This window comes from Pteronotus mesoamericanus, unplaced genomic scaffold (genome assembly GCF_021234165.1).
Source record: "Pteronotus mesoamericanus isolate MK-2021 breed Mesoamerican mustached bat unplaced genomic scaffold, CSHL_Meso_final contig_116, whole genome shotgun sequence".
NCBI lineage: Eukaryota > Metazoa > Chordata > Mammalia > Chiroptera > Mormoopidae > Pteronotus > Pteronotus mesoamericanus.
The window spans coordinates 39,165,190-39,237,278 of NW_026555027.1; positions in this window are offsets into that span (position 1 = coordinate 39,165,190).

Consider the following 72,089-nt stretch of genomic DNA (forward strand, 5'->3'; position numbering starts at 1 on the left):
AATCTCATTTGGAGACCTCACTTATTATTCTGATTCAGAGGCACATCTCTGATGCAGGAGGAAAAAGATCTGGCTGGCTGTTCTGAATGTCCCAGGTCCTTCTCTGTCCCCTTCGTGCCACTAGATTCCCTATACCCCTCTAGTGGTATTGGGTAAGATGAGTAAGTCTGATCTCACAATCCGATTCTGCATATTCCATCAGAGCAGAAGTACTGAAATACTGCTTATTAATCTTATTATGTGCCTAGTTTTACCTATAGCATGATTTGGTCTGGGAAAAACAGGTTATACTTAAATTTTCTGGTTTTAAACCTAGCCTGGTGATCAAATCTAATGCTTTTATTCATTCAAATATTTCTAAGTGACCCATCCAATTAAGTGTGAATTTTTATTCATTGTAGCTATCATGCTATCTCCATGAACCTGGGCCAGTGAAGGCTGTTTCTGCCCCTTCCCCTAAGAGGATTATCCCTGACTTGTTTTCAAAACATTACCAGTGCAAACAAAATGCATGTTAGTGCCTGTCTTCATAACCTTGTTTCTCAGGTCCCACTTGAAAGGAGGCACAGGGATTAGAGTAAAAATACCTGTAGGAGAAGATCGCTTTTATGCAAAGCAAAGATAGGCTCTGCTTTAAATCCACAAGATAAAGCAAGCAAAGCTATGCTTTCTTCTTTAGGGCAATTTAGTCTAGCAGTGAGGCAATTACTGCCTTAGCAGAGGAAAGCTGTCCCCACAAGTAGACGGCTGGGGAGCTGTGAATTAGCTTTTCAACACCTGAAGCATACGTTAGAAAAAGTCTATGTCTCTGCTTTGAGAATAATAAAAAAAAGCCTGGGGTTAGATGGGGTCTTTTTCTTCACAGTAATTTTTCACGTTTTAATAATTAGTAGTCCATCAATATTTATGGTGTCACAATAAAGGGGCCTATTTTGAAGAAAGTGTTCGATTGTGCGCATATTCTGTTCATGGCTCTGCACGGTTAGAGGGAGCTTTGTGTCAGGGCAGGGACATTTTCTCTGTCACGGTTTTCTAAATCAGTGCATACTTCCTGGGAGAAATTAGGTCACTGGTAAGTGCTAGCCTTGCATCCCCAGGCCTAAAATGGGGTGCTCATCTTAAACTGCATGGGCATTTTATGGAGTGATGCTGTGGCAACTTTTTAAGTCCATCATTAAAAGCCAGAGGGTATTCCTGATATTACCGACTTCAGTAGTTTTCAAAAGTTAGAGCATATCAGATTCGCCTGGATTCCACCACCTGGTGTTCATTCAGTAGATTTGGGGCAGGGACCCCAAACTCCCATTTCTAACAGATTCCCAGGTGACGGTGACACTTTTTGTCCAGGGACTACACTTACAGAAAGATAGGTCTGCTACAGATAAGTCAAGTTGCTCTCATGCCTGCACTTAAAAATCACCTGGTAGGCTTTTAAAATATTTATGCAGCCAACATGAAAGAGGCCCCAATGGCCAAAGCTGGAATAACCTGAGTAACAAAATAAATAACATAGTTTTTGGTTATAACCCAATATATAAAACATGTATCCATGAATTTGTATTTATATAAATAAAGGATTAAATAAGCATATAACATGGGGGAAAACACAAATCTTCCTTACAAAAACAATTGCAAATAATTGATGTCTATATCCCCTCCCTTGCAGGAGGTAAATCCAAACACTCAATAAATCGGCTTCAAAAACTAGAGTATGTGGAGGTGAAGGGGGAAGAAATAACTTTACAGGGGAGAAGCTTTGGACAGGTGATCAAGGTTCAATCTTAGGTGAGAAGTCATGTTTGTGGCATAACAAAGGCACTTCACGTCTGTGGTATTCTTTGCAGTAACCCATAACCCCAATCTAACTGTGAGAAAACCATCAGGAAAGGGACATTCTTCAAAATATCTGGCCAACGTTCATCAACAGTTTCAAGGTCATGAAAAACAAGGAAAGACTGAGAAACTGTCACAGACGAAGGAGACATGACGGCCACAGGCAACATACCCTGGGTGGGACTCCAAAACAGGAAAGAGGCAAGAATAGAAAATATAATGAAATTTAATGAAGTCTGGAGTTTAATCAATAGTATTATACCAGGTCTGGTTTCTTAGTTGTGACAGATGTACCATGGTAACGTGAAATGTTAACAAGAGGATAAACTGGGTGAGCGGAACATGAGACCTCTCTGTAATATCTTTGCAAATTTTCTGTAAGTCTGACAATGTTTGAAAAATTCAAGTTTATTGTGAAAATACTGATGCCCCGAGAACCCAGAAGAGAAATTAAATCAGAATCTCTGGGGTGTGACCCGGGCTTTCGTATTAAGTCCCCAGGCAATTCTCATGGGCACCCACACTTGGAAACCACTGATTTAGAGAGAACTAAATTACTGATGCTCCCCTAAATCTAACTTTCATTTGGCCAGCATGGTAATGAATATTGAAACAATTTGCCTATTTTTATATTTCTAGAGAAAACATAGTACCAGCTACTTAAAATAAAAAGAAAAAAAGTAGAAACAATAAATTCATACAAAGGCCTTTAAAAATTACATTCTGGAAGATATTCTGAGGTCTACATGCATCTCATCAGCTCTTCTGCACCATCTTTAAAACTTTCAAAGGAGAGAGCTGAGGGATCTGGGGAGAATTTTGTGACAAACAGAATTTAGGCAATTTAGGTCATTACATGAGAGTCCCTGCACCTGGAAAGTTCTGTACAAACGAGCATGTGGTATGAAAGTCTCTGTGGTGCCTCTATAAAGCCTCCACCTGGAAGCATAAGCTTTACCTTTTAATTTCTTTACTTTCCAAATGAATTAAGCACAGTTGCGGCATCTGTCTCATGTTCAGTCTCCCATTGTTCACAAATCTTCTCAATATGGATATGGGAAAAGCAAGGAATAATTGTAACTACCAGTCACACCAATAAGAGAAACATTTCTACTTTTTGTTTAAAAAAAAGTTACATCAGGAGAGCTGATACTGGAAAGAACAGCTATTCTACTGGCTGTTTGTGCATCTCCCCATCATGAAGTTCCTCTTCAGCAGCAACTATAGGGTTTTTTAGACACCAGTCACCAATGGAGGAGAGTCATGAGGAAAGGAAATTGGTGGCTGGAATTCTGCCAGAGAAGTGGCAAACTGTGTCACCCCTGACCTGATTTGGGTTACCTGGCTCTTTGATTTCTGCAAGTCTGGAGAACACCATGCAAAATGTCCCCATGTAACCCTTTCTGCTCTCATTGGCTAATCTTTACAGATTGTACACCCACAGGTGTTTTGGAGAGAAGGATGAAGTCTGAAACTGATGAGGCTACAGGTCATATCAGAGAGTCTGGCATTTGTTGTCTTCACTGCAACTTTTATTGGCATCACAAGCAAATATAGGAATATAGAAAGATGCCAGGGAATTGCATCATCCAAGGGGTGAAGGTCTAGGAATACAATTATAAGAAAGTTGACCTAGCCTTGGTGAACTCAATAGAAGAAAGAGCTACACACCTAAAGGAGCAAATACACCTTTTCGGAGACCACAAAACTTTTTACATTTAGAAAACAAATCAGCCAAGATCAAATACCAATGCACTAAGCTTGGAATTAAGTTGTTTTTTTGTTTGTTTGTTTGTTATTTGTTTTTCATTTGGGAATCAGATCAATGGTGGAAATTAGAGTTGAAGAAGGTGGAACAAAGCTGTTCTGAAGAGCTGCATAAATATTTGTCAGCATGGCAAGAAGACATTGACTAAAGTGCTATGATTTCAAATACCATGTCCTGTTTCATAAGATATTATAAAGAGACTATTGGGAAAAAAAGAGAGAGAGAGACTGCTAAGCATTCACTCTGAAAGAAATATGAGCACCATGAGGGATCAAGGATAATTTATGTGGGCAGAGCCCCCATAAAGTACATTTCGATTTCCCAAAGCACAAGTCTAGTAGTACCAAGTCTGCATCTACATTTTCTTTCCTGTTGTGGCAAGAGCTAGCACTCTTCCTAGACTTTGCGATTTTTACCAAAGGCATTTTTCAGGATGGATTGAGAGCCTCCAGCAAATTAGAACCCAATCTATGGTTTTGGGTTGAAGCTTAACGGCTGCTCCACTGTGAAGTAGACTGGCAAGTTCCCAGCTTGAAGAAAAATAGATGAGCTCCAGCATTGCAAGGAGAAACTCTTTTCCCCTAAAACTTTCTCAGAATCAGAAACTCCTCTCCCTTAGATTTTTTTTCCTGAATAAGCCAACCATAAAACAGTTGTCTTTAAAAGGTATTTGTAAGAATCAGTCTCCTAGGCTTGTTTTCGTTCTTGGAAACTTTTTAGGGTCAAGAGAATGCTAGCATGTCCCAGGGTACAATGTATCAGTAGAAACTGCTACATTGCATCAAACTGCAGCTTTTATTCATTAGGGTTTTGGAGGGCATGGTGACTCCCCCACCCCAAGAAGCCTGATTTAGAGAGAAGATAGAGGAGAACTCAGTATGGGGAGAATGTCCTCAGTTTCCCATACCTTCCTAGACACAGTGGGCTTCAGAGACTTAATTCTGAGGAAGTAGTATTTATTTTGTCAACCGAGTAATCAGAAAGTAAGTAATACTAGCAAACTGCATATTGCCTGATATCAACCCCTTGCTGGAGAAAATTAAAACCAGAATTCAAGTGCTATAAAATCTCAAAACAAATGGCATTTTTTTTACATTTTTCTAAGATATTTTGGGCTTTCCATTGAGCTGCATTAAACATTTCAAATATGTGTTTATTGTGATTAGAAAACACCTAAAACATCTTCCAAGCTACCTATGGGATAATACTTAATTCACTTCAAATTTAATTATCTTCTTTAGTTTTCTGAATTGAGAGGAGAAAAGTTCAAATTATAAAGAAAACATAACTTTTGCTTTTCATTTTTGCTTATTTGGAATGATCGAATGCAAGACCCACATAGCCTCCAGGCATTGCAACACATAAATTATGCTTTCATCTTGCAGAATCACTATGGCCATTTGTCATTACAAAGTCACTCAAAAAGAAAATATCAACAGTGCAAAGGCATTTTATCTGAAATTTCTTTTGGATCTTCTACATCAGAATCAACAAGGGTGTTACTGAAAAATTATATTACCTTGACCTTACCCCACACTTAATCAGACTACCTAGAGATGGGACTCAGGAATCTGCTCTTTGGCAAATATTCTAGCTGATTCTTGTATACTATAAAATGTGAGAATAAATGACTTAGGGGTTATATAATGACACTAGATTCAATAGTCAAGGAACAGAGTTTGAAAAACAAAACTGTGTAAACTTTATATTTTACTTTTGTGCATACAGTTTGGCATTTCAATAAAATATTGCATTATTAATTCCTTAGAACCAAATAAAATTTTAAATTCTGAGTCAAATATGCCAAAAATATCTTTTTTAGTGACACCATATATATTACACTTAAACCTTCAAAAATTGTTCTGTTGTCTTTCACCAAAAATAATTTAATACAAATATATGAAACAATTATTGAGCCCTGTAGTTTTCCTGGCTTTATAGGCACTTACAAGGACTCAGTGCTAAGGGAGGGACTGAAGCAGAGCAAGGTGGTTTTGTTGAGCTGAAGAAACAGTTATTTATTTATGGGAATAGGAGTCTACTTGAGTCTGTTGCTGAACACCAAGCTCTATGCTCATAAACTAAAACTGTGTGCTACTAAGCAAAAACAAATAAACAAAAAACTATCAGAAGTAGTAAGCTACATAATTCCCTAGTTTACACAGAGATAGGAGATATTCATCTTCCGACCACCAAGGAAGTAGAATCCTCAATAAAATCTCTGGGCAGCCCTTACCGATGTGACTCAGTTGGGCATTGTCCTGCTAAACAAAAGTGCACTGGTTCAATTCCCGGCCAAGGTACACGCCTGGGTTGCGGTGTCAGTCCTCGGTTGGGGTGCGAAGGAGCAACCAATAGATGTTTCTTAATGTTTCTCTTCCTCTCTTTCTCCCTCCCTTCCCCTCTCTCTAAAAATAAACAAAACCTTTTAAAAAAAGGAAAAACCCAGGGCATTCATTAGAGCCTTCAGAGGGTTAGATCTTAGTAGTAATATTAAACTAGTCCTGGAAAAAAAATATTCTAAAACCTTCCTAACAAAGATCAAAACTAGCTTAAAGGGATTAAGTTGATTGGCAAGTAACTTCCCTGCCTGCCAAGATAAACTTCAACTGTTTTTTAAAAAGGACAAAAGGTTTCATGGCTGTGTGTATATGTGTGTGTATAACAACACAATGGCCAGCATCTGATTTAAAATTCATAGACATGTGAAGGCATAGAAAAATGTCACCCATAACCAGAAAAAAAAACCCATACATAAAACCAGACATAGAAATGATAGAAATAAATAAATTAATAGAAAAGGACTTTAAAATTATATGTCAGACAAAAAAATTAACTTGTGGATTTAACTATATACTTTTACTAGACACTGAAGAATAGATCTGCGAATTTGAAGACAACAGAATATATCTAAACTGAAGCACAGGTAGAGAGAAATAAACAAGAAAAAAATGGAGAAAGCCTCAGTGACTTGTACAGCAATATCAAGTGATCAAACATGTACCTCATTTTAGGACAAATAAAAACAAAAGAGTGGGCCAAAAACAATGTGTAAAGAAATAACAGCTAAAATTGTTTTCAAAATTGATGAATATCAAGAACCTTGATGAACCCTAAGCAAAATAGAGAGAAAATCATACCAATGTCTATGCTAGAAGAGAAGGTTAAAGAAAAAACTTTAAAGCAGCCAGAGAAAGAAACCACAATACATTTAAGAGGACTAAGATAAGAATGATCTCTGGTTTTTCATCAGGAAAAAAAAATGTTAATCAGTAGACAGTGGAAGAACAATCTTTTAAATTGCTGGAAACAAACAATCATCTAATATTATACTTGCAGAAAAATACTCTTCAGAAATAAAAAGAAACTAAAAACACTTTCATACAAATACTACATAAGAAAATTTAGTGTCAGCATATTTGAATTAAAAGACATATTAAAGAAAGTTCTTCACATGGAAATCTGGATCTTCAAAAGAAATGATGAATATAAGAAATGTTAAAAGTATGAAAATATATATATTTTTCTTAAAAACTCTTTATATTTGACTCTGCAACATAAGACATAAAAATGAATTGTAAGTTATATAGAGATAAAATATATGAAAACAATAGCGCCAAGAACAGGAGGGAAAATGAAAGCCTATTGTAAAATTTATATGTCATACATTGAAGTACTGTAATTATATTTGAAGACAGATAATAATACATTAAAATTGCATATTGCAAAATTTAGACCAATCACTAAAAATCAACAGAGAGATACAGCTTATAAGTCAAGAATGAATATAAAATTAAACATTTAAAAATACTCCATTTGAAAAAGACAAAGAGAAAAATGAATGGAAAAGCAGACGTGACAAATATAAAACAAATAGAGTGATTCTAGACTTAAACACATCCAAATATAAATGGTCTATGTATTCTAAATAAAAGGCAGTGATTGTTAGATTGATAAAAAGGCAACACTCACCTATATTCTGTTTATAAGAAATTCATTTAAAATATAGAGCACATATATTTTTAAAGTAAAATGATGAAAAATTATATACAATAAATTTGCCAATCATAAGAAAGTTACAGTGGCTACTGAATATTAGAAAAATTGACTATAGGACAGAAAATTTGACCTTTCATAGAGATATGTTTAATGAGAATGAAATGGTCAATTCATTAAGAAAAATAACAACTCAAAATGGTATACGCTTAACAGAAAAATTCCAAAATTTTAAAGTATTTTAAAATTTTAAATACTGAACAACTGAAAGGAAAAACAAACAATGCACAATTACAGTGTGGAACTTGGACTCTTTCCTCAATAAAACAAGTAAGCAGCCTATCAGTAAGGATGTAGACGATGTGAACAGCACTGCCCACATACCATCTAGTGTACATTGTCAGAACACTTTATCCAACAAGCAGAATACATATTCTTTTCAAGTGTACACAAAACTCTACTAAGAGACATTATATGAGAGTTATAAAGCAAATCTCAATAACATGATTGAACTTACACAGAATATATTATCTGACCATTATGGAAATAAATGATTTTTTTTTTTAATCTGAATAATCCCCAAATATGTAGAAATCACTTTTTGGGATGAAGGGAATGTTTTAAATTTTTTTATGACTGGTCTCATCTTCTGAATAGGTTTGTTCATACTCTATCTTCAGCTGTATCCTCAACATATGACTTAAACTTATTTTATGTTGGAGAAGAACATTGGAAATACTTTCCCCTGCAAGGCTGGGCACACACCATCTACCAGTGGAAGTCTTCTCAGAAAAATTATGGTGAAATAAAGAAATCATCACACAAATACTCATGTCTAAAGGCTAAAAAAAACCTTGAAGCTTTTTTTTTTTTTTTTTTTACTATTTATCACATATGATTATGGGGGTTTTTTGGTATTTTCTCTTTTCATTTCATCAATGATATCCTCTTCTGGCCAATTTTCCTATTTGCTAGTTCTTTCTTCTACTGATTTCATCTGCTATTAAAATCCAAATTGAGCCCCTACTTTTAATTATTTAGTTTTCATTTCTAGAATTTTAATTTTATTCTTTTTTGAAAAATAAATTATTCTCTGGTGAAATTCTTTATCTTGTCCAATGTTTTCTTGAACACATTAACTAAAGTTTTTAAAGACCCATGCCTAGTCACTCCAAAAAATTGGTCACCAATGTGCCTGTTTCTAATATATGTATAAACATTTATAAAAAGTGAAAGGAATCTGATCTATAATGACTACAGATCAGTGTTTGGCCATGGTCAATGGTAGGTGGAGAGAACTGACTATAAAGAGGCATGTGGAAACATTTTATGGGGAAGAAAATGTTCTGTATCTTGATTATTATGATGGTTACATTTGTACACTGTTCTTTAGTCCTGTACATTTTAATTACTAACCTAATGCTACACATTTTGCACAATATACAATTAAACTACTCATTCACTTATTCATTCATTCAATCAGTCATTCAAAAATATTAAGGGCTTCCCATATGCCAATCCTTTTACTGGGGATACAGCAATGAATAGCACAGGCACAGCCCCTGCCTTGCAGAGCTTTAGTCTCCTGATGGTCCTCCCTGTTTCCCATAGTTCTTTGGGCTTTCACATTTTCACACTCTTTTATTTACATAGAATGTCACACACCCTCCCATCTGTATATTCAAATTATACACACTTTTTTCAAAGTAAATTTTAAATGTCAGAGCCTCAGTGGATCCTTCCTGTGTTTGCAGTAATCTTAGCCTAGTCTGAGCTCTCACATTAAATTACCTGTTCCTCTAAAGGTATTTGTATAACCTACCTTGCATTATTAATGTAGCCCATCTGACTAGAATTCAAACTCATTAACTATAAGGGTCTTATCTTACTAACTCCTCTATGTACTCCAGTATTTAGGAATGTGCCTGTGTCTCTAATAAATGGATATGTATTAAATGTATGAACATGAATATGTCATTGTAATATGTATAAAATCATGGTTGTGTTTTAATATTTTCTATTTAATAATTCACTAAATTCTCTGCTTACTTCTAATTATTGACTTTGAGTCACTCATAGTCCTACCATGTCTAATTCTAGCTTGCAATTTCTATGATACTCTATGCTCACAAACCAGATAACCAAGTTTATCAAGGACTATGTGTTAAATAAATGTAATTATGCACTTAGGGTAGGTATAATGACTTCATACATTAAAACATGGTTTGAGAGTTTGGGCTTTAAATCTAATTGTTCAGAAGGACTATTTCGTCAACACCCACATTTGAGGCTATATTTTGAAGAATCGTTGCCAGAGTCTGACCTCTATAAAAACAGGATACTGCATGGCTAGAAAAATCATTCTTTTTATAGAAAATGGCCATTTTAACATGGAATATGTGTCCTCTCTGACAAATGAATTCTGGTGTTCAGGCCTCAGAACCAGACAGCTGTCATGGCACCGCTGAGGATTCCTCTAAATTGCAGCAGATGGTGCTACTTATTTGGCCATCTAATGCTATTCTGAAGGATCAGTTGGCCAACTGCTGTGATGGAGGTATGAAAATAGGAGATATATTTAGAGCCAGAGGAGGCAAGCACAAATGTTTTGGGATACAGAGTCTGAACTGATATGGAAAAATTGTACCCAACCAATTACCAAGCCAGATCCTAGAGGGGGTAGTTGTAAAGCCCCATCCCTTGAATAAAAGCAGTTATGGAAAATATAACTTCTTTGGCCAGCTGTACTATAATCTCTTCCATGCCCTTTTCCCCTGAGATGCTCACATGCTCATGGCCATACTCACACATGCATTCACAACACATGTATTTCTACACATACAGTTACTAATCAGTCTGCAATTTAAATTTAACTCCACTTAGGAACCAGCTGGGTCACCTGTGGCTGGTCTGTGGAAATATGCACAGCATGTGTTGGTGGCCTGCATCAGCAGGAAGAGCCTTTCTCAATTCTACCGTTAAGTAAACAGCTCCAGCCCTGTGTTACTTCTGTTGTACCAAAGCACAGCAATCCAGGGTTCTACGTAACAGGGATATTGACTATTCTGGTCATGTCTTAGGTCATTTTCATAGCAGCGATGGCTCACTCCTTATCAGAATGAAATCTGGTTAATAAACACTCTGCTTACCACTGCCCAGAATACAGTTTTTAAGTACCTTCTTAACTCTAATTTATATCATTTACTATGTACGTATAAAGCCTAAGGATAGCTTACAATAACAATAGCTATTAAGTAGAATACTAGTGCATTGTAAACTCTTCTCGTAAAGCCAATAAATTCCCATTATGTGTATAGTGAGCTTCTCACTGGAGAAAAATGAACTAATTAAATTATTCAACTGAACAGCAATTTAAATTGGTGCACTACATTACCTAAAAAAAAAAAAAAGGTAACTCCACAAGTGAAAAATACACAGAAAACTTGGAGATTATTTCCAGCCACCTGTATCGAAGGCTCAGTAAATATAAATGGAGAAAAGAAGTCTTTAAAATGCAGAAAAAGCATGTAACCATGGAGATGAGGAAGGCCCTCAAATTGACCAAAATCAAAGTCAAATAAAAAAACAGCAAGAAATACATACAGGCATACCTAAAATTTTACAATAAAACTGAGAATTGTCCCAGAATAAACTCACAGAATGAAAGGTGTAAACATTTTTAAAATAAAACCAAGGGAGGCTATCAGCGACAGAATAGGTGTGGAAAGGACATCCGTGATCATAGCAGGCGAAGGGACTTGAGGACGACTGAGATGCAGGCCGATAGGCCTGTGAATGCTCTTCTTCTAAGGGGAGAGAATGGCATCAAAGATTCTGCAGGTTCTACACCCTTGCAATGTCCATAAGAACATTTAGAAGCAAAGTGTCTCCTGTGCTATTAGGAAAATAAGAGCCAGCAGAAATAGCAGTGCCTCTGGTTGTCAGTGTTTATCCACACAGTCTCTTGTCTGACAGCCACTGTCACAACTGATTCACTTTCATCCCAGGTTAACTCTTCGCCCTCACTGGAGATTTATGGCTTAAATTGCTTCAATTCTATTAATGTCTTGTTATGAGAAAATCTATTGTTGACTTGCTGCCTGGCTGGTCCTGCCCCCACCCCGTCTCCCATCATTTGCTCCCACCACCCTACCCAACTTTCATCGGGGGAATGAAGCCTGATACTCAATTTGCCATTTGTACTTCTGGTTCCCATTTGTATTTCAAGCTCCTAAATGATACCTTTGTTACAGTCTATTCCACACTATCTGAAAGAAGTGTTATTAGACACAAATCCCACAATGGTAAAATCACAATATACTCAGACAAAAAGGTTAAACTAGACTTACAGAATCTGTATTGGAATGGTTAATATTTCTTGTGTATTAACACATAAGCTCTGTTTTAAACATTTTACATGCTTTAACTTATTTAATCCTATAACATCACTTGGACATAGATAACAACAACCTCATTTTAGTAATGAGAAAACTGAGGGATAAAGAGTAAACATAATGAACCTATTAATATACCTACTACTGTTAGAAAATGGCAGAGCTAGGATTTGGAGCCAGTTTGGGGTCAGAACTCATCCTATTATCCATTATGCTGGAGAATTAAAAAACATTAAGAAAAATATTATGGTGCTATTAAAAATTGTAATGTTCAAGCTATGAAAGACTAACATTACAAACCTAGGTGTACTTATCAAGAAATTAGATTTCATAGAGCCTGAGTAACTTCAATTGATGAGTCTGTAGTTACCCATATTTAGGCTGCATAGAATGAGAGAATCTTCAATGACAGGTAGAATCTTAGAAAGCTTCCAAGGTTTTAAGGAAATTGAAGTGGTTGTCTATTTTTTAGGTATATCTTTAATTCTATTCCAACAAAGTTTCAAAGCAAGGCGAAGAAGTTATATGATTATGAGATAGTTTAGGTGTACAGTTGGGACTCCTCTTCTCCCCAAGGGAGTGGATGGTGTTCCTGTGCAACACATAGTAAAAATCCATGTTTGACTGATGGCCAATGAAAAATTGTATTGACTTAACTGAGAGAATGAGGTTATATGGTGAATTTTAGTAGCCTTAAATTATTTAACTGTTAATTAACATTGCAGCTCATTATATAAAGACTTTGCAGCTATTCTAGTATCTTGGGGTGAGAGAAAGTCTTGGAAAGGGTAGGTTGGTAAGTGTAGGAGGACATAAGGGAACATTTTCCATGATTGGTTTGAGTGTTGTGTCCCCCAACATTCATATGTTGAAAACCTAATGCCCAAGGTGATGTTAGCAGGAGGCGGGAAATGAGTAGGTGCCAAAACAGTGCCCTTGTAAAAGAGGCTGAGAAAGCTTCTGCCAGATAAGGAACAGTTGTTGGCAGTCCACAGCCAGGAAGGGGAGCATGCTGGCACCCTGACCTTGGACTTCCACCCTCAGAACTTTGAGAAATAAATTTACTCTGGTCCTAAGGTACCTAGTCTATGGTATTTTGTTATAGTCACCCCAACTACTATAAAACAGTTGGCAATCTATTTTTATTTATGTTTTCATGTAATAAGGTGCTTAGCATATCTATCTGCATGTCTCAGTTATTCTACGTAGTCATTTCATGAAAGGAGCACTTGGCCAGGTTTGATATTAGAAAATACTTTTGAATCAGGAACATTGTTGGAATGAGTGAGGGTGTTCCAGGTTAAGAGTAGATGGCATTACAAAGGAAATATTCATATTTTTATGTTTTTACCTATTCAGGGCTTTCAGAGCAAAGGTTGCTAGCAACTTGGGTTAAAGGGTTATGGATTAGCAATCCTAACACAAAAACTTCTAGAAAAATATAGAGATTTATTTTTCTGATTTATAGAGTAATAAAATCTGGAGTCATTTTTCTACATTTTAAAGGGTTGTTGTAAACACCTAGGCATCTTCCCATTGTTTACCAGAAAGAATTTATTTCCATTAGAGGAAAAAATTTTCTCCCCCTACTTCTGGGCGAGAAGTTTCTATATAAACTCTGAAATCTATAGTTTTGTTCCTCAACAATAGTGTAAAACCCCCTTTTGCATAGGTAGGTGATATCTGCCCTCAATGTATAAGTCCAAAGGGGAACAGAGTGCAGATGCTGGGATTGCTATGTGAGTCAGTAATTTGTGTTTCTCCAATGCACAAACGTCTCCCATGCACAAATGTTCAGGATTTTTAAAAAATGCATATAGTAAAAAGAGCTTACTATTTATATTATAAATAATAGTATTCCAACATGTCATGAGCCAGCATGTTTATTCTATATAAATGCCTCCTAAAACAAATACTTTCCAGAATTGATTGTGCAAGATGCTAATGTGCTGCATGAGTTAAAGGGGCCACATAATCAAATGTATGAGAAACGCGGCGTGCAATCTCTCTCTCTGGAACACTTATGAACTGGGTTCTACTCCCATAATAAACTCCTTTAATAAAGAAACATGTTCCAAATTGACTTAGGACTTACAAATCACAAATATCAACGTAGGATGAATTCACAGCTTCTTCTTAACCGTCCAAATGTGTCAAATGAGTATCTGGAAGGAAGTTAGTGCTTTATTCATGAACATATTATCTGCCCAAACATCCTGAAAAAGTTACTAGTTAGTGTTTTCTTTGGTCCCATTGTCTTCAAAGTCTTAGAAGTCATTCTATTGACCTTCTACTCAGCAACTGCTATTCACAAAGAGCAGTGTTTTCAACACTGACAGCACATTAGAATCACCCAGGCAGCTTTAAAAAATACCAGTGCCTGGGTCCCAAACCACACCAATTAAGAGAGCCTCGGGATGAGTCTGGGAATCTGTAAGATTTCCAGGTTTCCCAGGTGACTCTAAGGTGCAGCCAGGCTTCAGAACCACTGACACAGAGCGGTGCCTCTCCAGCTTTAATGAACACAGGCATCATTCCCACGTGGAGGCAGATATCCACAGAGCTTATTATTCAGCAAGGCCGGGGTAGGCTGGGAATCTTCTTTTAAAAAAATATTCTACATGACAATAACAGTTTTTCAATTACCACACTTTGCAATACATTTATGTAGATGGAACCTACCATTCTGCCTGCTTCGAGACAGTTAATCAGGAATCCCATCTCCTGGAAAACAGAGGGTGATAATCCAACTCTCTGCCGCACCCCAATCCACCTTCATTCACAGACACAAGGGGCTTGAAGTTACTTTAAAATTCGAGTAACAATATCTTGACTCATTTTGAATGTCTGGCAGAATTGGATGAGGATAAGCAATCTCCCCTCCAGGGGCTGGACTCAGCTGTGAGATGAAAAGCCAAGTCATGCTACCAGTCCTTTCCTTCAATGAGCCATAAATCTGGGTTTTCCAGGCACTTATTCCACCTGTAAAATTCCCGCATTTGACCTCAATTGAAAATGATGGTAAGTCAGACATGCACCAATATGAATTTCTTCCAAAACACATAGCCGCTCTTCTACCTCTTGTAATGGCCGTGCAGCTCCCAGCAGACCAAGATCCTGAAGGAGTACAGAGGGAAAGAAAAACTAAAAACTAATAGTGCTTCCGGAATCTGTAGGGCGTAACTAAAAGGTAGAAAATACACGTTTTGTACTAGAGTGGCTTTCAGAAAAAAATATTCGAAGGCAAAAAAAAGTCAGAAATTTCCCAAATGTGGTAAAAGACAATTTTACAAAGAGTTCAGCAAACCCCAAGCAGAGTAAACACCATGCCTCCACATATACCAGCCAAACTGCTGGAGAGCAACTGAATACTGGCTTCTCATCAGAAACGATTAAGACCCAAAGAGAGCTGATGTGCAAAATACAGGTCAGGGATAAACACGGAAGTGAGAATGGGGCAAATGTAATCATTTAACAGAGCCATGGAGGTGAGAATGAAGAAAACATTGGAAACAAGATTGTATAACGCAGCCAAATACTACTGATAAAAGTCCGATACGGGAGAGAACATTTCACCGTGAGTCACAGGACAACATACAGAATAGCACTTATTGAGGTAGCACTTACTATGCTTATATTATCACAGGGTCATGTCTGAATTTGAACTTGTACAAATTGTATTTCTCTTGTTCTGTGCCATCATATAAAAACACCCCTGTTCTCCACCTGCTCCACTTCCCCAGCTCTACAAGCACTTTCATCCAAGAGTAGTTCTCCAAAAGTTGTTTTGCTCCATTTGTACAATATAATATAGCAATATATTCTAAAAGCCTCTAAAATATTCATATACTTTAACACAATCATTTCAATTTGATTAATTTTATCCAAGGAAATTATGTGAAATGCAGACAATGACTTACCAACAAGGATATTTATCAGTTATACTTTCACATTTATTTTAGAAATAATATTAATGGTAGAATTACTGGCATAATTGAAGGACTATGGAAGATTTATAAAACAATATACTATTAAAAATCATGTGGATCAAAGTTTTTATTTATTTATTTATTTATTCAAAGTTTTTAAATAATATATGAAAATGTGTATGATACAATGTTGAATTTTTTAAATCCCTTAAACATTTTTTGAATTTTGTTTAAAAAAACTAGAAAGAAAATGCCAAAATGTCCATACTGTTCTTGGATCCTAGAAACACAATTTTGTTTTGTTATGATTTCTTCTACTTTATTGGTAATTTACAAATATTTTACAAGGACCCTGTATATTTTATAATTTATATAAAAAAGGAAGGGTAGAAAAATAAACATGATTCCTAGAAAAACCAAGATTATTTCCAGCTGTAAATTGCAGCTGAAGTAACAAAGTGTGGGTGGGAAGCTGGAGTCTCGTTGAGACAGTGGGCCAGAAACTAGACAGGAAGGCAGAAGTGCAGGCATACACTGCTAGTAACGTAGGAGTCACAACTCTTGCGATTTAGGGAAATCAGAAAACGGGAAGGAACAAACCTGAGACGTATAAACAAAGGAAGGTCAGTGGGATAAAACAATCGGTGGTCAAGTACTCAGATAGAAAGTCAGAAACCAGGAAGGAATAAAAGTCACATTACTGAGGCTAAGGGGATGTTGGGGGTGAGTTCCCTACTCAGGAAGCTTCATCCATGCTCTGAGCAAGAACAGAAACCAGTCTGAGCATTTGGCCAGTTCAGAGTCCACATAAGACATCAGATAATTTTTTGTTTGTTCATTTGTTACTTTCATTTTTATATCACACATATGAGTAAAATTGTATGGTTTTTGACCTTTTCTGTCTGATTTATTGTGCTTAGCATAATATTCTCAAGATCCATTCATGTTGTCGCAAATGACAATAGATCATCTTTTCTTACAGCTGAGTAGTAGCAAAAACTCATAGACACAGACAGCAGTATGGTGGTTACCAGAGGGAGAGAGGAGTGGGGATGCAGTAACGGGTAAAGGGGGCCAAAAATGCGGTGACAAAAGATGTGACTTTGGGTGATCAACACAGTGCAATATACAGATAATGTAACATAGAATTGTACACTAGAAACCTATATAATTTTATTAACTATTGTCACTCCAACAAATTAAATGAAAATTATTAAAATTAAATTTCATTTAATTTAAAAAGAAAACAGATAAGTTAGCCAACCCAACAAGAAATTAGTAAGAATGGGTGGGTATGACTTTCTGTAATCTCTTATGTAGACAACATCAGAGAAGAAAGTTGAGGGGGCTGAGGGGAGAGAAAGAGAGAGAGAAGAGAGAATAATATGAATGACATTCATGGTACCCCAAAAATGAGGGATAAAGGAGCATACTAGTGATGAAATCAAGGCACAGGGGCACTGCAGATTTGCAATGTAGTTTATTCACAAACATAACCTAATATGTTATTATAGGTGAAAGAAGAATTATATCAAGCCCTAGGTTACATGTATTCAATATTTGTAATAAATATAATGCTTACTATGAAGGACACATTCCTCTCATTTTTTCAGCTGAACCAGCCTAATTCTATTTCCATTATAGGAATGTATAGGCAATTACTATCTTTTTCAGACTACAATTCACTAAAATATTTCCATTTATTTCCTTGTTAACATTCTATTCTAGAAATGTCAAGTATTAGAAGTTGCTGACTACATACTTTTGATCTATTACTAATATGTGCTACAGATTCATCCTTTGAAAAGCTCACAAGCATACAGCTGAGTATTTACAATCTATTATTCACCTACAACTAATGCAAAGTGAATAGAATATCTACAGATATTTTTCCTTGTCTTCACATCTTTTCATAAATACAAAGAGACACACTGGCCCCAGCGCTGTACCCATAAAATGCCTACTTTGCTCCTGCCAATGTTAATAACATAATAAAGTTCCTATGACAATTTCTTTCAATTTAGAGTTTATCTCGATCCACTGTATTATTAGTTATATTCAGTTCATTGAAAATTAACCACATCTTCTGTTCAGATGTTGCTAGAATTGACCTAGCATGTCTGCAGAGATAATAAGATTAAGGTGAATAAAGTAATGAATAGTAGAACACGGCCTAATTATATACCCCACTCCCATTCACCTTAATTTGAGAAAGAGCAGAAACTGGATGGAATTCAAAAGGCAGCAGATTGAAAATGGATAAAAAGACTTTTTATGTGGTGCATAATCAGCTTTCAGAATTCACTGCTGCAGGATATTTCTCAGGCTAAAATTTAGTAAAGTTTCAAGATAAGAATAAGAATGGCATCTGTGGGTACACTAGCTGGATGTGAATTTATGGAAGCTATCAATCCGCGTGCTGGTAGCCATAAAATCATCGGCAGCTGGTGCTGGGACGGAAATCCCTCCCTGTGGTACCCCACTGCACAATTGGCCAGATGCATGATGGGCTGCTGTTGTTGTACAAAGACAAAAGAATCCAGAGAGCCTTAGGCATTAGCCTTTGCCAAAGGAAAGATTGTGCACGTGATGGGAACTTTCAAGCGAGCCTGAAGCTGTGTTCCTGAGTTTCACAGTAACTCCTCTACCTGTTTTTTGATCGAACGTCATTTCCCCCATCTTGGTGAAACATAATGGTTCTTCCTTTCCACAGCGTTTATTCAATGTTATCACTGAATTAGTGTACACTTTATTGGTTAGAAATGCAAGTAATCTGTGCTGTGAATAACCAGACCACCTTTCATTGAAAAGTGGCAGGTCCCAAATGTCCCCCTTTTAAAGTGGGAACAATGGCGATGGCGGCGATCTGGGGCTTTTGTTAATGGACAGCATGGCAGGTCTATTTGCTGGCATTCTCCCTGACACCCTGAGCCTTTTAATTCTGTCTGACAGATTCAGGCCATGCTCCAGATCTCACAAAAGAGGTGAGAGGGAGTATTGATCCTCCTGTGATTGTTGGTGATTTACCGTTACATTCCTTCAGCAAATTTAAACACACATGCACACACACACACACACCACTAGGGTCACAGCTGCTAGATGGCAGAGTAATGAGTGATTATTTTCTTATCTCTCCTAAGCTCTATAAGTAAATTCTTTTGTGGATTCATGACAGTCCTGAAGATTTAAACCAAATAAATATCTTTTCACCCTAAGGTCAAAGGGTTCCTAAACATGCTAATAAATATCTGCCTAAAATAGAAATTCATTCATGTTGAAAGCTTGCAGAAAGCTAAAACTGGCAATCTACAAACTGCATTTTTTTTTTTTTTACCATTCTACAGTCTAAAACAAATTTGAACTGTGTCTTTTTGCAGTGGACTAACAAAGTGTTACCAAAAGAATAAATAATGTACAGGGCATAGCTTTAAAATCATGAAGCTATTTTCTCCCCAAAGCCCAGATGGTCATAATAGAGACTGTTTCCCTTACATGTTGCTGCATTAGGGCCCTTGGCTGACTCAAGCATGTTGTCACTGTACAAAATGCTCTGGAATTTTTTTATTGCTTTGTATACTTACAGTTTTCTACCCTCAAAACATGGTATAAGCAAGTTATGTCATTGTATGTATTAGTGTGTTCAGACTGACAACAAAATACTACAGACAGGGTGGCTTGAACAACACTTATATTTTCTCATAGTTCTAGAAGCTAGACATCTAGGATTAAGGTTCCAAAGGGTTGATTTCCGGTGAGACCTCCCTTCCTGGCTTGCAGATGGCTACCTTCTGCCGTGTCCTTACATAACCCTTCCCCTGTGTGTATACAGAGAGAGAGCTAACACCAGTGTCTCTTCCTCTTCTTATATGGACACTAGTCATATCAAATTAGGACTTACCCTTATGGCCTCATTTAATCTAAATTATCTCCCTAAAGGTCCTGCTTCCAAATATAGTCACATTGAGGGTTAAGAGTACAAAATGAGTCATAGGGGGTCACAATTCAGTCTGTAACATTCCTCTTAATTTATTTTAAGTTCAAATATTTTTGGCCTATATAAAAAATACCAAATTTTTTCTTGAGGTGGATGACACTATTTAATTACATGCCAATTCTTAGTAAATTATAAAATATATCACAGTCTCTTAAGGTTCAAAGGGAGTTCTAGACATATGTTGAAATTTAGCATTTGCCAAAATAAATAATTAGCTTAAGATGACTATATTGTTATCTAGAAAGAATAAATCATAAGACATAATAATTTATATTTTTCATTAAAAAAACTTCATACCATACCAATGCTTTACTATTCTATAGGGGAAAAAATGTTAGTGCCCTTCCACAATGGCTGAATAAGCTCCAAAAAGCTTCAAACAGCCTTTGTGCTAATAAAATTGTAAACTCTGAACAAAATACCAAAATATCTTGAGGACTTTAGAGAGGAAATACGACTGGCAGATTCTGAAAAGAAGTTGTCACTAGGAAAAAGGGAATACTACTGTATAGTTTTGCTGTTCCTGTGGATTTGACTAAATGAGAAGTGGACAAAATTCTAATAATCTGATAGAAAGCCTGTTATCTTTTGTGTCCAAAAAATTAGGGAATGGAGCAAGAAACCAGAGATGATGAAGAGTGAGAGAAAATCATGGAAAAGAGATCCAAACATGGGGATTGCCAGGTTCTATAAACTCTGCCCAGGTCTGACTTATGAACTATGGATGCGTGGGGGAAATCTACCAGCATATGATTCAAACAGAGAAGAATTAAGTTTAGATTTGAGATGTTATCCACCACAGGTGAGCCAGAGTTTTAGTTTGGATCTGATCAGGTTAATTGCCTGCAAAAACAAAGTATCATTATTCTTTGAGGAATATTGCAGAATCTAGAGCCAGGCAGGATAAAATTTACAATGTTTAGGATTCAATTCAAATTATGTTACTTTTAAGTAACCAATAGAATGTGAGCAACTTCAAAGGAAAAGACAATCAACAGAGCCCAACCCTGAGAGCAGTACAAGTTGAAATTACTGGACAATGACTTTAAAGCAGGTCACATAAATATATATTTAATAAGATAAAAGAAAATACACTTGTAATAAATGAAAAGATAAGAAGTAGCAGAAAATAGAGTATATAAAAACAACTAAATAAATATTTTAGAAGCAATCAGTGCTGTAATAGAAGTTCAAATGTCACTAGCTGGATTTAATATTAGAATGAAGATGACAGAGGAAAAATTCAGTGACCTTGAAGATAGGTAAATAGAAATCATTCAACCTGAAGAAAAGAGAGAAGAAATACATTAAAAATAAAAAATATACAAAGACCACACAAAGTCTTTGTCAAAATATCTAACATATATGTAATTATAGTCCCAGAAGAAAAGGAAAGTGAAGTGGATAGAAAAAAATCTGAAAATAGGATGACTAGAAAGTTCCCAATTTTGATGAAGGGATATTCAAGAAGCTCAGCAAATCCCAGGCAGAGAGGATATAAAACCAGGGAGAAACTCAAATCTTCAGGAACAGATGAAGAGCAGCAGAAACAGTAAATACCTTAGTAAATGAGAGGCTATTTCTTTATCTTAATTTCTTGAAAATACAAATTTATAATGGACATCAGAAAGGTGAGAAAATGATCTAAACTATAAGGTTTCTACATTCATGTCAAGTAATATTACTCTAATTAGAAAAAACACTGTGGGTGAAAATAGAGTTTTTCTCGTGTATTATCCATCCATCTACAAACATGATTTTAGAAACTTCCATCCACATTTAATGTATTTGTGTTTTACTTCATTTCTAAATTGTACTTGCTCCATCAGCCAAGCTATTAAAATTGTAATGGAACAAGGGTAATTTTCCTTCCACTTGGGCCAGTATAACACTTTTGTTAAAAAATTAATACAAATGAGATGAGAGGATTCACTCACTCTTTTAACAAATACCTATGGAATGCCATAATGGAAAAAAAAAAGTGTGTTTGGGATTTTCCACCACACACACATCTACACGCACACACATCAATAGCGGCTGGATTAAAAACATATGAAAATGGATGGAAACTTTTTACCTTTCAAATGAAAACACATGCCTTGTTTTAAAACAAGGCATAGAAAGCACTAAAAATAAAATAACTTCAGATATAAGGAACAATTATTTATTTTTTTATATTTTTTTGTTATTCTACTACAATTGCCCCAATTTTTCCCACCTTGCCCCCCTCCCCCAAACCACCCCCCGCTCCCGCAGCCCGCCCCCACGCCGCGGTTATGTCCATGGGCCGCTCATCCATGTTCTCTGACCAGTCCCTCCCCCTTCTTCGCACCATTATCTTCCTCCCCTGAGTAAACAAGTATTTAAATTAGAATGTTTGAATCAAGAAATATCATAAAAATATGACAGATAGCTCACAAGCTAAAATAAGAAAATGAAAATTATTTCTAAAAATCAGCAAGTAAAAGAAAAATTTAATTAAAGGAAAGATATCAACAGATATTCATGGAAAAGAAAGCCAAAATAGTCAGTAAAAGAGAAAATATATATTATCCATTAATAGTCAAGGAGGTTCAAGTTAGACCACAGTGAAATAACATTTTATTCCCTTAAAATTAGTGAAAATTAAGATACCTGACAATGTCATATTTTAGTTAGACGAAGAGTAATAGAATTCATACATTGTTGTGTGAGATAAATTGGTACAATTCATTTATACAGCAATATCAGCCAAATTAAAGGTGCAAATATGCTACTCCTTAGCAATTTCACTTACAGGCATATGCTAGAAAAATTATTGCACTAATGAACAAAGGCATATAGACAAAAAATAATTACTGCAGCATTGTTTGTAATAGAAAACATCATTAAAGGGGATGAATCTATTATGTTATCTTCATTAAAAAGAATATTATATGGCAGTGAAAATAAAAATTAAAACTGGTACACTTTTATAGATCAACATAATGTTAAGCAAAATGTTAAGCAAATGTTAAGCACAATGTTAAGCAAAAAAACCCTCATAAACTGCATTTAAATCAAATTTAAAAGTATAGATAGCTAAACCATATATTACAATTGTGTCCAGATAGCTATAATTAAATTATAGCAATGTATAAAATTATAATAATAAAAAAATCAATTTGGTATAGTGATCTTTCTTGGCAGAGAGCTGATATAATCAGGGCAGGATACATATCACTGCAAGAAGAACAGTTAGGAGGCTAAGTCCCAGACACTGGTCTTAGCTTGAGATGGCCACTTGAACTAGAAAGTTAAGAAACTGAGATCTGAATCTGGTTTGTTTTTGTTTTAAACCAGTTGAACTTAATCCACTAGTTAGGAATCTCACAGTTAATGAGCAAATGTGTCACTTTTCATTATGTGAGAATCCTCAAACTGAGGTTAAGCTTCCCTCATTATCAGAAAAAAGAAGCAACTCTCTCCTCACTTTGTCACTTGGCTATCTAACAGCAATACCTATCTTGAGCATTAATAACTAAAAACATCATAGAGTTATTTATACAATGTTCACACTTTGAAGTAATGAGAAAACGTATGGATGTAATAGATTTGATGAAAGCTTAAATTTTGCTAGACATCGGAGTCACACCATTTTGGCAACTAATAAACTTGTCTTGCATGTTCTTTCTTCTCTAAAATGTATCTCTGAGAAATGACACTTCATTAATATCTTGTGTAAACTCAATATCTGAATACATCTATCCTTTCAACATTTCATTTAAAATAGTACGCTTTACATCTGAAAAATTGCCCATCTTGATATGATTTCCTAACGATTCTCTGCACATATTTCAATGTGATGCCTGTCATCCAGGGACTTCAGAATGTTTTAGTCATTTCAACACACTAAACATGCATATATATTTTCTCAACTTTTTTTGCAAGGTACTCAAAATTCTTTAGACAGTAGTTCACAAGTTTCTTTCCTTAAATCTGTGATGCTGAGAGAGGAAAGTGCCTCAGAATTTGCTGGGAATAAAATGAAAACATAAAGAGGAAAAAACTGGTAATCTCACTCTTTTCTCTTAATAAAGAACAGTTCAGATATTTGATTATTGAGGTTTCCCATATGAATCTGAATAAACTGATTTTCCAAAGAAAATAAAAGTACAAAACCCACTGCTCTGTTCATGCAATTGGAGTATCAAAATAAACTTTAAGCAAAAAGCTCATTCAGGCCCTGGCTTGTGTGATTCAGTGGATTGAACACTGGCCTCTGAACCAAAGGGTCACCAAGTCAATTCCCAGTCAGGGCACATACCTGGGTTGCGGGCCAATTCCCCAGCAGGGGGCTCATGAGAGGCAACCACACCTTGATGTTTCTCTACCTCTCTTTCTCCCTCCTCCTTTCCTCTCTAAAAATAAATAAATAAAACTTTTTAAAAAAATTTATAAAGATAGTCTTAAGGTTTATTTTTTAAAAAAAGAAAAAGTTATTCAGAGTATGACATTCTTTTGGTCAAGATTTAACCAATAGGTAATTATGTTAAAGGAAGGTTCACCATTGGGAACTTGAAAATCATCTCTAAAACAAAAATTATAGAACACATAGGAAGACAAATGATGCAAAAACACATCACAGAATTAATTTGAAGAATTTACATCAATGAAATGGGGATATTACATGTATTTTAAATCCCTACTTTGTGAAGACATTCAAAAACACAAAGTTAGATGTATGAATAAAAATAAGTGGTTAAAATGAACCAAGGTGAAGTCCAGTGAAAAATAATCCTTAAACTAAAACCTCAGTAGACTATCAACAGTAGATTGGCACATATGGAGAGAAAATTTGTACTTGGAACTAAATATTGGAAAAAAGCTTTCGAAGTGCATCACAAAGATATTTAAAAAGCTAGAATAAAGTGAAGGAAAACTTAAGAGACATTAAAGATAGAAAAAGATGTTCAAGATCTTTTCAGTGTCAGTCTTAGAAGAAACAAGTAGGAAAATGGAATTAAGCAAAAGGATAATATATGTGAATTTTCTTGAGATAAATAAAAATAGGTATCCTCAATTTAAACTGGCTCATCGTGTGCCAAGTAAGACTGAACAATGACGAAGGGAAGGAAGTGAAGGGAAAAGAAAGAAAGGGAAGGAAAGGGATGGGAAGGGAAGGGAAGGGAAGGGAAGGGAAGGGAAGGGAAGGGAAGGGAAAGGAAGGGAAAGGAAGGGGAGGAAGGGGAAGGGAGAGGTTTAAAGATATCATAGTGAACCCTGGCTGATGTGGCTCAGTTGGTTGGAGCATTGTTTTAAACTGAAAAGTTGCAAGTTCAGTTGCCAGTCAGTGTACATGCCTAAGTTGCAGGTTTGGCTCCTGGTCAGGGTGTGATAAGAGGCAACCAATTGATGCCTCTCCCTCTCTCTAAAAATCAATAAGTATGTCCTTAGGTGAGGATTTTTTTTAAAGCATATTATAATGAAACTGTAGAATTTTAAGAAAAACCTTAAAACTAACCAAAGAAAGTAGCTTAAACAAATTAAAATTTTGTGGCAACTATATATTTATGGCCTCTCAGTTCTAAATTTACTCTTCATTACCAGTAATGCAAAAACAGATAGATTCCTCAAATACGATCCTTAGTCAGTTGGCATGATGCTAAACCTCGTCAGTAAGGAGCACTGGAGAAACCTGGCAGGAAGCAGGGGTTTTGCTTCCTGGTTCAGTGTGCTCTCCCTGGGCTCCAGCAGTGCACAGCTCATTCCTGCAGCATAGATGGCTTCCCCAGAACCTGGCTGCAGTTTTCCCAGATCCCAGCTTCTGCAGGACCTCTGCACCTGACATGGCTCCACTGGTACCAACTTCTGAAGTGTGCAGTTGTCAGCAGTACCAATCAGTGCTTTCCTTTGCACCCCTCTTTGGTGGTGCAAAGTTAGGAAACAATTCACAAGACTATTCTCACTTCTTATACCAATTACAAGTTTAGAGATCTCTTCAAGCCAACCTTAAGTTTGATAGTTCACTAGACATACTAATAGAACGCTAAAAGATGTTATACTCACAGTTATGATTTATTAAAACAAAAGGACACAAATTAACCCAGGGAAGAGGCTTATTTCAGAAGAGTTTCAAACCCAGAGTTTGCAGTACCCTCTGCCAGTGGAGTCAAGATCAGTGTTAATCCCTTCCAGCAATGATATGTGTCAATACGCTGTGTATATGCCAGTCATGGAAGTTTACTCAAGCCTTGGTGTCCAGAGATGATATTGGATCACATAGACTTAGTTGACCATCTGTGTTGTTAATGTTAGTTCCCAACCACATACTTCACATTGTTAGACCATCCAATGTGGTAAACAAAGATACTCTTGTCAGTCAGGACAGTGCAAGGTCTTAGAGAATACATCCCAAGAGCCAAGGGTGAAGCCTAGTTGTGTCTTTGGTAAGGTTCAATCTTTACTACATAGATGATTTCATAAAAGAGTACTTGTCGTGGCGTAACTCCCCATGAAAAGCTTCCCTCCACACTCTAGAAGGTGATTTTCGGAAGGGTCTACCAATGCGGCACCACCACCACTTCTCTGTCAGGCAGTGAGTCATGGATATTCACAGTTCAGGAAGGCCTGAGCCTCAACCCTGACATTAGAAATAGCTTCTTATATTTACTGCTTTTGTATTTTTTTATATTTTGTTTTTCTTTTCACTATCCAATTCCTTGATATTCTAATTCTCTGTCACAGTTAATAAATTTTTATATTAAATTTTCCTTATCCAAATTGCTGTGTGGGTTCTGGACCTTGATGATATATGACATATACTGATTAAGTACAGACTTCATATCTGTAATGCAAATCTCCAGAAGAGAGTTGAAAATATCTTCAAAATTCTAATTAAAATTAGCCATCAACATTAAATTCTATGCCAAGTAAAATTATATTTTGAGAGTGAAGAAAATATTTTCTGACATTCAAAGACTAGAAGATTTTATTAAAATAGACTCTTACTGAAATAACTATGAAAGGACTTATAAGGAGGAAAATAAATCCAGAAGGGAAGACTATGATGCAAGTTACAATAGTAAATAGAAAAACGACTTACACTGTTGATATACATAGATTAAATTTGTCTCTCTCCCTCTCTCTCTCCCTCTTTCTCTCCCTCCCTGCATAAACAAGCTGGAATTAAAATTCTAAATAATCTGATTCTAAAATTTATATGAAAAGGCAATGAATAATCAAAACAACTTTGAAACACAAGAGTAATTTTGAAAGGATAACAACTGATTTCAAGATTTCTTAGAAGGTTATGGCACTAGCAAAGAGAAAAGATAAATGGAACAAAACTGAGAGTTCAGAAGTATGCTTAAACATTTCTGGACAATTGATTCTTGGAAAAAGTAAAGAGACAAATTAGTAGAGAAGGAGTAGTTTTCTGAATATATAGTGATAAAATATTTGTAAAGCAATATAAAAAATAAACTTCAATTTATACTTTATACATATCCAAAAAACTAACTCAAAATGGATAACAGAACTAAAAGTAAAACCTAAAACTATAAAATTTCTAGAAGAAAACAGGACAAAATCATATTGACCTTGAATTAAGCAAAGATTTCTTCAATACAACACCAAAAGCATAATACATAAAAAAATTGAAAAATTGAACATCATCAAAATACAATATTTCTGTTCAAAAGGAACTCTTAAAAGAATAAAAAGATAAGCCACATATTGAGGTAAAATATTTGCTAGCATATATAAAACAAATGATTCAACTCAGAATATGTAAAGAACTCTTAGAAAATAAACAATGAAAAATTAATAACCAAACATTAAAAATGGGCACAAGACTTGAATGGATACTTCACCAAAAATGATATACAAATGGCAAATGTACATGTAAGAAATTGCCACTGTCCCTTCTGGGAAGTGGAGTCAATGGATTTTTCTTTGAAGAATATTTTAATGGAGACTAGAATTTTAAAATGTGTTCCTGCTGTAGAGAAACACTCACAAAGATGCACAGGGATGCATCTACAGATATTCACTGCAACTGCTCATAACTATAAGAAATCACAAAGGATGACTAATAAAGAAATGGAAAGAAATTAATAGAGTGTTTATGCTATGACATACTAAATAAGAAACAGTTAAAATTAATGTCCTCACTACTTCTTGAAACCATATGTATATATAGATACACCCCCAAAACAAGGTCATATAAAAATCCATAAAGCAAGTGGCAAAACAAAACAAAAAATGGTATTTATGTAAATATTTTAAATGCACACACAAAAATATACTATAATTGGTTATAGTATATTGTATATGGATGCATGCATATGATTAAAATTTTTACAATGGGCTGGAACAATACACTGTATACATAATAATCATTATCACTGTGAAAGGAAGAATAATAAAGGCACTGGGGATGGTATTTCAAAGGAATGTAACTTTTATCTGCATTTGTTTAAGTCATATGCGTATATACGTATCCAGGGATGTCCAGCTATCAATTTTAATTTTAAAATTCTAATGTTAACAACTCAAAGGTACTGATATTTGTCTATATAATTGCTGTTTTAAAAAATTAATGCTATGGATAATCATGCTAGCAAGATTTGCTATGCACTTACTGTAAGTCCATATAGATGGTAATGTTGTACCGCAGTTTTATAAACTTTGTTGTCAATGGGACCGGGGTTCAAATCTTTAGTCCACTGTGGGAAGTTGCACAACTCTAGACAACTCTGCTTCTGTCCTGAACTTCAGTGTCCTCATCCTATGTTACCATGTAGGTTTGTTTGCAGGATCCAGTGTGTTAATAAATAAATGAAAAATAATATATTAAGTAATATGGTACTCCCTGAGCATCTAATAAGTTGAGGTTTAGTAAAGTTCAGCGCATTCACGAATCAGGACATTTTTGATATCGAAAAGGAGTAGATTTACATGACATTTTTACCACATTTTTTTAACTTAATAATTTTGGTGACATTGGTTAATAAAATGATATAGGTCTCAAGTGCACAGTTCTATAATCTGTCATCTGTATACTTACCACACAGAGTCAAATCTTCTGTCACCATTTATTTGACCCTTTTGCCCTTTACTACCCTTCCCTACCCCCTAGCTTCTGGGAACCAACCATTCAAAAAACAATTTATCAGTCTATGTAGTTATTTTTTCTAATGATTATCACAGCTTGGAACACTAAGAAACAGTAGCCGTTTATGCAAACACAACATGCAATGCATTGAATTAAATGATATTATTTCAAATAATAATACATGTCTCTACCTGTACAGAAATGGTGGCCATGTGAAACAGAAAGCTTTCCTCAAAAAAGGGAGCAAAATCTTCCACAAGAAACTCAGTGTAAATTCCTTTCATGGGTCCCTTCCTTTGATCTCGCTTTTAAAAAAACATTAACTACACTTTATTTCGTATGGTTGCTTACTTTCAAGTAAACTAGCAGATGCCCTTTCAACCCCTGTTCCTTAGGAGACTGCTTTCAAGGAAGTCTATTATCTGGAAGCCTCCTTATCAGAACCATGGTAAACACCTGGAATTTCTTATCATTGTCTCCAGGCTGAAGAAAAAAATGGTCAACATGCATAGCTAAAAAGTTGAAGTTTTAAAAAGTCTCTTAAAGTGACAGTCTACCACTTCTTGACTGGTTCCTAAAACAAAGCGTAGCAGCAACCCATGCAATCCTTTCATACATTCTGCCAAGAAGGGCAGAAACAAAATGTCATGCATTTACCCAGTGCGTGGAAGCCTAGAATGTAAATATAAAATGTGTAAGAATTTTTATAGCTTTCAGACTATGGGAGATAAGTAATATCTTTGTAATGTGAAGAGAGCCATTTTCATTATCTCAGGGCCTTGACAAGTAGCTTCCTAGGCAGCTTATCAAGCCAAATGCCCCTAATCCTGGCAGAATACTGATTTTTTTTTCATGCTTTTGTTATGTCTGAAGGGAGAAATTTATGCAGTTGGGTACATGAATGTACTAACAAATTGATAGGTCTTCAAAGTGGTTATAAAAAAAGTTGGGTAAACTGATTTTCTGCCTTCTGCTTCCATGTTGCCTCATGAAATATTTTTCACCATGACAGGAATTATTGTCATCTGTATGTCCTTTCTCACAAAGCTGCACATGATTTTTACTCTCATCAAAAATTCACCTTGGGTTTCAGTTTGTCTTACAAAGGAGAATACTTTCTGCATATCCTGGCCTGCTCAGGTGTGGTCCTTTCTCATCCCTAAATGCCATTTTTCAAGATGGAAGAGGGCCAGATATAACAACCTATGTATCAATAATGCTTGATCATTCCCCCACTGCTTTCATGTGCACTGTTCTGTTTTTATGCCCCCTACAACTGTGAATGGGAAATTATTCTCCAATTTAACAGGTAAGGAAACTGAGAGAGTAGAGATATTGAGCCACTTACTTAAGGTCACACAACATCTCATGCTGTGACATGAAGTGTTAGAGCTGCACTGAGAACCTAGGACCTCTAGAGGTGCAGGCAGGCCATGCGGTCATCCCACTGACTCTTCCTGTGTCCTCGAATCTAATATTTTTAATCCATTACCTTGGACCCCCATGGCCCCATTTCTCCCTTCATCACGCACCAGAAACCCTGGATACAGGTTTGTTGACCAAAAAACACACACACACACAAATGGACAGACGGATGGATGGATGAATATAGATATATAATAAGGATTTATTATATATCTATAATAAACAGATGTTTAAAGATAAGGTGCTCTTACAGTAATTACATTTGATCCTTAAGAAGTTATAGGAGAGGTCTATGCCATTACATTATGACTGGTTATATGATAACATAAAATGTTACCAAATAACACATCACTACTTTATATGGTAAAATCTCTTTCTCCAGCTAGTCAAAATCAAGTTCCAGTGTAAAAAGGGACTTGGAATTCTTATTTATTTTGCACTCCTGAAGTCAAACAGAATACAAATCATATGAATGCAGAGACAAGCATGCAACTCCTACTATCCTATGTTCTTTTCCATTTTCCCTTCAGAAATTGTTTCTGTCAATATTTTGATTTAGAGCCTACCAAAAGGGGAGAAAGAGAAAGATTTAATCAGAAGATTGTCAAATGCCTGCATATGCCTAAGAATTAGTGGCCATTATAGTATTTGAAGTCTGAGACATCTAATTCTTGGGAGATGCATCTCTTATAGACATTATTCTTTTTTCTCTAGAAATTTATTTACTTACAGGAATTTCAGATAAAATTAATATTTCTACCAATTACCTCTTCATGTGTGTGCACACTGTACACATTTGCAGTTCTTCCCAAAGACCAGTGTATGGTCTGAACATCAAGTAACATGGAGAACTATTTTATTGAAAAGTTGAACATTGAATTTTAGAAATATGATTATAGATATTCCAGATCTGGAAACGGACTATTTCAATAATAAAAAGCTCAAGATTCTTTCAGGCTACATAAAGGCATGAAAGTTGCATGAGTTAGTATGTAACCTAAATATTCAATTTTGTTGAATCCTGAACATCAGCTAGTTGCCTTTCTCCAAGAAGGAGGATATGGTTCTTTTGTGCTTAATGATGCTTGTGATAACTTCTTCTGCTTACTACTCATTAAAGCCTATTTGTGAAGGTTACATCTTTAACTTGTGAGTGATTTAAGGATTTTCACAGCTCAGATTCAAATTTCCATCTTCCATTCCACAGATGAACTCTAAGCTCCAGCTAGGCCAGACCACAAACCATTTATCTGCTATCAAATGCTTAGCAAGTTGTACTCTCTTATATATCAATCACTTCTCTCCACATGTCTTTCCCCAGTGTCTTTACCATGATACTCCAGAGAACAAACATTAGATCTTATATTTTTAGCTCCTCTTTCCAAAACCTATCCACCTCCCTCCAGCTTAGACTAGTTATATGTAAGTTATAGTAAGAGCTCAACAGTTAAGTAAAATCCTATATATTTTGTGACATATGAATTTTAAAAAATAGGATCGATAAATTATAATTTATTTGACTAGTAATGAATAAAATAAATCTACAATTAATTTCTGGTTTCTCTCTGAAACAGGATGGGTCAGAACAGGATATTTGATGTTATGTTTCCTAACAACCAAGTAATTAATTAAATATTTTATTTTTTTTAACCAGTTTAATCTGCCTATACAGTGACTGGATTTCAGAAGGCAAATTATCCCCTTGACTATTTGTGTCCTCTATACTGTTTCATAGAGGTGGGGAGGGGGGAGCCATGTGATTCTTATCCTACAAAAGAAATTACTTGTTGAATTCAAAGACAAGGGGATAAGTTGGTAAGAAAAAGTATTTTGCTTCTCGTCCATGAAGTGAAAGTGAGAAAGTAATTAAGGATGGGTACTAAGGGACAAGTTAATTGGACTAGGACATTTTCAGTGGGTACAGCTTAAATATTGGAAATTAGTATTATAAGTAAAAGTAGTTCATGTTGTGTTAAAGAAAATTTTTTTTAAAAACTACTAGATATTTGTGTTTTACTTTGCAAAAGACTATTATATGAAAATCCAAATTACAAAACAGAATGCAGATATTTTTATTAGCATTGTGAACTATCACTTTATAAATATAATGAGATCATTAGCTCAAGAATTTATTGGAAGTGAAACTGAATAAACAAAGCAACAGATATTTCTTAAGCATTTACTATAAAAAATAAACTGAATGAAGCATATGCACACACACACTCCAAAAACTGTATTTTAAACATCACTTATTTCAGTTTATTTATTTGAGTTTACCATTTTTGTCTGCCATGTATGTTATGTACTATATGTTATATTCAATCCCTAACTACCAACTCTGTAAGAGGATGACATTTCTAATTTATGGAAAATGGGCATTGAGAGATTTAAGAATCTCACCTATGTTCATTGACTAGTAAACATCAGAACGGGGCTTGGATCCATGTTGTTCTGATGTGATTTGAAAACCAGAGTCTTGGTCCAATACTGTATTTCCTTTCCTTGGAGGAAGTGTCAGGGCTTCCACATTTTGGTGACAAAGCTATAGAAATATTGGTTTTAAGTGGTGTTAAACAGATATGTTTAGATCAATTAATATCTGGATGAATAAAATTATTTTAAAGTAAATCTGAGGAGATGCATCTAATTGGCATAATTGCATGTTAAAAGATGATTTCCATGTACATAATTTCTAGTTTAAGCAATATAGTGTAATAATTATTTGGATGACAAACTTCATTAAATACATTTCAAATAACTGGATGACATTTGGCTAGAATATTATGTAATAAATGTCTTACTGAATTTAAATAAATTCCTATTTGAGCAACCAAATTTAAATTACAATCCATCTGATGAAATAGGAAAACCTGATTGTAATCGGTTAACAGGCAGAATTACTTGAGTGTAGGAAATGCTATGGAAAGTTTAAGGATTTAGGGGCCATGCCCACTGTTTTTTTAGTTTACAGATACATATATATTTGTGATGATTATGCTTAATTAGCATTTCTAAACTAAAAAATAGCACTCATAGTCCAATATTTTTCTTTTGAGAAAAAATAAACCTAAAGGTTAAATGACTTTCCCCAAAAGCACACAGTTAAGGAGAATATTGTCTATAAACAATCTTTTCTATTCTCAATAAAATTTATTTCCATTGTGCTATATAGCCTCACATACATCAAACACATGGGCATTGCATGCCCTCTATCTTGATCTCTACTTATTAAAATTCCATCTATCCATCTATCCACCCAGTTATCAGATACCATTTTCCAAAGGTGCATTTCTTGGTCATTTCTTCTTGAAAATGTTTTATTCTGATTTTATCAACTTCCAACATCTGTATGTGGCCCACTTAAAATGTCAGTTCAGATTAATCCCCTAGCTAATAATTAGGCTTCTCTACAATCATGAGTTTCAGGTACTGAATTGTTCTTAGCTTCTCAGCTGTGATAGAATATTAGAACTATTTAAATTATTAAATCTAGGCCCCATCTCGCAGTCTCATTGAGTAGGTAGGTATGCAGTGAGGCATGGACATTGGTACTCTTTTAAAAGAACTCTCAGTGACTCAAATGGGAAGCCAGGACTTAGATAAATTGATTAGTCTATGTGACCATACTAATCTTGGTTTAGATTCCAGTCTTGATGGTTGGGAAAAATTTATTTTAACAGGTGGTACATCATGGTGGTTAAGTCGGGATCCTCATGCTCTGAAGACATTAGAATTGCCTGGGGAGTATTTAGTACATTCAGATGCTAGCCTGGACACACCTCCAGAGTTTATAATTTATTAGGTTTTGTGAGAGATTAAGGCTGTCATAGAAGTTGTTAATAAAAATTAAAAAGAAAGGAAATAGGGGAGAGAAGGGTGAGACCACAACAATTCTTACAAAAGAATACAAAATAGTACCTGTCCCCTTCCTACATTTTTTTTTAATTCTGTGGCCCAGCAAAGACTGTCATACTCCAGGATAGCTTCCACATTCCCTTCCAGCGTGCAGCATCGCATGGAATTAGTCATGGAACATGGAACATGGAACATAGAACATGGGCCATAGCGAGCTGTAGTCTTAGATATTTTTGTGGTTAGCCAAGAAATCGATCAAGTACCAAAGAATGGAAAAGAAGATTTGAGAACAAGAAGGTCCAGAATATGACAGTTAGCTGATGGAGAAAAGGGAGGAATATGGGAACTGGGAAGAGAATTTCTGTGCTTGGGAGAGCCCATCAATACAACATGATGTGTGTGCGTGCGTGTGTGTGTGTGTGTGTGTGTGTGTGTGTGTGTGTGTTCAGAAAGACGATATGGTGGTACTCCAAGGGATCAAGAGACTAGGCTGGAGCAAACACTAACTTCTTTTATTTTCAGGGCTTTTGGGTTTTTTTTTTTTAATTTTATTGTTTAACTTCTTACTCCTAATGTACCAGCTCATCTAATCCTGTTTCCTCTGATCAATTTTCAGGGTACAATAGACAACTTCATCAATTGCAATTTATATCTCATGCTATTATAACACTACATCATTCACTTTTTAAAACAGTCGTTTTCATTTCCCTTGCACTAAATTGCAAGAGTAAGGAAGGGTCTGTCTTTTCATCTCTGGATATGCAATAGTACTTGGTACAATTTATTACATATAATTGAGTAAATAAACATTGTTTTCTATCTCTATAAACATTGCATTACTATAACTTTGGGTTTGGACATCTATGTTCTCCTTCTTCATACTTAAAAAAAAGAACATGCTGTCTTTCAAGGTTGAAAGGCAACTCTCATAAAACAAAATACATTTCTCTTTCCATTCCTGCCTGGAATACTTGTACCCATCCTTTAAAATATAGCCACTTCTAACATCTAAGTTAATATCTCTTCCCCATGTACTACAATTAGATTGTAGATGAGTTCCTATTGACGGAAATATCATATTGAATTTTAATTATTTAATTGTACATTAGTGTCTCCTTAAGCTGTCAGTTTCTTGAGGAGAGGAACCACTTTATTCATCACTGCGTCATCAGCTCCTGGCAAGATTCCTGGAACATGGTAGATACACACAAGTGTATACTGAATTTATATCTATGTATAAAACACACCCCCTACTCTGTGCACAGTAATGAGTGCTTCACTAAAATTTATCAAATGAATCTTAAAAGAAAGGTAAAAAGAAGTTTCAGCAATCTTTAGAAAACAACTTACCCATAATTAAGCACAAACCTTCCCTGCGTTGCTGATGTTCTTTATTGCTACATAAATAATAGAACTTTAGTTTTGCTCTTAAATTCGTACGCTAATGAGAACACAGAACAACGTTCCTATACTGTAGTAACCAATGTGATAAGATTCATGTGAACAAAATTCTTCTCAATCAGCCAGGACACAAGCTAAACACATTTGGCTCTATTAACTTGAAGGAAAATTCCTTTTGCATTATGAGGCAGGTGGCAACTCCTTTTGTGATTCTCTGAATATGAACAGCTTCTAAAATTTAAATCTCAGTTGAGTCTTCAGTGGTTTCTGGGCTACAAAGAGTTAAAAAGGAGAGTTCACTTGCCAAAGAGTGATAGATTCAACAAAGCTATGAGGCATCTTTAAGAAGACACGGTCATTTTCCATGTCATTAGATAACTCCCTGCAACCAACAAGCATCATTTCCATCTTACTTAGAATGGTTGCCAACCTTTTTCTTTCATCAGGATGATTCTCTCAGACACAAGACTGTGAATCTACATATAAAAGAGGAAAGTTGAGCAAAATGTCCAACAGTGCCCACAAATATCTGTCTGTTTGCTCTCTTGAATGCTGGCTTTTAGTACTCATCTTAAGAGAAGGTGAGTTGGCTATCTATGTGAATTCTGCATGGAAGGGAAGACTCCTTTCCTCTCCACAGTCCCTTTATACCAAAGTCATAGTGCACACTCAGTTCCCCCTTAACATGTGAATGGCTCTGGGGAAAAAAAGATAAATTAGGCCTTAGCAGTGTGTTATATTTCTTTTAGGAATAAGTCTATTTCACCATTGTATGGGAACTACTTTTGTTGATACAATTATGAAGAGCATACACATAATCTCATGAAATTCCCAGCATAATGAGAAAATGTGAGCACACTCTCAAACTCTAAAGCCGGGGGTACAGCTGTGTGTGTGTGTGTGTGTGTGGAGTGGGGTCATTGCTAAACTTCTACTATTTTGCAACCCTACCAATGGCTTACTTTATAAACAAACAGTAACATTAATCTACCTCTGTGCACTTTAAAATTCCTTTCTTTGAAACACATTACTTTTTCTACAAACTATATCTTACAGAATTCACAAGGGGTAAGACCCACCCCCAAAAAATCCCATTTGGAAGAACTAAGTAATAATAAGTAGCTTTCACTGAGCACTTACTTTGTTCCAGGGAAAGTACTTTGTATGAATTATTTTATAAATAAAAAGTCGTTCTTCATATAGTTTGCCTGTTCTTCGTACCCTGACTACATCAATAGAGCAATAACAATCAAAATTTCTTGTTCATATGGATCTTAGGCAGTAAATTAGAAACTTAATGCGCAAGTACATTATATAGTATATTAGAGGTGACTGTCCTGTGGAAAAAATAAACATCACTGTATAACAGGGTAAAGAAAATCAGGAGTAAGAGCAAGGTTTGACAAGAAAGTTACAGTGAGGAAAAAATACAAGAGACATCTGGGAGAAGAGTGCGCCAAGCAGAGGGAAGGACCAGAGCAAAGGCCCTAAGGCAGAAACATACCTAGTGAGTTGGGAGAGGCTAGTGTGGCTGGAGCTAGGTGATCCATGCGCAATCAGGAGTAAGTGGGGACAACAGAGAACTAACGTAGGAGTAGGAGCTTAGGGGGCAGGTGACATAGGACTGTGTAGGCCTTTCTAGGGGCCCTGATTTACTCTGAGGTAAGTAGGTAACTTGTAGAGTTTTAAGCAGACACATAACATGATCCATCTTAAAATTTTGTAAGACCTGTAAGGAGGTGCAAGATGATGATATCTTGGGCCACAGTGATGGCAGGGAAATGGGTGAGAAGGGCTTGGATTCTGGTTATACTTGCAAATAGAGTCAACATGATTTTCTGATCGATGCAAGATATGAGACTATAAGAGGGTTACTTCAAAGCCTGAGCAACTAGGGCTTCCATTGATTAGATGGTGAAAACTACAACTTTTGACAACTGAGTCAGTTTTAGACTTATCAAGTACTATACTCACTATATGTGAGTGTAGACGTCAAGCAGGCCTGTGGTTATTCAAATCTGGAGTTCAGGAAAGAGGCCCAATCAGAAACAGAAATTAGTAACCATTCTACATTTGAATGGTACATACACACCATACACACACATGGAGTGAGGGCACACCATACACACACAGAGAAGAGAAGCGGCTGAGGACAGGGTGCCGAGTCCTCCGTGGTCAGGAGGATGAGCAGCGTCAGCCCAGGAGACAAGAGAGGAAATGATAGTGAGGTGAGAGGAAATCATTGCCTTGTGAAGAAGGCAGTTTGAGGAGAATGGATAAATCAACTTTTGTAAAGGCTGCTTCTGAATTAAAGTAAGAAGAAAACAAAGAAATGACCTTTGTCTTTGGCAACATGGAAATAACTGATGTCATTAATAAGAGCAGATTTGATGGAACAAGGAGGAAAGCCTTACCGGAGGACTTTAAAAAAAGATTCCCTTCTACATATAGGGCTCCTCTAGTATGTAAAATAAAGATATTCTTGAAATTGAAGTAGGAAGAAAATTCAGAGAGCCCTTTATTTGTCCTAATGTTTATTGTACGGGAACCACTGTATAATAGTGACTAGGGGCATGACCTCCAGGGTGACCCCTGCAGGCTCCCCATTTACTGGCTCTCACACAGTCAGGAGTTAGATACCTTAAACTCAGTGAACTGCATGAGCACAGCATTCCTTCCGTAAACATTAGCTGCAAGCAGCAGTCCAAGTGCACTGTAAGGTTTCTCTTTTGTGTGCATTCCTTAAAATGTAAATGACATGTCATTTCATATACGATGAAACTAACACAATAGGGCCTGTGCCTGTGGATATTTAATATAAAGCAAAAGGTGATCCAGGACAGAACTCATGAAAACAGAAGCCATGAAAGACTGACAGAAGGAGCCAGTGACTAAAACAGTTCATCTTAAACATCAACTACATTTAGAAATCACCATATGTATGCTTTTTCACAATCTTAAAAATCTCTCTTAGCAGTCTGTATATTAGTTATCTGTGAGCTTAGTAAGTTAAGCATTCAAAGAATCCTCATATCCATTCCCAACTCTATATCCAATATCACAATGAAAATCATACTGCTGAAATGTGATACAGTCAGAACGGAGATAGGGTAATTTAATAGGTTAAGCACCCAAACAAAGGACTAATATTCATCTAATTCCTTTTAAGTGCCAGTCTCAATTATACTTTAGAATATAAGCTTTATTACAAATATCTCCTCTGCATAAGGAGTATGGGGCCTCTGATTCTATCCACATCAGGGTTTTCTGCATGATGCTAGTCCTTGAGAAGCTGCCTTTTTCTTTTCTTGATAAAAGTAAAAAAAAAGTATCTTCCTCCTCAGAGCAAGCCTTTGAAAGGAAGGTCAATAGATCAATCCAAGCCACATGCAATTTTCATTTATCCTTGACAGTAACCCTAGGTCCAAGGCTATCCAAAGACTGCCAGAGTGATTTGGTGAATCTCTGTCAAGGGAGAGATTATGATTTTTATAGTTTAGCTGAAAAAAGGAGCCAAGTTTATTATCTATCTATCCTGCTAGGTAACAAACTGTCTATAATATTCATCTTTCTCTGTTTTTCAATTCCTCTGCGCTGTTCTGAGTAAAACTGGTAACAAATTTCTGCTACCTGACAGTTCCTTGAGGTTTTCTAAGGTAATTAAAACTGTCTTTAAGCAAGATCCATCACTGTATCACAGGCTGGAAATTTACAGAACTGTAGCCTAGACCCAGGCTTCTGAACTTCAGCATCACTTCTGCTATAATAAGAGGGGGAAAATAACAGTAATTACAGTCTAAATTAGTTTCATAATACCATGTGCATCTCATCAGTACATTATGTTCTGAGCAGGCAAAGAGAATAGAGTCACCTAAAATTAAGATAGTTTCCAGGTAAGGTGTGCTAAGTCCTGATCCATGTGATGCAGGGGGAACAAACAGGCAAGAGTCTCTCCCACAAGTAAAAAATGTCTGTTAAAAAATAGCTTAGTTGATTGCTTTACTGTCGGTCTGGCCCTTTTCTGCAGGCCTATGTGCAAGTGAAACAGAATGCTCTGCCTAAAAAATTTAGAAATTGATGAGACATGGACTTTATACATTTTAATGTGAGGAGAGGGGGAGAGCACATTAGGACCTTTTACTCGAAACTTCTCATCCTGCAAAATACTGAGGTCTAAACACTGGATTCATTTGCCTATTGATTACTGGAACTATTCCATTTTTTAGTGTCACTCAGAGAATAACAGAGTCCTGACAAATCCTTTGCTTCTTGGAGAAGGAGCTGGGAAAGCTTTCTCCTATTACTCTAAACCACAAATTCTTGGTATTATTTTGAATCCTTGACCTCAAAGATGTTTTTGCATTAGCTTCCAGCTCAGTCACCCACTTTTCCAGGAATGTACCTGAGAAATCTTAATACTGTCCTCTCTATGCCAGAGAGGCAATGGGACATATCAGGGGGCAAGGGGGCAGAAGGGAATAGGTATGAATCCTGCTCCTCATACTTAGCCATCTGACCTAAGACCAGTTACTGGACCTGTGTGATTTTCAAACTCCTTAGGAACAAAGCTGGTATAATAATACCTACCTGCAGAGTTGTAAGGATTTAATGAGGTTATTTACATGAACATGAATGTTCATGACACATAGAGAATATTAAACGATGCCCAAGTAGTACATAGTATTCATGGGCATATGTGTTTTTGAACAAAACAGGCTCGTGTTCTATTCCCAATTCCAGTACTCACTAGCATTGAGACCTTGGACTATTACTTCATCACTTTGAATCTTCACTTCCTAATTCATAAAATGGAAACGACAGCTCTCCTTTGTAAAGCTGCACTGAGAAAGGATAACTAATGCATAAGGACCAGCATAGGATGCAGCAAAAAGAAGCACTCAGACATGTAAGCTGTTATCCATGTTTAAACCTAAGTGTGCTTTTGACCTCAACGCTAAGTTCTGAGGCTCTCTTTTATGCTTTACATCCATTTTATTGGCTTTTTTTAAAAACTCTTTACATGTCAATTACTAGAAAATCGCTACCTCCAGCCCAAATATCCCCTTTGAACTCCCATCCCAAATGCTTATTTGGCGCTGCTGAGTAGAAATCTCACAGGCAGCCCTGCGTTCACATGTCCAAAACTGAACTCCCTTCACCCCACCCAGATCTGTTGTGATCCCAGTCATTCTCATTTTGGGAACAGGGCACCTCCATTTACCCAGATGATCGGCCAAAGATTTTTGGAGAATGGTCTTCCCCTTTGGAGAAGGAATTGACAGAACATGGACATCCTAGACTAGTAGCTCTCAGAAAACCATGAATCATGTGTCCAATTTCTTCATTAAAATAAATTAATGGCAAGTAGATTTATTTATATCTAAGCAAAAGTATGCAATAAGAAGTCAGTCCTGGTATTTCACATTTTCCTTTCACAGACATTTCCTCTTCAGAGAATCTGAAATCTTCATATCTGGTATCTCTTTCTTACATGTTTTTTAGTAACTCTTTTCTAGTTAAGGACCCTCTGTTCTTGCATCTCATTTTCTCTCAAAATGTATCTACTTGGGTGAAGTTTTGTTGAGTGAATGTATATTACCTCTTTTGGTAGCATTTTATGAGCCACTTACAGTACCCTGCTTGGCTGTTACGCTCTTTATAGGCAGAGTGACAATACATTTACATAGTATTTAGGTGGTATATTACACATTCACTAATTCATTCAATGGAAAGATCAGTCTAAATATAAGGATAAAAGTGAAACTTGATAAAAGCTTCAAAGCCACAAAAAAATTTAGAGCAACTAGGGTAATCAAAGTGTTAATCACTTTTGGCCATTAAATTAAAAATGAGATTTCCACTACCTCTTTGGCAATCCATCTGGTTCCATGAAGCAAGAGACAAGCCTTAACGGAAATAAGCTTTTTATGGACCACCATGTAAAATTTTCTGCTTCACCTTTAAGTGATTTTTGTATTATGCAACCATACCCATATTCATCCAAGAATTGTAAAAGGCCATTTAACACACAAAGACTGAGGAAGCAAATGCTAAGTCTGAGTTTCAGGTTAAAAAAAAAAAAGAAAATATTTCAGCCTAAGTAAACATTTGTTGTGGTGGAGAAAAACAAGGTATTAAAAAGTGAGGAGGTGATTAGTGTTTCTGTTTTGAGCTTGGTGTTGTAAGACTCTAAAGTCGATGTGGGTGGAAAAAGCTGAGGTTCAGGCTGAAACGGGAACTGCAATTCTCTACAACCCTGCACAAGAACATCTTGTTTTTCACTTCAGAATTTGGTAAACAAGTTTGCTGCTGCATTAAATAGACACTGGCAACAGTGCCTTGCAGGAATTCTGCTGCAGATGGTTGAAAACATGGACTTTCAAAGGCACACATTAAAACTGCCCTCCCACAGACACTACTATTCCTGCGTGACTTAGAATCATGCCGTGCCTCTTCTTTCCATCTCCCTGACCAGTTATGGGAGATGGCTGACTTTCCGCGTTTACCTCCAAGGCGAAGAGAAAGAAGTGAAGAGGAAACTAGGCTGAGTCTTAGCTTTGAAATTGCCACCTAGAAATTGTTCCCTAGTACCTGACCTAACCTAGTTTCTGAGAGTAATCTAGTACCTGAGACTAAAATTGTTTTCCATGTTGCCCACGCTAATTAGTTGAAAATGAAAGTGATGGTCAGTATTCCAGTTGTTTTGGTTTTATTTTACCAGATAACATGTTTGATTAACAAGAAGGAGCAATGAAATTAGCAACTACATATTGAGTGACATAGCTTGCCATGCAATAACACGTCTGGCATCTTATACATATTATTTAACCCTCACAATAGCTTTATGACATAGATGACAATGAAGGTTCAGAATTTCAGGACTTTTAAATGCAAAATTACTTTATGAAAACTTGCTGAACTTTTAAGAAAACCCATTAAACTTATACCTGGAATGAATATTTTATAACATCAGAGGCACCTAAGAAACTAAATACAAAAGAATATTATTTTATTACCAAAGAATATCATGACAGTTGAAATGAGGAAGTTTTGCTAGGATGTCTTGTCTGATCTCAAGAAAATTTTGAAAGCATGGAATGTCATGAAAAGTTTAATAATTACCTCATGATCCTGATTTGTAAGATAAAACTGAAGAAAAGTATAAAACTCTCACCCAAAGCTGCCCTTCTTTTCCCCTGAATGTTCTATCTTTGTGTATATATCAGCTGTTTTTTATATGGAAATGAGGTAATAATCATGAGACTTATACAATGGTGGAAAGTAAATAATAACTTATCCAAGTTTTAGAAAGTATGGAAATGAGAAATCTGGTTTTACCACTCAACTCACAACTAATTATAGACCAAAATATGAATAAATCATACTTAGACTTTTTAAAAAGTAAGAGGTAGGTTATATACATTAAAAAGAAAGGTGCAAAAGGATTCAAGGGGTATACTACTTCCCATTTATATGTATGTGTGTATATCTGTTCAATGCACATATTTCTAGAGTGTAAACCTAAGAGTTGGAGATACTGGTGCAAACTCCAAAATACTTTTTTTGGACATTGTATCCCTTCTAGGCTATCAATTGTGTTCACCAAAAAAAAAAAAAAAGTTCTGATGTATATGTATGCCTTGGAAATAGGATAGTTTTCCATTATTTCTCAAATATACATATTAACTATGGGAAGACATATTAGTAAAAAAAAAAACCAAACAACTAGATCACTTAAAATTTTTCCAGCTGTTGACAACACCTAATAATAGTTTGCTATATTCCTTTCCAGTCTTATATCTTCCCCAGTAGTAAATGGCAAGTTGATAATCTTTTTATGTTTAGAAATACTTATTTTCAAATTATTTAATGCATATATGACATTTAAATCTCAGCAATATGGGAAAACTTTACTGATTGAATCTTCTGTTTTGGGGTACTTAGATTATTTCAAATGTTTTATATTATATAAAAATGTTTTAAAAGCTAAATTTTCTTGCATATTCATATTTGTTTCCTTTAGAATAAATAAACTTGACTAGGTCTAAACATATGTACATATTAAAGTTTTATTATTTATTGGAAAATATCCCCTGAAAATGGCTGAGCTGTGGATTCTTGCATTGATATATGAGTCCCCTGTGCTGATCTACATTTTATATAAATTTAATGTAATGATAAAATAAAACAGTATAGCATTTATTTCTGTTAGCAGCTTACATGTAACAGGGATAATTTTATGAACTAGTGAATATCTGTGAACAATCTGAAAGACAAAAACACATTATATAGTTCATGGGCTGCAAGTGCAGTTGTGTTATCACTTTTATGGGATTGTCGCATACTGTCTAAATTGTTAAAGAGAAGAGTAGATCCCTGAGACTAGAAAGGGGATCAGCAAAAATTTTTATGAAGAATCAAATAAGCATTTTAAGCTTTCATGCCCCATAATCTCTCCACTTTTATTCAACTCCACAGTCACATTGTGAAAGTAGCCATTGTCAAGATGTAAGTGAATGGATATGGTTATATTTTGACATTTTACTTACAAAAAGAAGCTGCATATAGCAAGGACTCATGGACAAAACCAAAGGGGAAGAGCTGAGGGAGGGAAGGAGAGAGGGGGCAAGGGAAAGTGGTGGGGGGTAGGCAGAGACAAATGTATTTGAAAAAATAAATTAAAAAAAAAGAAAAAATGAAGATATAATGAAAAGTTCATTTGATAATATACACATATAATGCATTATCTTCATTATTTTGTAAAGTATTAAAGTGCAATATTTTATTGATAAAAAACATAAAAAATAAAAATAATCTCTCAGTTTTCTCTAAAAAAAATAAAAAAGAAGAAGAAGAAGCTGCCGGCAGCATTTGGCCAGCAACTCATGGTTTTCAACCTCTGCAATTGAACAAGGGGCTCCTCACCTCCCTAATATTAATCTCAGATGGATGAATAACACAGCAAAATGAAACTCAAGAGAATTATATTGTTTATTGTTAAACTGTGTTTCTCTGGAGGCCTAATCTCAACAACCCAGAAAACACAATGTTGTCTCACAGTCTGCTCATTGGTTATCTTTACTCTAGATTCTACCTGGACAGCAACTCTGGGATTTACCTCTCTCAAACAAGTACCCAAGAAGCTTTCAAAACAAACAAACAAAAAAAAAAAAACAAACCCCAGCCCATGGCCATAAAAACACCTTCTGAGGCAACTGTATCTTTACCCTCACTTGCTCACAAGCCCAATTTACAGATCTCTAGCTCTTTCAATACACTTAGTTTTTAGAACACTTCCAACTTTGCTATTTTATCCCAATTATCTCCTCATGTATATTTTCCTCTACTTTATTTTATTTTATATTTTAAATGCCAGTCATCTTGAGTTTTACCATTTCATTTGCCTTTGTTCTCCATAACATAGTAACCTGCCAACACAAGTTTTGTAAGAATTTAATTGCATATTTAAAAATTAATAAGTTTGAGCCCTGGCTGATGTGGCTCAGTGGAGTTGAGTTAGAGTGCTAACCTGCCAACCAAAGGGTCATCAATTCGATTCCCAGTCACAGCACATGCTGGGGTTGTGGGCCAAGTCCTCGTTTGGGGGTGTGCGAGAGGCAACCACACGTTGATATTTCTCTCCCTCTCTTTCTCCCTCCATTCCCCTTTCTCTAAAAATAAATAAATAAAATATTTTTAAAAAAATTAATAAGTTTGAAGCCTTTCCATGTAGCATCTTGATTGAGGAGTGAGTTTTTATGTGCCCTTTCCTCAGACAACATTATGGAACACTCACGTGTGAGATAAACTGCCACCTGTATGGGGGGCATAGAAATATATGACTCAGGCCTATTCTTAAAACATTTATAGTTAGTGGAGAGTCAATAAATAAACCACTGGTTTGAGTAGAATATGTTTTGTATACCTTTCCATAAATATACAAAAAAGGAAAGGAAAGGTGCCACTAATTCAGAATGGGAATTTGGGGACATTCCCTGGAGGAGAAGATGCGTAATGTAACTCTTAAAGAATAAACAGGATTTAAGGGCAAGGGACTTCCCAGCAAAGGGAAGAGCAAGCTCAAAGGCCCAGTATTGTTAGAGAGAATGAGCCTATTGTAGGAATGGATCTTGATGACAAAGCTGAAACAGAGACCTAAAGAGTGGGCACGGTGGGGTTAGGCAGCCAAGGAGGGCAATTGCCCATTTGTGAATTGCTCTGGGCACCAGCTAAGGAATTTGTACTTTACTCCAAAGACCACAGAGCGTTTTCTCCACTAACCTAATGGGAAAAATAAAAAAAGAACTTAAGACCTTGTATTTAATTGACAGAAATGGGCAAAGAACCCAAAGTAAATTTACTCTACATAGGTCTCAGGATATTATTGGTTCTGCTGAGCCTGTGTCACAAAAACCTTTCCAAATCAAACTGAATAGGAATGATTTCCTGGAGTTTTGAGTTTCCTTAGCCAACTACTACTAGCTCAAATATTTGTCTTCTGTCTCTCCATTAGGCCATGAGCTCTTTCCAGGCTGGGACCAGGACTGATTCAGAAAAGACATTTGGTAAACATTTATTAATTACATGCTTTACTTCTTTCACTATTGTTTTAAGGTTATTTTTCATCTCTACCCATACTTCCCTCTTGTGAACAGTGTTCTTGATTTTTTTCCACATTTTCTTCTTAAGTATAAAAGATGAGTGAAATAAAATGAGATGTTCAATTCTAGAAGAGAGTCACAGAGATTTAAAGATTGAAGGGCCATCTCACTTATAGGTAAGAAAATCAGTTCAGTGAGGTTAGTATCTGTCAATGTCCCATGGCCAGATATAACAGTAGGAATATTTACCATATCGCACACCAAACACTACACCCTGGGTCATCTTATATGACTTCACAACAATTTTGGCAAGGTAAATATTATCATCCTTATTTTACCAATAAGAAAAGTGAGTACTAGAGAAGTTGAGTAATTGATACAGGTTCACATAGCTACCAAGTAGCGGAGCTAGGACTTGAACTCACTCCTCTGATTCATATGTTCTGTCTCTGAAAGAATGCTACTCAAAGTGTGATACATGGGCTGGCAACACCAACATCACTGGGAAGCTTTTTAGAGATGCACTGTCTTGAGACCAACCTCATATGTAATGAATCAGAACCTAGAGTTTAACTAGATCCCTGGGCGATTCACTTGCTCATTAAAATTTGAGAATCACTCTTTTAAACCACTACACCACACAACTGGGGTTCTTAGCTAAAAATTTAAAGGTAAGGAATAAATATCATAATAAAATTTTGAAATGATTTACATCTTGATTTAGGTAGTGGTACACAGGTATATACATATATAAAAATAATCAAGCTGTATTCTTAGACTTGGTCATTTTATGCATGTTATTATATGTATGTCATATCTAGATTAAACTAATAGCTTTGTCAGAATATTTGTTAATTCAACAATTATTTTCAGAGTATGTATGCTGGCAAAGTCCTGTGCCAGATGCTGAGAATTGAAAGCTGGAGAGAGAGATTGGGATTGAGAGAGGATCCCTTTCCACATGGGATGTTTTGTCAGGAAAGGAAGATAAGTAATGTACAAAATATTATAAAGCAAATTCATAATTATAATTGCAGTAAGTGCTATTCAAGGAAAGAACACGTATGCAGTGTGTAATAAGAAGGTTCAATTTAGATAGTCAGAAAAGGTCTCACTGAAGAACTGAGATCTAACATATAAGCAAGAATCATCTTGAAGAACGGGCTAGGAATGACTTTTTCAGGCAGGAAGAGGAGCATCTTGGCAGTCACTGATCTGGGAGAAGGTATGGAGCACATATAAGAAGGCTGTAATATCTAAAGTATAGTGAGTAAAGAGAAAAACAGCAAGGACTGATGTTAAAGAGGTAGGCAGGGGACCGGCACGTACAAATGTTTAAAGGTCACTTTAAGAAGTTTGGGGACATTTTATGAACTATATAGTAGGCACTAATGAAGAGTTCTAAAACTAGAAGGTAATGCATTATATGTTATACAAGGTCTGTCCATAAGGTATCCATTCATGTAATGTGAAAAATATAGGCATTTATTGAAGAAAATACAAGATACAAGAAACATTGTACATAGGACGATGCCTCAGTCCCCTTCAATGTAGGCACCTTGGGACTACACACAGTTCTCCAAGTTGCCATCAGTTGCCCCATTGTATTTTCCTGAATCTCATCGATGACCTGAAATCTCTGCCCTTTCAAAGGTGATTTTAGTTTCAGGAAAATCCAGAAGTTGCAGGATGCCAAATCTGGGCTGTAGCGGGGCTGAGCCACCTGAGTGATTTGATGTTTTGCAAAAAAATTCTGCAGGAAATATGATGCATGAGCAGGTGCATTGTGGTGATGAAGCTGTCAGTCACCAGTTGCCCATAGCTGTGGCCTTCTGAATCATCCCAATAGTTTCTGTGGAGGAATGTTGAAGCTTAACACAAAATTTGAAACAGATTCGTTGCTCTACTCACTCAGTCATTTTGAATGTGATGGCCACACAGTACACATGCTCATTCAACAGCATCTACTGCCCCACTGACTATCACAGTGAAGTCACCATTGTTCACACCTGCAAATTCCAATATACTCTCCTTAGTTGCCAGGTTACATCGATGTTGTGCAAACCATTCTCATTATATTAACAATGGTTGGACATTTTCTGGACAGACCTAGTATGATTTAGTTTAAAAATTTACTGTGCCCAATGTGTAAAGAATATTTTAAAGGAGAGACAAGAATAAAGTGGGAAAAGCAATTAAGTACCTATGCAGTATCTCAGGCAATGGTTGGTAGTGGTTTGGTTTCTTGTTTGTTTTATTTTTAATTACAGTTCATATTCAATATTATTTTGTATTAGTTTCAGGTGTACAACACAGTGTTAGGCAATTATATACTTTTTAAAATGTTCTCCCCAGTATTTCCAATACCCACATGGCACCACACAATTGTGTAATAATATAATTATTACAATATTATTTACTACATTCCCTATGACATACTTTACATCCCTGTGACTATTTTGTAACTACCAATTTGTACTTCTTAATCCCTTCACCTTTTTTACCCAGTCCTCCAAAACCCCTCTCCTTTGTCAACTATCAGACTGTTCTCTGTATCTGAGTCTGTTTCTGTTTTGTTTGTTTATATTGCTCTTTAGATTCCACATATGAGTGAAATCACATGGGACTTGTCTTTGAATAACTGATTTCACTAAGCATAATACCCTCTAGGTCCACCCATGCTGGCCCTTGGGGTAAGAGTTCATTCTTTTTCTATGGCTGAGTAATATTCCATTATATATATGTACCACCACTTTTTTATCCACTTATCTATTGATGGGCACTTTGGTTGCTCCCATATCTTGGCTATTGTAAATAACACTACAATGAACATAGAGGTGCATATATTCTTTGGAATTAATGTTTTTGGTTTCTTTGGATATATACGCAGAAGTGGAATGGCTGGGTCATAAGGGAATTCCACTTTTCATTTTTTAAGGACTCTCCATATTGTTTTCATAGTGCCTGCACCCCCCAACAAAAGTACAAGAGTGTTTCCTTTTCTCCACAACCTCAGTAGTGGTTTGGATTAGTGTGTTTGACATAGAGATGAAGAAATCTAGCCCTGGCCAGATAGCTCGACTGGTTAGAGCATCATCCCTACACGCCAAGGTTGGGGGTTTGACCTCCGGCCAGAGCACATAAGAGAACCAACCAATGAATGCACAAATAAGTGGAACAACAAATTGATGTTTCTCTCTCTAAAATCAATAAATAAAAAAATAAAGAAATCTAGAAAAATTCAAAATATATTTTGGAGGTATGCACAGTAGCTCATGGTGATTAAATGTGGGTGGTATGGGAAACATAAGTCCTAAAGACTTCCAAGTTTCTAGAGTACATGGGGGTGGGTGAGGGGTGGAGAATATCTCAATTTATTTAGATCTTTGGTTTCTTTTGTCAGAGTTTTATATTTTTCCACATATAGATTCTGTACATATTTTGTTAGATTTAAATACAAGTAATTTGTCTTTGGTGCTATTATAAATGATATTGTATTTTTAATTTTCAATTCCAATTGTTCATTGCTGGTATGCAGGAAAACAATGAACTTTTGTGTATTAACCTTGTGTCCTACCACCTTGATATAATTATTTACCAGTTCTATCAGATAAAAGGTTTTTTTGTTGGCTTTTTGAGATTTTCTACATAGACAATATGTCATCTGTGACAAAGACAATTTTATTTCTTTCTATTTGTGGTTTTTTTTTGGTTTTTTTTTTGTCTGTTGTATAGGTAGGACTTTTAGTGTGATGTTGAGTAAGAATGATAAGAAAGGACTCAAAATAGTAGTTTTTATTATTTGTAGCTGGGAGAGCCAGAATCACCTTTACATTTCAAAAGATATCTTTTAAAAAAAATTATTTTTTTAATAAAGTCTTTACAATTGGCAATCACTCAATATAACTATATCTTATTTCTTATATTTCTAATAAAATTCATTTCTGAAATAATTTTTATGAAAAATCCTTTAAAATTAAAAATAAATTCTTTCCTTTTATGAAATTGTTTTGTCCGATTGATGAACTTGTTGATAGATGGTATATGTGTGACCAATACTGGAGAAAAAAGTAATAAAGAAATCAAGATATTTATAGGCACCTGAATGTTTCAAAAGGAAACTAAAACACTACCAAAAAAGTGGGTTGGCCCACAGCTAAATGAAATGTAAAGCTATAAAGAACAAAGAATTCCACAGTCATTTTAAAAGTTATGCTACATTCTTAATCTCGGAAATAGTATATTGATTATAAATGCAATCAAAAACAATTGGGCATTCAACCTAAACTGTGTGTAAGAAATGAACATCAATAAAAATCCAGCAATATATGAATTGAGAGAGCATCCTTACATGATGGTTCTTTCCTGTTAGTCTGTAGCTCTCTCTCTCTATATATATAAAGGATACAGCAGTTGCCATGGCAAATTTCTGGCACTGTCGTATACTGAAACCTGGTATATGAGCCTAGGATTTGATGAAACTATAATTTTGAAATGAGCAGGCATATTTTACATAGCCATTTACCTTATGTTGGGTTAGATTCTAGAATGTACATCTGTTTTATTTAACACAAAACACACACTTAAGTATAAGAAATACTAAATATTCTTGAAATCACAGACTTAATTTTTAATATCAAAAATCTAGAATGCTAATATTTTAGGGCATTTAAATTATTGAGCAAGAAGTTAAGAAATTATGCCTTTGTTCAGAGGCTTATTTTATAAGAAAAGCTATTATTTTAATAAAAATATAGTTCTTTCCCTGCATTTAGATTACAGATTAAAAAATATAGTTTCAAATCTCTTTCACTTGCATGAGGCACATTGCAAATATATCCACAGCAATCCAACTGGTAAAATTTAAAGTTTTAAAGTTTTTTGGTCATTGGAATTCATTTGTATTCATCTCAATATTTAGGAGTATAATAAATGCATGGTATTCATGTCGATGACATACACTCCATAAAAGTTTAATTGTCATTCTGCATTAATTAAGCCTGAATTAATGAACACTTCCAAAGTTTTGCAACAGTTGAATCACCAGTTCCCATCAAGCATGACTGAAGCAGAATTAGCTCATTCTGAATGCTAAAGCTATTTGGAAAAAAAAGGGAAAAAAGCAAGTAGATAGATACACAGAATGTCAGTCAATTATAATACTCAGTAAGCTGAGTGCATTGGCACAAATGCCAAATTTCAGGAAGAATTTAAATCTAAGATTAATATCCTTTGCTTTTAATTCTATTATAAACAGACAAATTTTTTTCTTTCACAATTTTCTTCATTTTGTAAACAGTTTTAAATATAGTAATGTAAAACTTGCCGCACTATACCACGTTAGGAGAAGTGTCTGCATTCAGGGCTGAATTTGAATTATTGACAAGTTTAGAAGTGGTGAGTAGATGGAGCTGACAGGATTCAGAACACATTAGCCCCAAACATGGTACCTTGCCATATTAAGCATTTTAAGCTGAAGGAACCTGAGAAATGGCATGTGCAGGAAGGACTTTCCGACCTTCCCCTGAAGTAGGTTATAAGCCCGCCTGTGAGAGGCACCCTTACCTGTACCTGGAGGAAGGAAACATCCATTACCTCCAAGGCAGAGAGGAATCAAAATGAACAGGTCTTGCTGTTCTCCATCAAATCCAGCATAAAACACTCAGGTGTAACAACTTCCCAGCTTCTCCATTTCCTTATGAAGGCTCCTGTCTCATGTAAAATTTCTATTGAATAAATCTGTATGATTTTTCTTGCTAATAAGTCTTTTGACACGGGGACCCTAGCTGGGAACTTAGAAGAGTAGAAGAAACATTTTTCCTCCCCTACAGGATTTAGAGTAAACTAATACTGTAATACTAATATCCTTTCCTCATTTAATTCCGGTGCCCATCCTCAAAGGGAAACAAGGTCCCTCTTTCCAACAGCATCAAAACTGAGATTTAAAGGGGTGCAGTGACTCATCCAAGCTGCCAATGGCCAAGCCAGGAGGCAGATGCAAAATTTCTGACTCTAAATTCAATCTGCCTTTCCTCACTGGCTGAGGAATGCTGCCTTTGAATAACATAGACAGGATTACTGAGAACTGAAACCATCTACACAGCCTATTGTCTACATTAAAATGGTTTTATTATTCTACTGCCCTTGCCCATAAAATTTTAGTATTCCAGGAAACGCTTACTTCAGAAGTAAGTTGCAAATTACTTTATGAATAAAAGTTGCAAATTACTTTATGGGATAAATTCATTACTGTAATGAGCAATTACAAATTGTTCATTTCAGGAACTTCAAGTCTTTAATACAAAGCATCAAACAATAGTTTGCAACTCAACACTTTGAACCCTTCAACAAAATTCTCCTCTTTCCGTGTCTACCAGTTCTAAACTATTAATCATTATCTTCACATGATCCTCTCCCAGCATGCCCCACCAAACCTCTGTCCCACGCTGATTTCCATTTTCCTTGAGAATCGAGCATCATACTTTGAAATTTCAATATATATTACGTGTTATTCTTCCCTGCTCTGATGTGCCACTAAAATTGTTCAGGCTTTGTCCTCCCTTATCATGGGAGCAATAAACAACTAGGTCCCATCTCCACATTATTTTGGTGCCATTTTGGGGAATTAGCTTTTGACAGAATTGGCCTATATTACACTAGACGAAAATATGAGTTTATTTCAGACACATACTGATTTGGAGTTGCAGGTACAACTTATAAACAGAAATGGCTATTTGCCTTTTAATATTCATTCAAGAATCACCCTCTCATGGCCCTTCCTCTGATTCCCCTGCCCCAAATCTGGATTTAGTATTTATAGAACCAGAAAACCCTGTGTACACTTCAGTATATCACTTTACGGTGAATCTGTATGCATTGCATGCAGCATTTACAAAGCATATACATAAAATAAAACTTCATGACCCCTACCCAAGTTCTGAACTGGAACATCCCCATCAGCAGTGAGGCTCCCTGCAGGCTCCTGCCCGTCCCATCCTACTGCCTCCCTGGCCCCTGGAGACACCACTGTCCTGTTTCGTGACTAAGCACAATCTTATAAATTTTAAAATAATGTAATTATATATGTGTATTTACCTATATAATAAATTTTTTAATTTAAGCCTTTAGAAAATGAAATCACATGGTTTTCTGTAACCTTCCTCTTACACTGAATATGGTCATTTCCAAGACGTCCCTCTGTTGTAAATGGCTATAGCACCTTCATTGGTACAGCTGTATCCCTAGCACTTTTATCATACACTTGTCAGAGGAAAAAGGCAATCATTAGTTTGAGGTGATTGCCCTAGAAAGATAGGATTCTTAGGAAGAAAAGAATCTTCCTTTCCTTAGGAAGACACCACGACTGACCTTTATTGACTGCGAAAGGCAAGCCCCCTGTGCGAGACCAGAGAAGGGAAGGCTGCAAGAAAGGGGCTGTACTGCCCTGCTTGTAACTGCAGCGAGAGAAGTAGGGGTTGTGGGCAGACCAGTGGAGGGGTAGAGCACATGAAAGAGAGGAGAGCCCCAGAACAAAGCCAGCAGGCTGAGACCTATGGGGAAAGATACCAATGAGTAAATGCCTGCAAAGTTCCAGTGTCCCCTTGGTTCCCCTTCCAGCTTTCCGTTATTCCTCTCCTTTATACCTAACACTTGCTTAAGTCTTATTGCTGACAAGAGCCTGTGTTACAGAGCTTCAGGATGTGAAATACGGCAAGCAGAAATCATCTCAAGGACAAAGTTGTGGGGACAGGACAGCTTCAGGAGGGAACATGATGTTGTTAACACCAGGCAGGAATTTGGAGCAAGTGCTATCCTGATATATAAAGAATCCCTGGGATTGCACAAAAATGGGGGATGCGGGGATCACCGAGCTTTCCACACTATGTGGGATAAGGGCCAAAGCCGTATTGTCTAGAGATTAAAGAAAAGTGTGACGAGGCCCCAGTGTGCTGGGAGGAATTGGGGACTGATCATTACATAATGAATTGAAATTCCTGGGTTTTCTATCTTTCCCAAAAGAACTCTAATGACTGGTTTATGCTTTCTCACACCTTACATCTCCGTGTTGATATATCATGAACAAATGAATAAATGAATGAGAGAAATGAATAAATAAATAACTTTTGGAAGAGAAAACAAAACCTTCTGAAAGATCAAAGCTGAAGATACAGAAATGGAGGCCATCTATCTGGAATTTACAAAGAGATTCAGATAAAAGGGAAAAGACCATGTAGAGAAAAGAGGAAGGAGGTCTTCAGGCTGGGGATACACCTATTAGGGTAGGAGGTAGAAGGCTCTGTGCCCTGCAGTCTGCATGCAGAACCCTCCAGTTCTGCTGGGCTCACCATCACTGACATGTGTCCTGGCCTCTGACTCATGGAAGCTGTTTGCATCAAGAATCATTCTCCTTAAGAAAGATTTTTTTTGGTTGCCATAGTAAAACAGAGAAGAAATTTGAATCCAGGTGGAACTGTTAATCATCCACTATAAATGTGGTGCCTCTATGTAATCTCCCCAAGGCTGAACTTGAAGGGAGCAGTCCCAAATAAAATTTGAGTTTCCTTGAAGAGTTTTGATTTTGTTTCTGTAGGTCTTCCTCCCCTATTTACTTTGATTCCTGAAAGGGGATTTATGATACAATCTCTGAGATCATTCTACCTGGCCAGTGTCCAATTCAAAAAGGAATATTCGAAATTAAAAACATATTAGAGGAATAATTATACATTACAGAGAATAAAATAGCTGCTCTCAGGATCTCTGAAGAAACAAACATTCATGTCCTACAGGCCAAAACAATCAGAGTAGACACCTTGCAATAAGACGGCACAGAGGAAATCTAGGGTCCTGCTCCCTGAGTGCGGCCACTGGGCCAACAGCACTGATATCACCTGGGAGCTCGCTAGAGTTACAGCCTCCCAGGTGCTTCCCAGACCTACTTAACCAGAATCTTCATCTGTGTGAAATTCCCTGGTGAGCAGTGTCCACACAGATTTCAAGCAGCATTATTCCAGAGTACTAAAGAGAAACCTCAGGGCCTACCTTGGAGACAGTTAATACCTCTGGAACAGGGGTGCCCAAACCCCAGGCCGCAGACAGGTACTTGGTCAGCGGCCTGCTAGGAGCCAGGCCTTCGTAAGGAAAGCTCACCTTAGCTCCGCCTCCTGTCCCTCCCTCTCCCCCGTCCCTCCCCTCCCTCCTTTTCCGTAGAAAAACCAGTCCCCGGTGCCAAAAATGTTGGGGGACCGCTGCTCTGGAAGACCCAAGAGAGGGGTAAGTCCTGTGACCCTGTCCCACCTCCTCACCACAGCAGTACAGCTTTGGTCTGGTATTTGTAAACATTCCGGGCTCACGTTAAACTTTAGATATGTAACCTCCTGCTCAACTTTGAAAACCATCACTCAGTATAGCAAGCCTGTGTTGAGTCCAACAGTACCCCTAAAGTGTTCCCCACCTGCAGGCTGGGACTCCTGTTTGTCTGGAGCCTTAGTACCTTATACTATTTTTTAAATGCATGTAGATGCCATTGATGTTAGTGAAACACAGATTTGTTTAAAAGTGGAAATTAAATATAAAGAAAAGGGGGAGCTAATAAAAATTTGATAATAGTCACCAAGTGGGAAAACAGAGAAAGAAGAATACTGATTTAAATCTGAATCATAAAAATTGGAGGAAGGACATGTTTTCAGTTGCGGGTGGTCAACAGCAGTCAATATTCAGAGAAGAGAAACAGGAAAAAAAAAACATTCTAGGAGATGTGGCCATTTCACTTTCACGCATTTCTTTAGCTGTCAGTTTATTGGACTGCCACAGGAAGCAGTTTGCTAGGTTATGTCATTTTATAGCCATAATAATGTTCTGAGCCAAACCAGCTGCCTCGCTCGGCCTGTTGCTGTGACCTCAAACCCAACAGATGAGGGCTGAGAAAGGAACATTGGATTTGGCAATTAGGTAGTTATTGGTAACCGTGGAGAGAGCAGCTTTAATTGAGTAATAAAGATGAACACCAAACTGTGAGGGAGTGAGAAAGGAAAGTTAGTGGGATGGCAAATTTAGATACTCTTTCAAGCTAAAGAAAATTTTGCTGAGAGAGAAAGAAATAAAGATATTTTGAAGAGATACTATCTTTAATGACAAAAATTTTTTAAGGTGGTGGAAAGCTTAGTAAATTTGTGAATTGAGGAAAACAAAAACAATAGAAAAGTTGAAGAAAAAAAATTAGGAGAGTATGTAATGGAATTAGTTCACACAGGACCTTCAATGACATAGGTGGAAAGAATGAGATCATTTCTGCTTTTTTTATGCCAACTCTTTTATTATGATTGTTTAAGATATAGTGAAGTTGAAAGAATTTTTCAGTGACTATCTGTATACCCACTGCTATGTTCTACCCTAACATTGTTCTCTATTTTATTACATATCTATCCACTTAGTTCCTCCATTTTATTTATTTATGATGCATTTCAAAGTAAATTTCTTTTCACTAAAATCTGTATCATGAATTTTATTAGTTAAATATTTGTTTATAAGATTTTTTTCTTTTGAAGTAAAATTTATACAGTGAAAGGCAAAATCCCACATGAACATTTTCTGAATTTTGAAAAATGCATGTCAATATAACCCAAACACCTACAAAGGTATAGTAGACCCATCTCATCATTCAAGGAAGTTCCTCCATGTCTACTCCCAGTTTAATCCTCCCATTGACACTCAGAGTCCACCATGGTTGAGAAGTTCTGATGTTTTTCCATGTAGATTATAGTTTCCTGTTGTAGTACATCATATAAATGGTATAGTACAGTACCGATTGATTTGTATGAGGCTTCCTTGTCTCAGCATAACTTTTCTCAGGCTCATTCACATTGCCGAGTGGATCAATAGTTCTTCCTCTTTATTACCATGCTGAGTAGTATCCCATTGTTTAGTCATTTTCCCACCGATGGACCCTAGTACAACTAAAGCTGTTAGCAACATTCTTGTGCAAGTCTTTTTGAGGACATATATTTTTGTGTACCCTGGGTAAACATTTTATAGCAGAACTGATGTGTTTTAGGGTAGTTTTATGTTCAAAGATGCTAGCATACCCTTTCCCAAAGTAATAGTACCCTTTTACACTCTGACCAACAATGTAAGAGAATTCTCCAAATTTTCCCCAATATTATTACTTTTGGTCTTGCCGTTCTGCTGAGTGTATAGTAGTATCCCATTGTGCAGCTAATCTTTAGGTTTATTTTATTTTTTTGTATCAGAAGGTAATCTCCCATGGCACTCATATAAAATTTAATATTATAGCGTTTTACAGAAGATTGCAATTGCTAGTTTATACGTTTGTCTTCTCGCCTAGAATAAACACCTTCCAGAGAGGGGCCATGCTGCACTATCATCTTTTTTATTTCACACTAGCATTGAGCCCAGTGACTATGTTCAATAAATGCTTGTTTAATTTAATTGAATCAAATATGTTCCTGCTGGCAATTCTATCAGTGGAAAAGTCAGCATGGAAGCTTCTGCTTCCCCTCCTCTCCATGCTTTAGGGGCTCAGTGGCCAGTGGCAGTGTGAGTACAGAGAGGAATGACAGACGCAGTAGGAAAAGCAGCATGGTGTGTTCCCACTCTAGGTAGATATTGGCTGGCGGTCCTCTCTGCCTCCTATTTACATGTATATTTCACAGCAAAAGCTTGCATATAAGATGAAAGTTTCAAGTTGTTTTTATCAATAATATTTTAGTTACCTGGATTTTTGCTAATAGATACTACGGGCAACTAAATACGGACAATAATCAGAAACTAAAACGTAACTTCCAGGAAATAACAAATTTTATTTCCTTAAAAACAGCATGAAGCTGAAAGTCAGTGACTGTCTTATTTATATGCAGTAATGCCCAAGAAATGTAATAAAATTCTCAAAGCATGTTATCACTCCAGTGACATACTAAACACACACACACACACACACGTATACAAATGATAAGTCAACACAGCATTGGCTCAGGTACATCATAAAATAGTCATATTCCATAGTTGTGAATTCATTCATGTAGGACTGAAGCATTTTTGTCAGTTCACTTTTAAGAGCAGCTGTATGAATAACAAATTTCACAAAACGTATAAAGATGATAAATGCAGAAGGGTTTGTAAAATTATAATAAGTCAAGAAATTATTTTTGTTATAACAATGAAATGCATTGTATGTCAGAAACATACTCAAGGAAAAAGTTTATTATTAACACTATCCCTAAACACTTCTAGTCCATTTTATACTATAATAGTACTTTTCAAGCACTTATTAGACACTGGTATATAGCCATGTACCCAGATCTTATACATGTCACTCAGAACATCCTGTCCGAGAAAGAGAAACTCCACCTACCACAGTGTATGTGATATTTCTTATCATGTCTCTGCTAAGATCTGAAAGATGATACCATCATGAAAGAAAAAACATGGGTAGTAAAAAAAGTATTGAATGCCTACGGTGGACGAGTCAGCTCCTTCCTCGCGAATATTTTTTTTTCTTTCTGGAAAGGACTGTTGATGAGACAAGGGCTATGTTTTGTAGCACTCTTTGCATCCAAGAATAACCATGTATCAATTCTCCAGAGAGGAATGTGGACAAAGCTGATGTGTGCCGACTCCAGGCCAACACTTTTAAAATGAAAATAAGGCTTCTCCTTTTTCTTCCTTCCCTTAGACCTGGGTGCAGGGGATTCCACAGCTCTGGGAGGGTGCAACTGAAGGAAGAAGCAAAGTTCTTGAATCACACATTGAGGAAACTAGCCTCCTTACTAAAAATACTTGCATTGAACTGTTACTTGAGTGAGAACTTTTATTAGTTAAGCTACTGAAGATTTACTGATTATAAAACTGAGACCCAGTGAACTCAGTGACTCCAATAACTTTACCAAGTTCCCACACTGGGGAAAAAAAAAAACACACTAAGGTTTTTAAGCCAGGTTTGCCTGTTTCCAAAATCTAGACTTTACCAATCCCCCTATATATCCCTGTAAGTCATAACATAAATTTTTCAGAAGTATAAGAAGCTTTAGAAATAAATTAAGTCTAATTTTATAAAAAAATATTGTGGCAAGTGATTTAAGCCTAGGTCACATAGGTCTTTAAGGAACAAATTTGAGAAAATAGATCCCGTATTCTATTCGCTATACCATAATATGCAAGTGAGAAATACTTATTAAAAGAATGCTTAACTCATAACATATATCAATTAATACAAGGAAATAATCTTCATTGTATTTAGGAATCATTCTTCAGCTTATTACCAAAAGTCTGCCCTTGTTTACCCATCTAGGACAAGAGGAGTTGTGCATGGTACTTTCTCTGCTTGTCATGTTGAATGTCTACTGCTTTGCATATTTGCAAGCCTGTACTTGTTTGAGCCAGTTACTTTTTGCCATTATATTTCCATAATCTCATGCATAAAATACTGTTAGAGTTAAAAACACAACTCTTTAACATAGAATTGTAAATTGTAGGCACTAGAAAAAAATTTAAATTCTTATACTAAAACTTCTTATTTTAAAGATAAGGAAACAGGCTTAGGGAGTTGAAATAATTTTCACAAGTGTACAAAACTAATTATTAACAGATCTGAAGCTATATCACAAATAATATCTTCCTTTTTTTCACTTCATATCTTCAAGTGAAAAATAAAATGCAAATTTTAGAGCTTTTTGATAACGTATGTACACTAAAGTCAAAATCAAGAAATCATAGAAATTAGGAAAAATAATACATCAGTGCTTGTTAATCTGGATACTCTCTCTTTATGATAAGAAGGAAGTCATTGAGAGTGTGAATTAGTTCCATTACTAACATTCCAAATAACTATCTTTACTACTTTTATGACTCTGTTGAGGTTATAGTCTTTTCAGAACTACTGAAGAAAAAAAAAAAGGCTTTGTTCTAGCTACAAGAAAGTATAAGCCTCATTATTTTTCTTTTTCTTAACACAATTGCCATGAAGTATCATCAAAACACACTTGGGTCAGAGAAAGCAAAACCTCCCGCAAGACTTTTGCTCATTGGGCCATCACCAAAAGAAGTGTGGAATCTATGTACAACATGTGTTTCCAGTTTCGGTTTAAGGAACCAGGATGTGAAGTCACAGACCGTTCGTCTCTGCGAGGCGCTCGCTGGGGGAGCGCCCGCGTGGCCGATGCCGGACGGTGCTCAGTTAGCCCACAGCTTCGGCTGCTCAGCGTCCAGATCGGTTACACAACGGTGGGTGTCTGATGGGCAAAGGCTTCCCAGAGGCTTCTGAAAACTCCATTGCTAAACTGCCCACAATAGAATAAAAGCATGTATTGGTGTTCCAGACTGGAAATGAGCAGTTATTTTTATACTTTTATTGAAAGCCTGACAAATATAACGAAACAGAGACAGCCATGAGAGGTCTGTGATTGAGCATGGAAAACTGGATAGAAGAAATGAGAAATATTTTAAGGCAACAAGGAGAGTAAACTATAAAATTGACTACCGGTGCAATTGGACATGAGTAAACTATAAAACTGACTGCTGGCGCAGTTGGGCTTTTTTTTTTCTTCAGCTCACTGAATTTGGTGGACCTAAAAGCATGTGTTGAAGAACACTGTTTTATTGTTTTATTTAAGTGAACAGAGAATTTAAGTAAACAAGATGTCATTAATACTATATTAACGTAGTATTAATGTAGTAAAGATGTAATTAATACTCTAAAGAGTCCAGTTAAACTGGGAAGGAGAATTATTAATGAAACCAAGCGCTACTGGGGGACAACATATCCAAAATGCCAGGATTAAATCATTTTATTGAGATCTATGTTGCAAAAGGGCAGGATCCACTATCTAAATTTGCCTTCCTTTGTACTCTATTTATGAAGAACAAACTTATTTTTTAGTCATAGTTTAAGGTAGAAACTTTCCATGTGAACCTCAGAGAACAGTTAGCTCATTGGGCCATCACCAAAATGGCCCAAAATGGCAGGTCTGACTGAATCATCTGAAGAACGTTCGGTAGCTGCTCGTTTGAAAGAGTCAATCAGGAAAGCTTGCCTCATTTTATTCTCTCATTTTTAATTACCCCATTTCAGTTACTAGCCTAAAGTAGACTCTTTGACTAATCCTGCTACTTTATATCTCTAATATGCAACACTCTTATTATCTCTTTAATACAGCTGTTTATCCAAAGTAGTATAAAGTCTAAAGTTCCCAGTATTTACTTTCACAGACACCTCTCATCTGATATGTTACTTTGTCTAAATTATATATGGTAGGTTGTTGTTGTTGTTGTTGTTGTTGTTTTTAACAGGGGCAGGGGGAGCTGAAGTTGTATGGGAGAGAGATTTGAAACTTCAAGACCACTAGGGCATTTAGACACTTGAGTGCTTTGCCAGTAACTATAAAAGAAGCAGATGTAAGCTAAGGGTTTCTGAAACATTAGGAAGAATGTCTTGCCTATAAACTCAGCAATGAAAAGTTGTCTACCCAGATGTTTGGCTCTCAATGGCCATTCAACACGTTCAGTCATTTTTGGCTGACTACATCATCCTGGAACAGGCCTGACTAATCACCCAGATTCTGACAGTGAGTAGGGGTGGTGAACGGGTAGCACCTGTAAGTTATCAAAAAGCTCTTGCCTCTGTTAATTAGACATCTACTCTTTTAAATAAAGGCTAAAAAAAAAAATCTCTGGTTACCTCAGCTGTTCTACAGCACCCATTGGAAGAAAAAATGAGAAGAAAATTATAGAAAAAATATCCAATATATTAGTATGATCATGAAATAATGTAACAGGAGTTGGACACTTAACAAATAAAATTATCCTTATGGGATGTGATTCAATAAAGGTGAGAATAGAAAGTGACTTCCATTAAACTGTTAAATGCTTTGGCTAGTAAAACAGGATGCTTACTTTCATCTGAGCATCACGGATTGTTTTGATGCACCATGACTCTGGAACACAGATGTTAAGCAAATTATGCCTTTCGATCTGGCCCAGGCCTTGCTAAGTTCCATGGAAATGTGGGCTGATTTTCCTTTCCAAATTGGCTAGAGCAGAGCAGAGAGGATTCTGAAGGAGGCATCTTTGTATGAAGAGCGTCTCTCACGATTTAATTTCCATAGCAATTTAAGGAAATGATGTGGGAGCAGGGACAGGCAGCAAGTTGGTAGAATAAATGCTCAGATTTGACAGTGTGTGAGAAAGCTGAAAGCATACAGTTTTGTGAGCATAAATTAACCTCCACACATTTCCAAAATGGCTTCTTTATTCAGCAAAAATTTTCTCAACATCTATGAATAGTTATTTTGAAACAGAGTGGCATCATTACAGGTCAGAAAATGCCACAGGGCACAGCAATATATATTTTTCAAACCCAGTTTGAAGCGCCTTGTAACTTTAGGTGAGATGGTTTTAGAATGTATACTGAAATTTCTCAAAGATTATAAATTTGTGGTTACTTCTGTTTTATTAGAAACTCAAGATGACAATAGACAAAATATAATTAGACTCTGTCTATACACTACGATAATTTTTTTACACTAAAACATAAAATTCCAACACTTAAAAATGGTAAGAATTTGGTTGTTAGACATAATTCAGCCTTCTGTAAGATAGGCTGTGTCTATAAAAATGGCTCCATGCGTTACACAGGAAATATAAAAAATAAAATATTTTAACTAATAACCATGAGGCTGGGTGATGAAGTGACTAAAGCATTATCTTTGAAAGCAGATACTTAAGGGTGTTGATCCCAGTTCTGCCACTTATCAACAGTGAAAACTGGGTGAGTCACTTAACCTCCTGGGATTTTATTTACTCATGTATAACACCAACAATAATACCACTTTATAGAATTGCCATGAAAATCAGTATCAACATGATGTCTTCTCTTACAGAACTGGACTATAGAATACACTTGATACATGCCTCTTATTATTTATTATTGTCCATCAAGAACTGTATATTTTACTTCATTCTGCCTACTTTTGTACAGCTTGAAAAAAATTACAATGAACTAAGTGGATCAATTGTGATTCCCATTTTTTTCTATCATTAAAAAAATCTGAGTCAAGTTTACATGAAACACTATTGACAAAATTACAAATTTTTAACTTGATAATAAAACGTGTTTGCTGACTCACTCTTTGTGTGCTATAACACAAGCTGAGTCCTTCTGAGAATAATAGCTCAAAACTTAAATTCAAAATAAGATAGGAACAAAGATTATGCACATTATTAAATACAAATCAATTGAATGAGGCAAATGACTTTTAAGCAGATTCTAGGAAACAGTCTTTAAGAAAATAAAATTTTGTCCTGGCCAGTGTGGCTCAGTGGATTGAGTGCTGGTCTGCAAAGTGAAGGGTCACTGGTTTGACTCCTAGTCAGGGCACATGCCTGGGTTGCGGTCTATATCCCCAGTTGGGGGCATGAGAGAGGCAACTGATTGATATATCTCTTGCCCATGGATGTTTCTCTCCCTCTTCCTCCCTCCATCCCTCTCTCTAAAAATGAATAAATAAAATCTTTTAAAAAATAAAATAAAATTTTAGGTAATATGATATTTATTCTTTAGGAAAAAAGATAAAGCTCAACTTGGCCCACTCTACTCTTCTGGTTGAAATGGCTCTAGGGTTGTCCACAGTATATAGAAAAATGTCCAAATTCTAACCTGGACATTCAAATCTGCCCATAGCTTGTTCCCAGTGGGCTTATTAACTGTATTCTCCACAGGTTTTTCACATAGAAAAACATCACTCAAAAGGAGCTTCTCACTTTATATATTTCTTAATTTAGACTCCTGTGTTTGTGATAATTATATTTAATTTTTCCAGAATCTTATTTCCCATTATCATATCATATCCACATGTCTGAACCTTAAAATATTAATACAAACATCACCTTTCCCTTAAATCCATTCTGAATTCACATCCTTTCTCTGAACTCTTCTACAAATTCCCCCTATCTCCCTTTTGATAGATTATGGTTAGAGATTATATCTCTTTCCTTGTGTTATTTTTGTTTATTTATATGTCTTTCTACTAAATTACTTTTTTAGAGGATAAATCATGTGACTTGATATGAAAAGGCAGTGAAATACAGTTAAAGGCACAGATTTTAGAGAAGGAACTCCCTGGATTAGGTCCATGTCATTTCATTGACCACCGTGTGATCTTGAGCAAATTACGCCTTCTCTCTTAGCCTCAACTGTTTTGCATAAAAAGATGAACAATAAAAAAAGTGAATGAATAAATGTGTTCTTTCTTGATATGAAAGCAGCAATGGTAAGAAAAACTAACAACACAATCCTTTTGCAAGGTTTGAAATTGTGATTTTCTAGTTGGTAAAACCATCAAAGAACTATATCTTACTTCTTGACAGTTTACCAAATATCCTTTTCAGAAAACCAAAGTGAAAAGTCAAAAATAGCATACACTAATGCAAGGAGGTTTAGACTGACAAACAGAAAATGTTAGCTACAGTGGTCCTGGTTTTACTACTTGATGGCTGTGCGGCCTCAGACAAATTAATGACCAATCAGGACCTCATCTATCTCCCCCAGATGAAGAAGGGACAAGAAGTATTAAGTTCTTACAGTTTTTCTCCCCCCACAACCCACCCTGTGCAACTAGCAATAGTCCAGTTCAAACTGTAAGAACTAAGAAGCAAACAGAAGTGCCCAACAGCCATCTCAATGTTAGACAACTTCAGAGAAGACCATTCCATGAAGCCGGGCATCAAAGGCCTAAATGTCGCTTTCACAACAAAGCCGTCCTTAAGACCACCGTCTTGCCCATGGGTTTCCTCTAAGAGGCAGCATTTTTTTTGTACTTTCATTGTCCATTTATTAATTTGTATTCTCATTATCTATTGAATATGTCTGCCTCTTCACACAGACTATGGAATCCTTGAAGGTATGGATCATAGGCATTGTTATTTTAATGACCACACAGACCTCCTGGGTCAGTAAATGTTTCACTAGAAATGAATGAGTGACTGAATGAACAAATGAACAAGTGAATAAAAATTAGAATAAACAAAAAACTAATTAGAGCCAAAAGAAAACAATTCAAAATATAATTCCAACATTTGTGTAGTTATTTAATTTATTAATATGTAGGCTTTTCTTCTATCTGAATGGTGGAAATTACTATTCCAAACTAGTTTAGTTTTGAATTTTCCTGTTTCGTTTTCAGGGAGCTGTGAAATTTTATATATATATTTTTATATATATATATATTTATATATATATATGCGTGCGCTTCTAATGCACTACTTGCGCATATATATATTTTATATAAATATATATATAATTTTATATAAATGTATATATTTAATATAAAGTATATTATATATACTTTATATATATAATATATATATAAAAATATATATATATGCACGCGCTTCTAATGCACTGTCTACTTGCTCTTTCCCAGTGGCAAAAGATAATTTAATTTTTAGGCTTTTGCAATAATGAACATTGATTTTTCTATTTAAGAAAGTGTTTTGCATATCATACCACTTAAAAAGCCTTGTTAATGGCTTCTCATCAGTATAAATTACAAATTACTTCCCAAAAACACTGGAAGGAATTGTTTTAGTATATTTGGATAGGAAGGTGACAGCTGTTTAACTATAGGTGACTCAATGTCAAATACTAATATCAATTCACTTTTAAAATACCAAATTGTGCACAGCCAGCTCCTTTCTGGTAACTAGATACTGCCAGGGAAAAATCAGTAAATTAGTAGATGCTGGCTTTTAAATTTTTATTCCCAAGTTGTCACTCATTTTAATGAACTGATGAAGACTACTATCAACTAACATTTATTAGGTTATTACAAAAGTACTTAGTCTTGGGAATAAAAAATCAAATAAAAACCAAACTTTACCTGTCTACACAACAATTTGGATGTTAAAACAGTTCTTAATGAGGGCACTTTGAGAATTTAATCATTGTTAAAATTAAACTTCCAAAAAAATTGGTTGTGCCACTTTAAAAATATGTATTGTCTCCATGATTACTGTGTGCCAGACAGTATTCTAATAATCTTATTTGTATTGTCATTTAATTCTTACAATCACTTATGGAATAGGTATTATGACCATTCTTAAGATAAGGAAACTAACATAGGATAATTTCTTGCATGAAGTCACATGACTAAGATACTGGGAAGCTATCAGCACTAGTCATTAATACTATTCTATATACTAGTAATCCCTTAGGAAAGATCTCCTCTTCCCACCATATGCCTATACCACTCAGCCTCCCCTGGGCCTATCAAAACCTGCTCAAACATTCTTTATCTGGACAATAAGTTTCTGCAGGGACCTCACTTGGGATAGTTGCATTTTCAAGAAAAATTAAAAGTGTTTGTCTGTATCAGTTTAGTTTCAAACATTAACACATGAGGTAGGGAAGAGCATCCATGATTGCCTGCGGGAAAGGATCATTTCCAGGCCATCTGAAATCACATGCCCAACTGGTCTCCCTTGGCCTTGGCATTCAGTTGGCTTAGCACTTCAGGCATTACTGTGTCACACACCACAGTAAGGAAACAATATTATAATCAAAGACAATCTATTTGTTAAGAGACACTAATAAGTTGCATTGCTCAAGTAATGCCTCTGGTAAGCCCAAGAGGATGCACAAGGCCAGGCCATGGGGTATAAACAAAGATGACTCCTGGCCCTGAGTACACACGATTAATAACAGGAGCCTCTGCTGGTGGAGTAAATGCTCAGTGCAGACCCCATGCCTGGCATTTTCCTCCAAACAACTTTAAACCCTAAAGGTTTAATTAATTAAAGTAAGGACCCACAGCTAGGTTTAGATGGCATTTAAACACAAGTCTGTCTGACTCTAATACCTATGAGAACCAAGGCTTTTTGATGTCTTTCTCCAAACAAGCTTCCCTACCTTTGATACACACCAAGATATAATCATCCAGGTGAATTAAAATAGCATAATTAGTACAACTCTGACATATTCAGCAAGTTACATGATATTGTGCAGCTGTATTTGGGTCTAAAAAAAATAATGAAAACATTTCCTATGCTAGCACTAAATACTTTATTTGTTCCATTTCACTTTAGTAGTGCTTTCAAAGTCCTCTTGAAATTTGGGGCACTCGCTTGAAACTGATTTGATTATGGGATACATGGTTAATTGGTTTTTGCATTTGAATTAATTGCATAAATATTCAAAGGACTTTTAAAAAGGATTGAGCTCAGTTAAAATTGATGCCATGGGAGACATCACAATTTTTAATATGAATTATATTATTGTATTTCTAGGAGATTTTCCTTCCTTCAGAACTTTTGGATATGCAAGCTGTAACAAATTCTGCTTCTTACTGTGGCTCTCGGCCAGGTAAAGCTCTATCACATGTTCTGAGGCAAATGTCTCTTTGTAGATTCATTGATTGCAATCATCAGTAGTTTGCTGAAAACTGGAATGAAGTAGCTATGAAATAACAGATGCTTGTTTTATCTTTCCTCAAGCAGACAAAGTTGTAGCTACAACTCTCCTTGAAATAACTATGATACCATGCTCTAATCACATTTTATGCAAATGCAATACCATACAGTTGTAGAGTGCTCCTCAAGAAATTTTTATAAAATTAATTCACTTGATTTTTTAAGAACAACACACATGACTTAAACATGAAAGGTAGTATAATGTCCATTTTGCAGATGAAGATGCTGAGGTTTATAAAGGCTGGATAATTTGTTCATGATTATAAAACTAGTAAATTAAATGAATATACTTATTATATAATAGATTGTGGAGGCAGGCATTTAGCAATCACTATTTTAAGTGAATTGTGGGTACTCATGGGTTCTCAAGAAACAAGGTTTATACAAATTTATGAAATTTTTAGTTAAAACATTGAAAAGTATGTGTGCCAAAATATGCTTATGTGTTGAGTCTGTTACTAGTGAGTGAATCTACCTACAAACTAGCAGCTATACCTGAGCTTAAAGTTTTATTTTTGAGACTTCCAACCAAGATAAAGGTGTATGTAGACATACTTATCCTCCTCATACAACCGCAAAAAGAATTACAACTAAATCTCAAAACAGATAACACCCAGAACTGTCAGAAAATCAAACTGTGTAGAAGTCCACAATCAAGGATTTTAAAAAGCCACATTCATATAAAGAGGTAGGAGAGGCGGAGACATGGAGATGGGGCGGAGAGGCAAGGAGATGCAGTATGACACAGAGAGGGGGTGGTGGTGGCAGAACAGGTAAAGGCTATACTACATTTGTGTGTGGTAGATAAAAATCAGGAGGGATACCTTGGGAGCAAGCTATCCCAGTCCCAGGCCAGACCATACAGCCCAGGATTCCAGCGCCAGGAAGAAAAATCCCCATAAATTCTGGCTGTAAAAACCAGTAGGGGTTGAGGTTGCAGAGGAAACTGCCATATTTTCAGGAAACTCTGTGTAAAGGGCCCACATGGTCTTAAAATGTATGCAAACCCACCCACTCTGGGATTCAGCACCAGGGCAACAGTTGGAAGGGTGCCAGTCTCATATGGGGAGTGGGTGGAGTGACTGGAAATGGGGTGAGTGCTGGGCAAACTTCCAGAAGCCAGACAGCAAGCAGCACAGTCTTCTCTCCGAGTCCTGCCCGCCACCCCCCATACAGAGACACAAAACAGTGAAGCAGGTTGCCCCACCCTGGCAAATACCTAAAGCTCTGCCCCACACAATTTATAGGTACCTTTTAAAGGGTGTCAAAGCAGCTCTACCTAATACACAAAATCAAACACAGGAAGGCTGCCAAATCAAGGGGACAAATAAATATGACCAAATGAAAGAACAGAACAAAACCCTAGAAAAAGAACTAAACGAAACAGAGATAGCCAACCTATTAGACACAATTTTCAAAACACTGGTCATCAGGATGCTCAAAGAACTTGCTGAGTATGGCAACAGCATAAAGGAAGAAATGAAGGTTACACTAAGTGACATAAAGAAAAACCTACAGAGAACCAATAGTGAAGGGAGGAAGCCAGGATTCAAATCAACAATTTGGAACATAAGGAAGAAATAAACATTCAACCAGAACAGAAAGAAACAAGAATTCAAAAAAAAATGAGGATAGTATAAGAAGACTCTGGGACATCTCCAGACATGCCAAAATCCAATCATAGAGATGCCAGAAGGAGAAGAGGAAGAGCAAGAAATTGAAAACTTATTTCAAAAAATAATGAAAGAAAACTTCCTTAATTTGGCAAATGAAATAGACATACAAGTCCAGGAACCACAGAGAGTCCCAAACAAATTGGACCTAAAGAGGACCAAACCAATATACCTCATAATTAAAATGTCAAAGTTGAAAGATAAAGAATCTTAAAAGCAGCCAGAGAAAAGCACAGTTACTTATAAAGAGTTCCCATAGGCCGTCAGCTGATTTCTCAAAAGATACTTTGCTGGCTAGACTGTCAAGAAGTATTTAAAGTGATGAAAACCAAGAACCTACAACCAGGATTACTCTATCCAGCAAAACTATCATTTAGAATGGAAGGGCAGATAAAATGCTTTCCAGACAAGAAAAAACTGAAGGAGTTCATCATCATCAAGCCATTATTACATGAAATATTAAAGGGATTTATTTAAGAAAAAGAATATCAAAACTATGAACATTTAAAAGGAAACAAATTCATAACAAAATCTAAAACAAACAACCAAACAAAAATCTAAGTAAACAACCAAACAAACAAACAAAACTAAGCAAACAGCCAGAACAGGAACAGAATAGAACCATAAGTATGGAGATCATTTGGAAGGTTATCAGCTGGTAGGGAGAAGGGGGTGAATGAGGAAAAAGGCACAGAGATTAAAAAGCATAATTGGTAGGTACAAAATAGATGGAGGGGGGAGGTGTTAAAAATAGTATAGGAAATGGAAAAACCAAAGAATTTATATGCATGACCCACGGACATGAACTAAGGGGCGGGGGGTGTTGATGGATGGAAGGAGATTACCAGGCTGGGGGGGTAAGGGAGGAAAAATTGGGACAACTATAATAATATAATCAATAAAACATACTTAACATTTTACTCGTTCTTACTTATTGCCAATTTCATAAGGATCTAAATAAATCAAACACATACTATGGGTCAATCATTTATTTATCCAAAAAATAGTTACTAAGTGATTCTGTGACTTGCATTACCCTAGATGTGAGAGATACAGTGGTAAGCACTGCTGATTCAGTCCTTGAATTAAATGGGCCTGCAGCTATGAAACAGCTATTAGGCAAGAAATTAGTGCCAAACTGTGATAACAATTAGATGATTTTTCAGGGAGCTGTAAGATCTAACCTAAGTATTGGCCAGGAAATTTCTCCCTGGGGAAGCAGAGATGTGAAGTGTAAAAAGGAGTTGCACAGTTTGAAGAGAGGAGGGCAAAAATCACATGATTTATTTCTAACTCTACTCCTTTTTGTTAAAGAAAACATTTTGTAAAATAATACTGTTCATAAACTGAAGAATTTGTGATGGTTTCAGGATATACCATTGTGAACATCTAGGGTGGATTCTATCTTTTGCTTTTTTTTTTTTAACCTATTTAACTACGTTGGTTAGAACATAATGCACTTACAAAGTCAAAGAAAGATTTGATTGCATTCTTAAATAATGATGTTTTTCTTCATCCCAAACATGTGATCTGTGGTCATTTCTGTCATAATAGAGATCACCTAGGAGAATGTGGGTGGAAGAGTGAAATTTCATTGCCAATGCTGGGAAAATTTTTTGAAATATAGATGCTATTGACATCATATACTTTTCTGTTTACCTTAAAGACATCTGCTTATTATATAGTTTATGTACATATTATAAAGCAAAACCAGAATCTCACATTTTTTCCATAGTGTTTGAAACAAAGAACTCGTGTTAATTTGTATTGCTTCTTAAAAACATTATAATTTTTTCAAAGTGTCACTAAGAATTTTTTTCAAGATTTGCACTATATGTGTCTGAATATTCAGTAGTTACAGTACTATATTTTACATAACATCTGTTGGAAATATCATTATGTAGCATAGTGAAATTCTAATTGATAGCATATTTTAAAAAGTCAAATCTAAATTTAAAATTTCTTTTTTGCATAATGGACAACACCAACTAAAACTGAAGATTACGTTCAGTGAAAGTAGTGTACAGTTAACACAGAGCACAAACAAAAGAAAATATATTTTTAAAATATAACCCAGATTACTGATGCTTTTCAAGACATTTTACTTACAATATGCTAGAATGACCCTTTAAAACATTAACAAATTTGTAAAAATCACAGAATGTTAAAATTGGATGTAACATTTTAAGGTTAATTATTTCATTTTATAAATGAAAGAAATGAGGTTCAGAGGTGAATGACCTAGTTAAGGTCACAATGCTCATTAGCAGTAATGTTGGGAGAGCAGAAGGATCCTGACTCAAAGTCTAGTTCTCCTTGGGGATGACCACACTACCAGCTTTGCACTTCATAGAAAGGTAAAAAATTTCCAAGCCAACTTTCAAATGACTCTTCCGCCATTTTGAATGCATGTCATTGTTTGTCTAGTGTGTGTGTAAAGGGGAAAAAAATAACTCAAAACTAAAGAAAAGTCATCATGTTGATTATTGCTTTTAGCCTTTGGTGGTACTAGTATGACTTCTAAATAGTTTGAGAGTCATTGCAAAGATATCTTAGGACCCATCCCTGGGAAATAGGAAATAGAATAATCTGATAGGAAGTCAGAGATCAATGTTCTTGATTATTCTATGTCTCTCTATCTGTCCGTCTGTATATCAGCCTGCTACGATC